The sequence below is a fragment of the Pelmatolapia mariae genome, linkage group LG10_11 (genome assembly GCF_036321145.2).
Source record: "Pelmatolapia mariae isolate MD_Pm_ZW linkage group LG10_11, Pm_UMD_F_2, whole genome shotgun sequence".
In the NCBI taxonomy this organism is placed as follows: domain Eukaryota; kingdom Metazoa; phylum Chordata; class Actinopteri; order Cichliformes; family Cichlidae; genus Pelmatolapia; species Pelmatolapia mariae.
The window spans coordinates 33,977,280-34,038,810 of NC_086236.1; the positions used below are offsets into that span (position 1 = coordinate 33,977,280).

The window sequence follows — 61,531 nt, forward strand, 5'->3', positions numbered from 1 at the left end:
TAGGAAATCAGGAAGGGGGCAAAGACCTTTTCACATCACTGTAGATGTGATTACAGAATACCTTTTACATCCTGGATTACAATACCATATCCATCAACGGCAGATACTGGTCTCCATGACACACAGATACTGGAGTGGTCTGACCTGACCACACTCGCACTGCTTACCTGCAAAGTGGCTAGAGAGACAGAAAAAAGCCAGAAAACAAAGAAAAAACACAAAGCCAAAGAATGTCATTTGCACACTAGCATGGACAATAAACGTAGACACAGTGCACCCAGTAATTTTTGAACTTATAACCAAGTTTCAAGAGCAGTACTGGTATTGTACCGGCACTGGCTGCTGTCTCATTGTTCAGAGAGCCCATCATTATGCAGAGAAAGGAATCTGTGTCTCTGGACCAAAATGACTGTACGTGTAGTGCTGTAGAAACAAGACTGCCCAAAAACCCTGATGTTTCTATATGAGGAGACCTTCAAGTATGCATATCCTCCTGTAAGGGTAAAGTTAAGGGACGTTTGCACTTTTTGCATGTAAGCCGGTCGGTCTTAACTGGAAGTTGCACTTGAGCTGTCTTGGCATCTTTCCCTTGTTTGACTCACCAGTTTTGCCCTGAGCTGAGCTCAATTACACAATGAAGTTCATTTACGTACAGGTTATTGTATTAGTAATGCTATATTATACATAGAGACAGAATATGACACGAAGGGCTACTGACCACAGAAAAGTAAAAGGTAACTGGGCCTAAAGACTAACGGGAGAGAAACAAGCTTTCTGTGATTCTATGATTTTTATTTCTGTGTTTTTGTGGTAATCTTGGATATCTTAGGTTGTCTCATTACTGTCATATATATCCTATCATTAAAACATTGGCTTCTAACAACTAACAGTGTCTCGAAAATAATTTAATAAATAAACAAATAATATACTAAAAAAATAAAAAAGGATGATTGACTCAAATGCATGACTTTTAACTTGTCTATTTTTTAGGCTGAACACTAGTGCTAATGTGATTAGGTAAATGGTTTCAGGCTCTCCCCTCCTGTGTTTGAGAAATGCTCAGGATCAGAAAATGTGTGACTCACAGGTGCTATAGCGTACGGCCACAGCTTCACTCTGAGCTCCATCTCCATAGAGTGCAGACAGTGGTATCTGATACTCCTTAAGACACAGGACAACAGTTTATTGAGATATTGTATTTTTTATTTCATAATATGTACTCCAACAACCCAATAGTTCTTCCCCACCTGCCTCAGGTCGCCTCCACTTAGGGAGATCCACTTAATGAGGTGAGAAACATCATCATCATCTGCAGCTTCCCAGCGCACCGTGATGTCACTGTCTGAGAAATTAGTTACCCTAAGGTCTGAAGGAGGAGGCACCTTCACTAGAAGAAAAGAATAATGTGTATGGGATTTTTTTTTAAATGGGAAAGCTACATTTTTATATCTTTCATTATTAATAACATTTACAGTACTGTGCAAAAGTCATGAGCCAGACGCTGAAGTATTTCATTGGACATTATCTGGTTTTTCCAATCCTTTTTAATCCAGTTCTTGTACCTGACCATTTTCTGAGTAATGTTTTTGTTTGTTTGTTTGTTTGTTTGTTTGTTTGTTTGTGTAAACACTTTTTTTGTTTGTTTGTGTAAACACTTTGCACTGACCATTATTGGAGAATTAAAAAGCACCTAATTCAAGGAATATGTGTACACATAACAGAAAACTTGGGAAAGAACCAATTTTAAATCTTTAAGTACTTTGTTACTAGCGGCCTGTCACAAAAACACATTTTGTATAGTGTTTTTTTTTTTTTTTATCTTGTTAATAAAATGTATACAAATGTGTGTGATTAATCACAATGTGTTAGTGTGTAATCACCCTGAGACATGCATGCCTGTCTGTAAGAGTCAGATCTAAAGCCACTTCTGATTTGGAGATGCAGCCTGCAGATTCTGTCCAGATTATCCCAGCTCTCCTCACTATATATCCAGGCTTCACTTATCAAATCTGTAAAATTCAAGGCTGGTCCTTAAAAGTTCCCAACAATGAAAAAACTGCATAGCCACACAAGTCCCAGCGTTTCCCACCGCAGCAGCTGTGAAACGAAAGAGGAGAAAGGATGAATGAGTCTTTGCTTATCGGCTCTCCGCTCTCCCCCAAGCTGGCGTTGTTCTTGGTAGCCATGACAACAGAGATAGTCCCAGCTTTATAAATACAGGCCCCAACACCCCAAAAAAGAAAAGAAAAAAAAAACTGGGATTCCCTGCACAGACCAGGAATCCCCCTAGCAGACTGAAGCTACAGAGAGGATTTGAAGTGAGTGAGTGAGTGTGTGAGTGATCGAGCGAGACTCGAACCGGCGCCTGTCTGTGCTTCAATCTGCCAGGGGCCGGCAAGTGCTCTGCGCCACCTGCCGGCCGTGGAAGTCGTACAAATTTGGTATATTTGACTTCTCTGAATATAAATTATTTTTGAAAAGGAAAAATAATAATTTTATCGTGAGGCAAAACATGTATGGTGCTCGATAAAGATGACACGCCGACTCACTTCTTCTTCTTCTTTTTTTTTGCAAAGTTTGTTTTCATATTAAACCAGTGTCAGTGACGTCATTCTATGCCACTACCACAGGAAAGGAAAAGCCTGAATCGGTACATCTTTTTCTTTTATTTTTGTTGTCTAAAACACAAAAATCGCGAAACAGTCAGCTCACAAAGTTGCAGGTTGGTGGCAATTTGGCAGAACAGCCAGTGACTTAAAACATTTAAGTGCATATATCTTGCCACAAGACATGTGCGCTAAGCTAGCTAAATCAGTTTCTGTTAGCGAATCAAGTTCAAGCTCCTCACATATCATCATCCAGGGTACAGTCATATGCTCATGAGGAGATCCCACGCAGGTAACACTACGGCAGTGTAACAAGTTAAATATGCACACATTTTAAGCTATTTCCTAATATCTAACCATTATGATAAATGTTTGCCTGCAACCGACAGAGCCAACACAAATGTCATTGAAAAAACAAAACCCTGTGATAACATGTTTCTGTTTTTCTAGAATAGAAGAACCACAATTTAAAAAGTCAGTAGTAATAAATCGTTGTTGTTACTGCATGATTAGAATGAAGTACCTGAAGTCTGGCTGGAATAAGAAGTGGTAATCTGTGTACTGTGCGAGTGATCTGCATAATTCACCTCATCTGTTTGGATGGCAGAAGTCGGCTAACTACACAGCTAATTTCATCAGGCTGCTAATGAAACATCTAAAATGATAGATGGTTAACTACACAACGGAAGTAACAGCATTACAATCACTTGATTTAATTACATTCCCCCCCCCCCCCCCCCAAACTTTTGATCCAAATTAGCAAAGTACTGCAGCCATCTGAACCTTCTAGGTGTTACATGTTACAGTGTTCCACTCTGGCCAGCTTTAAAAATGGAAAACTCTTTGCGTGGTTTACTCGGTTCTGTAAATAAGGCTCCTTTCATTTGTGAGACTGTATTCCACAGCCAGTTGTCTTCTCTCCCCTTTGGTCCGCCCTTACAAGGTGAAGGTGCTGCCCACCCATGATACCAGCAAGGTGCGTGCAAGTGGATCCGGCCTTAACACCACTGGAGTGCCCACCTCTCTGCCAGTGAAGGTCACCATTGATGCCAAAGATGCAGGTGAGGGACTGCTGGCAGTGCAGATCACTGTGAGTGCATGAACATGGACCACACAATAATGTATTCAAAGCACTGATATTTAGGTAACAGTTTTTGTTTTCTCCTGAAGGACCCAGAGGGGAAGCCCAAGAAGCAAATATCTGTGACAGCCATGATGGGACCTACCTGGTGTCTTATGTGCCAGCCATGACTGACAGATACACCACTCTCATTAAGTACGGAGGAGACGAGATCCCTTATTGACCCTACTGAATCAGGGCCCTGCCCACCGGAGATGCCAGCAAGTGCACTGTCACTGAATGTTGTCCAGTGGCCAGGTAGGACTCACTTCCTTGGTTGCTCATACACTTTTAGTTTTCTTTGAAAACGGCCCTTTAAGTCACTTGAGCCATGACTTGAGTAAGCACTGTCCATTTGTTCATTTGATAGTTATTGTAGAAACAATAAGAAATGATGCTTTAGTTTTTTTGTAAATTATAGTCAAACATACAATAAACTGAGGTGTTCCCTTTGGTTAACAGAGCAATGTGATTATAAAAGTGGACAAAGCACATCGAGTTACCACAAATATCTTTGTATATTACGCAGTGGGGCAAAAAATGAGGTGACCAAATACTGATTTTCCACCATAATTTGCAAATCAATTCTTTAAAACTCAGACAAGTTAGAGTCTGTAATTTTCACCTATGATGAAAATTACAGACCTCTCTCATCTTTTTAAGTGGGAGAACTTGCACAATTGGCTGACTAAATACTTTTTTGCCCCACTGTATTTGATCCTGTCTCCCTCAATACTATTTAATATCTAAATGCTTGATTCATCATATTATAACAAATGTGCTGTTGTAGCTACTGACAGTGAGTTTAATTACATTTTTTCCATCTACCAAAGAGAAATAATATCTCTTAGTGGCAGGTGGATCACACGTTGATTTTAACACTTTGCGTATGACTGGGTAGGATGAGCATTTTATAAGCGCTTGTGTGGTTTTTGTTTATGTAAGGAAATACATCAGTTTCCCTTGTATTTTAAATTTGAGTGAAGATCCTAAATTGGCCCCCACTCTTGACTTTGAGAAAGGCTAATCTGTGCTACCCCCACATGAGCACAGTGAGAAATAATACAGGCTTTCACTCAGGAGCAGGAAGGCTAAAGGCTGTTTAATGTCTGATCTAACTGTGTCAGACATGTGCGTTCTCACGTGCATGGACAATATCTTGAAAACTTCCGAGCTGCAGTGCATGTGTAAAAGTGGTTAGAAAGCAGTGCATTAACACGTGTTTTGTCTCTTTGCGTAGCTGCTCAGTCCATCCAGACTCCCCTCCATATGCAACAGTGATGCCAGCAACTCAAATACAAGCTCTCTCCAAGTGATTCCTTCATCATCAACATCTGCATCCACGATCCATTAGCTCAAAAGCAACATCTGTCAGCTGTGCATCCAACTCGAGGGCATCGCCTGCTGTGCTCAGGCTCTGGGCCGCGATTTCCGTCCCTTGTTGATAGCCTCGCTGTATCCTGTGCTGGAGAAAGCTGGTGAGGAGACGCTGCTGGTCAGGCGGCGCTGAGCTCCATGTGGGACATCAGTAAGGCCTGTGGATACACTTCCCTCAAGGAACTGATCAATGACAACTCTGACTACCTGCTTAATGACATATCACTCAACCTTCAGAGGCTCAGCCAGCATCCACAGGTAGTTATGACCTGTTTTTGTTTTTAGCCCAAAATGGAGACAGAAATGACTGCTGGAGGGTTTACCCGATTTCCTTCTTTGTCTGCTTAAGCCTGTGCTGCCCAGAGCTTGTACTGTATTTCACTGTAATCCTGTCTTGTTGGCCAGGCTCCACGGGTGTTGACAGTTATGTTGACTCACTCTGACTGCAGCCCGTGGTCGGGGACATCGTTCAGGATGTGCTGACGGCTCTGGATCCCAGCTACGAGCGCACAGCTGCTCTTTTCTGCTCCGTGCTGCACGCGCTCATGAAGGCACTGGGTAAGATTTCAACAGTGATGTCAGCTTTAGTCTCACGTATAAGGAAGAAAATGTGACTCAAGGCATTCGCTACCACATTTTTCTGTGTTGCTTAACTTTGTTTTCTGCAGTGCCTTTCAAAGTTTCTATCAATGAGTACATTTCAGGATATATAACTTTGCTTGTTATCAAATTATCAGTATCTTTGGAAACATTTAATACATCGTGGCGGTTTAAATGCTGAGTGGTTTTCTGTTGTAGAATTAATATTCATAATAATATTCATACAGAAGTTTTACAAGCAGAGAGCGCTGCATTCATCTGCTGTCTGATCCCAGCCTCAGGCTCCGACTCAAGGTACTGTATCAGTAGTTTTATGTAGAGTCAACTGTTGGACTAATAACAAAATTGGGCTCTCAATGAAGACCTCAATACTTAGTTTCAGCTCACATATAATCAGGATCAAAACAGAGATAATTGTTAGGTGGGATGTGCGTCTTTGTCTTTAGGTACTGGATGTGCTGGAGTTGTGCATTCAGGTGCTGAGTGAGAGGGAAAATGAAGTGCTGCCTATGGCTCATGGCTGCTGGCCAGCACTCCTGCAGAGACTCACGGCCGATGACCCATTAGCAGTCCTCAGAGCCTTCAGGGTAAGTAAAACAAACCTCTCTTTTCATTATGTGAGTCTAAATTATTCAAGTCATCTTTAGTTTTTGTAAACTCTTAATAGTGAAAGAATGAAAGATTACACTCAACAATAGGCTTATTTCATTCAGAAATAGTTCTATTATTTTCTTTTTTGGGTTGTAAGAGTCTGTGAAGACTCTTTAAACTAACATTTCTTCTATGAGCACAGAAAAATCACTGTGTGGATGCCTTCTTAGAGGCTGCTTTTCAAACTGTCTCAGAGAATCACAAAGTAGGACTTTGGGATAAATGAAGCTGATAGTTTTTTGTCATCTTTGGTACAAGTGTCAGCTGATTCAACTTGTCGGTGTACATTAGGCTATTCGTCAGCTCCTGTCATCAGCTGGACTATTTTTGAATTTGTTATCCATATTTTCATTGATGAACTGACAAATTCAGACACGTTAAGTCTGTAAACAGTCATTTATTCACTCAGAGCTGCTGCTGGGAAATTGTTTCATCAGCTTTTGGATATATACGAGTTTTGTAAATGATAATTCATCCACGAGTACACAACGGGAAGGTTTTCTTGAATTTTGACAGCTTGCTGCTTTTATACATTACATTTTTGTACACTACATGCCAGGTGCTGTGCGTGCTGGGTGAAACATGTGGGGACTTTCTGAGGAGGAGGGTTGCTAAAGAGGTTCTGCCCAAGCTGAGCGCCTCTCTGGCACGGCAGGCTCCGATCAGCGCCAAGGCTGGGCCTGTCTACACACACACACACCCTGGCCTACCAACTGCAGCTGGCTGTATTGCAGGGGCTGGGCTCACTGTGCCAGAGACTGGATCTGGGTAAGAGAATAGAGACACAGTGCTCACAAACAGCACAGTTTCACCAAGACACAACATGAGTGCATCATCCTGTAGAACTGTACCTGGGATCTGGCAATGATCCAAGCAGCCACAACATGGACAAATCATAGCAAGACAACTATTCTTAGTATGATGCCTCACTTTATGAAGGTTGGTGTAACACGAAGCCCATTTATGTAAAACCACATGGTAGATAGATTACCTCTTTTCGCTGTGCTGTGTGGTGCACGGCGTCTTTGTTTAACTGCAATTGAAAGCCCAGGGAAGCATTTAGTTTTAAGGCGGCCTTTAACGCACCCTATATATGTCCGTTTCACATCTTATCAGTCCGTACAGTAGCTGTTCTTAGCATTACAACTCCAACCCATACACATGGGCCAGTAACGCCCAATCTCCACGTGATACTTTCTTCACAAGCTTTTATCGCACTGGAGCCACTGTTTACAGGTAACATCATTGAAAGGGAGTGTCAGCAAGTGTCAGTAATGTTCAAGTGGCTGTGTGGAGTAGCACAACCACTGCTAATATAACACTTTTCAGATGCATTTGTACAAATTTGAATGTCTTTTACCGTCTTTATGGTGCTAGCTTAAAGTCATGCTGTAAATGTTAGCTTATTTTCTAGTGAAACATATTAAAACCATGTTAGGACAGAAGTATTACCTTCTATCATGACTAATTAAGTTACTAGTTAATAAAGTTACGACTAACATGATAGTGCTAACCCATAACCCCGAACTCTGTAATACTATAAATGATGAGTGATTTAAGTTAACACTAAACGTTAAACAGTGTCTCCTGAACATTTATAATCAGGTTTGAGTCTGGCTGCACTGAGTTTTAAAGATGCAAATTTAGCATGATGGCTGATGGTGCTGTGTAAGCTTCTACTTACCTTCTACACTGTGTTTAACACAGATTTCAGAATAGCAAAGAGGAGCGCTGTTGCTTCATCCTTAATACTTTAGAGAAGAACTGGGTTGCAAATCAAAAGGTCCTTAATAGCTTTTTGTCCTCCCCGACCCTCAAAGCCAAAGTTCAGCCATGAGAGCTGATGGGACACGATGAGTAAAAGTGACATAATCAGAAACAAAGGTGATTAAGATAACATAAGATAACCTTTATTAGTCCCATACGTGGGAAATTTGTTAATTACTTCATATTTGCAATACTTGCAAATACTCTATTTGCATTCTTTGGAGAAAAGAATATGAAAAGGCTGTCTGCGATTTTGGATTGGTGTCCTTCTCCTGAGGCTCAAAGAAGTAGGGCAGTGTCACGGTCCTTTTGGCAGCAGAAAGCTGCTGAGCGCTGGAATGAAGCACGGCCATACCAGCTGAAATGTCTCACTGACACAGAAACTGTTGGTCATCCTCTGTTTTGCTACTGTCTTCACCCTGCTGTTATTTGGTCTCATCTCAATAACGTACTTTTCTATATAGCTAAGCTTGATGAGCGATGCCTTGTTGGCTGACATTTATGTCTTTGAGCGTGTGAGAACTTTAATAATTATAAAACCACATGAATTTGACAAATGTCCTTTTAACTGTCAGCTCATAGTGAAGTACACTGAGCCACCCTGAGCTATAATATCAAAATAGAAGCTGCTACCTTTGTCGAGAGTGGCTGGATCTGAGTGCGTACTACTTTCAGTTATTCAAATTTGCTTAATTTGTTAAAAGAAAGTCCTGTCTATGTGCAGAGAGTGTCTTCCAGAGGAATGGTTCTGTGATGTTCTACATCACAAACATCAGCCACTCCACAACAGAGAAAGTGTTATTGATGTTTTTTAAAGCCATTCCTCCAACCACATGTATTATTAGAGTGGACGGTCAAAATTGCACTAATATACAAGGTATTTCCTCATGAGATACTCAGTTTTGGTTTTCATATGTTTCTACAGCCAGTTAGAAATAATCTATTTAAGTGGTTTTCTCTCTTTTGGTAGCTCGCATTCTGCCAACAGTGAAGCTTCGAAACTGCTCCTGTGGGGACGTAAACTTCACAGTGTCAGCAGGAATAATAGTGATTTTAATCAACATTAATAGTAAACAGCAACCTGCTATTTAGGTTAGGGTGATGGATTTGAACATAGTGTGATGAAGCATGTTTTCTGCCCTTGCTGTACAATCAGAACATGGTATTGCAATAACAGAAGTCATCTGTGAAGGCAGTGATTTATTAGTCATGTTGTTTATTTTTCTTTTTGGTCCAAGGACGTTATGATGTGCACCAGGCGACATACAGATGTCAAACATGCCAGCAGCAGTGCAGCCCTGATTTAAAGGACCTGATTAGGAGTGGATATTGGCCAGCATCTGTCAACATGTCTACTCTTTACACTTAGACCCTTGAGCTCCTTCCAGGAACTAAAAGTATTTTCTCCATGATTCTCCAGGGAAGCTTTTGCAAAACTGTTGGAGCGTGGTACTAAGTGTGGGGGAAGGGTGAGTGAAGTATTTCTTTGATATGGTTTTTCAATAAGCAGATGCAAATATTTATTTCTCTGTTATATTTCTGTACATACAGACTGGGCATGCCAACAGCGATGCAGTGCAGCACAGCTTTCTTGATGAGGAAGAGCAGCTGTGCTGTGATGTCAGCTTCAGCTGCCCAGCATGCACACCTGAAATGTTGGCGGTTTCAGTTGATGGGAACAGAAAGCTATATCACTTTCAGCAAAACGAAAGGTGCTCATTGTTGATGTTATTTGTTTTTGTGTTTTTATGCATATATTTCTTTATACCTTCCATGGTTAGACTTTATTGTTTCTCTGATGTTGCTCTGATGACTGTGACTTTTTTGATGGCGTTTTTGTTGCTGAAGACAGCCAAGTGTCTGCATTTGTTGACTCTTTTTCTTTTTGGTTAATTTGACATAATAGTTTTTACTATAGTAACCAAATGTCTGTCTTCTGCAAAATGATTAGTGTTAAATTAGAGTAAATGAAAAATTTTATAATTCCTTGCTATTTTATTAATTGTGTTACATGTCATAGACACGGGGAAGAGGCACCATGGGGATTCCCAGTGGACAGCAGCACGAGAGACTTCAAGGAAGTGGAGGTCGCTGTGTGTCGACATGGATTAATGTGTCTTTTGTGTCACTTTCACTTCAGGGACAGCAAACAGGTCGCCGTGGTGTATTTCAGGAACGGTTACATGCCTGACAACTACACTTCTGAACAGGTCCAACTTTTGATTTGCACTCAGAATGATTACATCAAAGAGTTTAGTTAAAAACACTCAAATGAAACCTGCAGACTTGCTTAAAGTGATTCGTATTCATGAGAAACTGGAACGTCATTATCATTGAGTTTATTTCTTTCCCTGCTTAGCAACACCAAGTCTAGCCCTGATTGGCTGATATAAGTGACAACAGATCTGTCGCTGTGTCAGTCTGAATGGGTGATTAGAGACCAACACATGTTTGTTGCTGTTTCATGTTCTCTGCAACATTGTGTGCAGTTACTGCAGCTGTGTGTGCATTCTGCTGGCAGGAACAGGAAACAAGTGAAAGAAAACTGGCGAGCACCCTGGAAGGAAAAGTTAATCGGACATAACAAGTTAAAACAGTTTGCAAGTTTCAAGCCAAACTGCTGAATCTACTGTCCAGGTTCTCCTTGATAGCGTGACTCTGTTGTTCTCCTTCATTCTTCTGTCTCTGTCTGTCACATCTCAGCGTAATATAAACCAACTATTGTCACGCTCTGCTGGTCGGTGTGCTGGCAAGCAGAGAATTCATTGTCTGTTTTCAATTGCAGAGCTGGGATGCTCGTCTTCTGATGGAGCGCTCTCGAGCTGTGAAGTGTCCAGATATCAGCGCTCACCTGGCTGGTACCAAGAAGGTTCAGGAAGTGCTCGCCAGACCTGGAGTCCTGGACAGATTCTTCCCAGACCAGCCTCAAGCTGTGCAGCAGATCCGAGCGACATTCGCTGACCTCTACACTCTAGACATGGTGAGAAAAAGGACACGAGTTTTTCATTGTTTGGAAAATTTGGCATTAGATAATCCTCGCCTGGGTTTTGCTTTCCAGTGTAAGCAATATCATTCACATTTTATTCCTCTGATTTATTTTCTGTGGTTGCGCTCGTCTACAGGGTCCAGAGATGTGAAGTCAAAGTTCCACCTGCACCTCCACCTGTTCTTGCAACAGCATGAACACTGACAGAGGTGAGACAGCAGAAAAGTCTTTGTTTATTTTTGTAATAAGTTAAGGAATTAAGTTACGAACAGTGATTAAATAAATAGTTTCTTGCATTTTTGATTTAATGATTGTGTTTAGGATTATTTCAGAAACATGTTTAGAGGATCTTTGTAAGCCTGTATTTACTTTAAAAGAAGGGAAGCACTTCATTCTACAGAAAAGGTGACACATTACAGATGAGTTCATAAAAAGTGTCTCTGTCACTCTTTCAAGGCTCTGTCACTTTTTCTTTTTTACTGGAACAGCATGGTAAAGTAGGTCTAGGGTGCCATCTTGTGGCAGTGTGTTGTTACTACAACATATGAAATTGTGTTTCTATTGGAAATATAATTCAGCGCCACCGAGCCGCTCTCTCAGTTACAAACTGAACCTGTTTTTTTTAGACAGATAAATCACTAAGCACAGTGAAGCTTTTGGTTTTGTAAAAGTGTTTCTTATTCAAAATGCATGTTGATTTTTATAAGGTTGAAGAGCAGTTAGCAGTGCATTCATGGACATCTTTAAACTATTAATTGAAGAATCTTTGGTCATGATGGCATGAACTAGAAATGTGAGCTCCAGGTGAGACTGCACAGAAGAACAAGTGTCCTTAAACTGCATCAACTGATGACTTCTTACAATTTTATTCTACTGTGTGTTTTTATCATTGAACGTTTATGTCTTTGTGTACACATACTAACACAAGCTACTGTAACTTAGAGAAGCTCAGCAATATATTATTAAGTACACAAACAGTTCCAGGTGCTGGACTGTTTGAAGACCCCACTTTGGATCATGTGAAGGACATTTAGTTTTTTGTTACAGGCATTGAAGGGTTAATGCTGTTAATTGCATAGTACAGTGATAGATAACTTGGTAGAGCTGGTCCAGCTTGTGAACCAAAGAATAATATCTAGTATGTTGTGAATGAAAAAAATAAATGGTATGACTGTTCATTTACCGAACCCTAACCTGTGAGATGAGGCTCACATATCTGATCATAGAAATGGGGGACTTTTCAGGAAATGTACCTAAAAAAATAAAAACAAGAGTAAGATGGGAAAGTCAGAAGGAAATAAGAAACTTTCTCAATTGTGAGAAATTCTGTGAGAATTTTAGCTGGATTGTCTGTGGTATAACTGGCATGTAACAAGAGGAGTCACCCACTGCTGCCCATTACAAAGGAAGAGGTTTTAGGACTTCCAAACCATCTTCACTGTTCCCATCAGGAGGCATCCATTTCTTTGTTACACCCTATGCTTTGAGAAATACACTATTATCACACCACAGTGAGCCAGTTGCATGAACACCAGCCTAATCAGACTTCTGCAGAGTCTCAAAGTTCTTTTGGAGTCTGCTTCTTGTGTCCAACAGGAAGAATTCTGTCCATAAACAAAGGATTTTAAAATGTACCATTTTTTTTCTTTTTACTTTTGTAAAGTAACCTAAAATTATTATCGCCTCAAAAGGATTTATACTCTGATCTATGGGTTTTTTGTTTTTTAAATGTTGTTCTAAGCGGCCAACGAATTGTTAATGCTTGATTAAAGTGAATTGTTAATTTATCGTTTCTGGTTTTACTATAAACAGACTGGGGACGCTTGTGTTTTCTTTCTTCCTCAAATGATCAGATAAGACTTGAGTAAAAGAAATAATGCAAAGGCATTTTGCTGTGTTCACAGAGGGTCTTGAGGGTGTGTGTGTAAACGGAAAGATCTTGGCAATGGGGCATAAATTTGGGCACCACAAAAAAAGAAATGAAATCAATATTTAGTCGATCTGCCATTTGCAGAAATTACAGCCTCTAAACGCTTCCTGTAGGTTCCAATGACAGTCTGGATTGTGGTTGAAGGTATTTTGGACCATTCCTCTTTACAAAACATCTCTAGTTCATTCAGGTTTGATGGCTTCCAAGCATGGACAGCTCTCTTTAACTCACACCACAGATTTTCAATAATATTCAGGTCTGGGGGCTGAGATGGCCATTCCAGAACGTTGTTCTTGTTCCTCTGCATGAATGCCTTAGTGGACTTTGAGCAGTGTTTCGGGTCGTTGTCTTGTTGAAAGATCCAGCCCCAGCGCAGCTTCAGCTTTGTCACTGATTCCTGGACATTGGTCTCCAGAATCTGCTGATACTGAGTGGAATCCATGTGTCCCTCAACTTTGACAAGATTCCCAGTACCTCCACTGGCCACATAGCCCCACAGCATGATGGAACCACCACCATATTTCACTGTAGGTAGCAGGTGTTTTTCTTGGAATGCTGTGTTCTTTTTCCTCCATGCATGACGCCCCTTGTTATGCCCAAATAACTCAATTTTCGTTTCATCAGTCCACAGCACCTTATTCCAGAATGAAGCTGGCTTGTCCAAATGTGCTTTAGCATACCTCAAGCGGCTCTGTTTGTGCTGTGGCCGGAGAAAAGGCTTCCTCTGCATCACTCTCGCATACAGCACCTCCTTGTGTAAAGTGCGCCGAATGGTTGAACGATGCACAGTGACTCCATCTGCTGCAAGATGATGTCGTAGGTCTTTGGTGACAAGGACCCCGTGGAGCGAGGCGTCCTCAACCTCTCCACAGCACAGGTGGAATACAGCGAAGACCAGCAGGCCATGCTTAAGGTACGGCTGGATGTAACACGCTTGTCTACAAGACTTAAAAACAGTTTCTACCATCAAGCCATACGACACCTCAACCACAACACTTAAGCACACACAACACACTCCACAGGATGCACTCAGAAGCTACCCTGCAGCTTCACAAGCACACTGTATAATCTGCACTGGTCACTTCCCTTTATTGGTATTTATATTGAAAAAAAAGTGCAATACTGTAAGAACTGCCACTACAAATTTTGTACTGTTCACTTTATACTGCTGCTCATTCCTGCCACTGTGCAATATCCCATTTACCCCTGGCTGTACGCTTTTAATCCTCTGCTAGCAGGAACGAGAAGGTACACACACAGACACACACACACACACACGCTCCTCACACCACAGTCAAACGTGCAGCTTCTGCACCCTTCAAAAACATTCCCTTCTCCTCACAACGTAAAACTCTCCCCGCAGATCTAAGCTGGCGAGGTGGCGCAGCGGCCTGACCAAGAACTGAGCTTGCGGAGCGGTATGCGGGAAAACCACCGCTTCCATCCTTTCCTGAAAAGCCTTTGAAAATACCGAAAATACCAAGTGTTAAAACTTATTAATCATTGTGATTCTTGACAGTTTTCTCTTGTAAGTAGACTTGTGGCTTAAGTCTCTTTTCATGCGACTAAAACGTTGAAGTTCCACAGAACTTTTGCCTCCCCGCTTCCCTCCAGCAACCCCGCTGCCAACTTAGCTTTCCTCCTCTCTATTCCCTCCCCTCAGCTTTTTGTGTTTTTGTTTCCATGACAATGTTTGGGTCTAATTTTGTTCTGCTTCGTTGTCATTCCCAAACTCCCCTAACTAAGTAGCATGTTGTAGTAGTCTATTTGTGTGTGCACGACTCTCCAGGAACTTTCCGTTTGCCAATCATCTGTACAAAAAAATGTCGCTATCAGTGTTATTTGTCTCCTGAAATGAGTTTCATTCTATTTTGGGGTTTTTTTGTTGTTGGTTTTTTATTAAATTAACATGCTTGCATGATACCTGCAGCAGTCCTTGGGAGAAGACCAGGTTTGCTCAGTTTAAAACAAAAAACAAAAATTAACCAAATCAGCCAGATTACATTTGAAATCATGAAGGAAAAATCTACAGATCTCTCCAAGTGACGTGTTAGTTTATGCGCTGCTACCTAAACTATAGCTAATAGATTTATAGGGTATTTTTCTTCTCGCAGTGAGATTTGCATCAGGCTGAAACAGGCTCTGAAACAAAAACTCAAAGTGGGAATGAAATTTGACAGGTGGGCCACGCCCGATTTCCACGGTTATCCACGTCATACTTAGATCCTCCTCAATCTGTGTACATATGCCGCCACTAAACCCCCGATAGTGGCAGTGTCAGTTAGTGAGTCAGTAAAATACTCATGCATTTGTGTTAACATAAAAACTGCAGACTAACTAGAGACAAACAAGCGAGGATCGCTTCATATCTCAGCAGTTAAAAAAAAAAAAAGACCAATTGTTCCTGCAGGAGTAGATTCGGCCCCTTTTTGCTTTTTCATCCCAAGGAGTAAAAACAGGGTTACGAGGAGAGGAGGAGGAGGACTAGGAGGATGAAAACGAACTAGAGGGAGAACTTGATTTGTACATGCGGTCTGTTCTGGGATCAGTGTGGTAGTTAACCCTCATTTAACACATTCCTCTCTGCTCCTCTAGCTTGCTCTAACTCACATTTATTTCTTTAGTTTTTTAACCTTATTTTGCACATTAACACATATCTATAGCAAGGACAGAGACACCGCCACATATGTTGAGTCCAGGATTGTATTTGAGCATCAGGAACAAATGATAAGAGCACATATCAGGAGTACACTGGATAGCTGTTTCTCAAAGGGTTTAATAGAAGGAAAGAAGTTAAAGGGACTACATATTCAAAGGTCCTATTTCTGATACTACCCCATGAAAATATTTGCTCTGTGTGCCCTGCTGCAGCTGCTACATTTGGCTCCAGATTCACTTTTTGGCGCCTACGCCTCTCGAGATGTGTTCATGTAGACAGGCATTAAAAAACTCTGGTCAACCAACCAGCAGTATGCCTGCTGTGTTGTATGAAATGCGTGGAAGGAGAGGAACCGACTGTCTGTTACATATAGATAAAAAACAAAGCTCTGACGTGACCTCGGGTCAGCCAGCCTGACGGTCAGAGAAACAGAAACGTGCTGGATTGTGGATCTCTGAGCTGCACATCAAAGATGCACCTATGCACAGATCAAATCTCAAAAGTGCAATGTACCTCATATACATGTTGATGCGAAGCGCCGCCAGAGCAAACTTTTCCACTTCTTTTGCAGAGGTGTTTTTATTTTGGATTGTGTATTTATTGTTTGCAGTGTATATATATATATATATATATTAGTTTGCAGCTCTTTGCACATATTAATAAAAGGTTCAACTAACTGATCATTTAAAGTCTGTGCGGTTTAGTTGTTCCACTCATATTAAACCAAATGATGGTGTGGCGGCCTGTTCTAGTGTGAACTAAAAGAGGGTTTGAATGTAAGGGGGGGGGGGGAGACCTAAAATGTAACCCCTGCACCCCGACTGAGGAGGTGAGTTACATTAGTGTTACATTAGTGCTTCCTCTTTATTAGAAAGCAGTTGAGTGAATTAGAAGTCTGTTGTTTTTTTGTTTTTTGTTTTTTTTTGGGGGGGATATCTACTCATTAGTCATGCTAGGCATCCATTTGAACTCTATCAAAATAAAGGTGTATTTTAATTCTTTCTAATATCAGGGATATAGGACTATACAAAGTAGCTTGTGACATCTAAAGCGACAGCACACTTAATGTGTCTTTCTTCACCTCATCACTTTTTTCTGTGTGTGTGTTTGTTTTTCCGTTGATGCCTTTCAAACGAAACTAGCCATGATATTTTCCCCCTCTGACAATTAATATCAGTTAACCCCGCCCCTTTTCAGATTTGTTCACCAAAAGAAAAGGAGAAAAAAACCCATCATTAACACTGTACATTATTTGTCAGACCGGTTTCATTTTCATACTTTGTAAATATCTATATTGTATGGAGCTTGAAATCAAATGTAAATATGCTTACTGTATTTGTACTAATTATAATCCATTCGCTGTATAGCATAGATGTGTCATGCAAATATCCTAATTCTGTATATGGTAATCTTGCACCATTGAACTGTTAGTGAATGACACAACAATAAAAGTGCAAAACGTGCATTAGCAGTTGAAGTGCTGCCTGCTTATTTCCTGCTTTATGTGAGCTTCTGCTGTAGTTTATGTGCTTTTAGTCCCAAGAAACCACCCTTTTACTCTGGCGCACAATAAGATCTCCTGATGTTTGCTGTCAACTTCCTGTGATCTCCTGTGAACAGGTGGATTCATTCACTTCAAGTTTATGTATATAGCACCAAATCACAACAGTCGCTGAACACTGTAAAGACTCTAGAATAATTATGGAGGCACAACATTTAAAGCTCCTATCCTTCTATCCCACAGACCTAAAAGTTATTTATATGATAAATAGCCCCGTGTTTGTTTACTTGCTTTGGAAAATGCAAAGTGGTGACTTTTTCTTTTCAAGTACGTCCTCACATGGAGACATTTTTTATTATTGGCATAAAACAAGTCATAATTGTTTACAGAAATGTGTACATTTTATTGGGCAGAATGAGGTAAACAGTGAAGAAAAGTATGAGAAAACGGAGCATAGGATCTCCGGAGACTATGGCAACTAGAATTATTGTACACATGTGTATGTATTAAGGACTGACACAGACAAAGAATTAATCATACAATGAAGCAATGTCATTTTAAAATGTTTATTCATAAACAGGATAAAACCATTCAAGTATTGAGTCATGAATAAAACAGCAACCTCTCATCTGCTAATTGGGAAACAGAGGATGTCAGTGTATTTTTCAGTGCTAGTTGTCCAAATTGAGTGAGATGACTTTACATTTGAATAGATTTGATTACAAGTTATATTTGGTTTTAATTGAGTGCAGTTCAATTTGATTTAAATCAAGCCAATTCACAACAACATTTTTCTCAATATGCTAAAATTCCCACCGAGACTAGATAAGATTATTCTAAAACTGGTAAAAAGACAATTCTCTTCATGCACAAAAATCCCACCCAGTCCCACAACCCAGGACGAATACTCCTTGTGTGTTCTTGAGCTGGACAGAAATTCCTCTTGCTAAGCGAGGTCCACGCCAGCATCGTGCCAGGCAGACTAGGAGCCTCCTGTCCCAGTCTCGTCCGTCCACTGGGCCCCATCACATCCCAGCCCAGTTCGCATTCTGCATTGGAGTCCGTCGCTCGATACCACAGCGGCTCCCCTCACGTCATCACCTGTACGTAAAAACAAATAGGAGCCAGAACCATCATCCCGGAAGCTGCCCTGGCTTATAGCCATGGCGACACTCTCCCAACACGGCTGCACCCAGTGAACAACAGTCAGCCACTACTCACAAATGCAGGCAGTGGTATACATCTGCACTGATGTCAATCACACGCGTTGTCTCCTACTGTCGCCGTTCCTGCTGTCGGGACTGGGTCACCACATCACGCTGACCGGTCTCCAGACGGGCTTCATGCGTTCCTCTTCCAATCTAGGGCCTCTCTCCTTCCAGTACTCAGCTTGCTTCCTTTTAATAAGTCCTTTAAACAGCTGAAAGGACACCACTGGACAGACACATGCCTCAGCAGGTGATGACCATCAGCTAATTTGTCCCATGCCCAGCCAATCCACAGTGGATTAAAACAATGTAAAAACAGACTAAAAACATGTGATACAAACAGAGTAAAATCATGGAGATAAAAACAATGCTCACAAATAAACACTAAACTCAGAATAAAACCAATATAAATGATAAACACAAATTTCTACTATGTGAAACTTACATTCATCACCACCTGAAACTTTTATATTAAAATTTCAAGTTCGAACCTAACCTCATTTAATTTCTCTAAAAATGGGCTCCTGCACGCTTGCAGACATTTTTCCATCACAACTTATGGATGATGAATGATTTGATTAAAGCTGTGAAAACATTACTGATAAACTTCATGTGATTTAAAATCAGGGACTTTTGAGCAGTAGTGTGTACTGTATGTTTGTATGTAACTGTGTCTGACCTGGATTTTATCACCAGTTTCAAATAAGAATTTTCTTTAAAGTCTGTCTTTAAATACAAATGAAGTTCAACTTTAGCAAGGCTGATGGTAAACTGGCCCTAACAAGTCCACTTTATTGCGTGCTCATTGACTTTCTCCTATCAGAGCTGTTTAACAAGCCCACTTTATACATGCTTATTAATCTATCACGCTTATCAGTGGCTCATGGTTGCTTAAAGCCTATGTCTGAACTTGACCACAGAGCCAGAGCATCATTCAATCCTACCTGCTGCCTATCTTGGCAGCAGCTCAAGGATGACAAACTCCACTTTCTCTGCATCAAGACAGCTCATAACTTTTTAACAGTCTCTCCTGATAGTCTCATATCATCTGCTCTAATCAATAACCGTACACTATAATTACAATGTAGACTACAGCTCAAAAGTCTGAGGTGAATTAGAAATGTCTTGTTTTCTGAATAGACTCAAATTTGGTCTCATATTGAATCACAGCAATTAATCAAAAGAGTAAATAATCATATAAATGCTTAATATTGACACTGATCACAAATCATGAATGATTTTGAATAGAATATCTACAGAGGTGTTCAGAGACCCATTTTCAGCAATAATCCCTCCTGTGTTCAGTGGTACATTGTCTTATCTAATGCAAGTTTAACACATTAAAGCCAAACTTATCACTCAAAACAGCTTTTTAAGAGATTTTAGCACAAACTCAAACTATTGTGGTGATTAAAGAAACAATAAATGTGTGTGGATCATCCCAGGTTTTGTTTTTAACCTCATTAAACCAAGTTTACATTTTCCTCTAAAGGGGCTGCAACACCCAGCTGCACAAAACCTTCACTTTTTTAACAGTTTCACTCTTTGAATATTTTTCATTTCTTACCATCAGAATTCTCCAAAAGATTTTTAGAAGAAATTATTTTCTTTCATGCATCACCAACTGAACCTTTTATGTAAACGTTTCAAGTTCCAACCTAACCTCATTTAATTTTGCTTAGCAAAGTACTGGTCTGCAGTACGGGGGCCCCACAGGGAACTGTGCTGGCACCGTTCCTCTTTACCCTCTACACTGCAGACTTCTCCATCAACTCCCCAGGCTGCCACCTACAGAAGTTCTCTGACGACTCTGCCATAGTCGGCCTCATCACAGGTGAGGACGACTCAGAGAACAGACAGAGGACTCTGGACTTTGTGGACTGGTGCCAGCAGAACCACCTGCTGATCAACGCCGGGAAAACCAAGGAGTTGGTGGTGGACTTCTGGAGACGCAGACCCACTACACTGACACCGGTGAACATCCAGGGAGTGGACATTGAGATAGTGGACTCTTATAGGTACCTGGGTGTTCACCTGAATAATAAACTGGACTGGAGCCACAACACTGATGCTCTTTACAGGAAGGGTCAGAGCAGACTCTACCTGCTGAGGTGGCTGAGGTCATTTGGAGTACAGGGAGAGCTTTTAAAGACCTTCTATGACTCTGTGGTGGCATCTGTCATTTTTTACAGTGTTGTATGTTGGAGCACCAGTTTATCGGCAGCTGAGAGGAAGAGGTTGGATAAACTCATTAGGAAGGCCAGCTCTGTTCTGGGATGCACCCTGGACCCAGTGCAGGTGGTGGGAGACAGAAGGACTCTGGCCAAAATAACATCTCTGATGGACAGAGTCTCCCACCCCATGTATGTAAATGTTGCTGAACTGCAGAGCTCCTTCAGTGACAGACTGCTGCATCCTAGATGCATGAAGGAGCGTTTCCGCAGGTCCTTCCTCCCTGCAGCTGTCAGACTGTACAATCAGAACTGCTCCCAACAAACATAGATGTTTACATCAGCGCTGTAACTGCCATAAGTTAATTAACCGATTCGCACTACAACCTGGTTTGCCTCTTATCTGTAGTTATTTTTATTTAATTTAATAACTGTACAGTACTCTCTGTATATAATAACCATTGTCCTTAATGTAAATATGTAAGAAAAATTGTGTATGTTTCTGTTCTGTGTCCTGTGTACTGTTTGTTTGTATGTGTGTCTTTTTGGCTGCTGTTACAACCAAATTTCCCCTTGTGGGCAATTAAAGGATTATTCTATTCTATTCTTCTATTCTACTTGTAACTCTAATAATTAGTAAGAGTATATTTCTTATCATCTTCATTGGTCATCTGACCTGATAAACTTCAATTAACATTATAACACAGGACTGATTGTCTCTAAAAATGGGCTCCTGCACACTTGCAGACATTTTTCCATCACAACTTATGGATGATGAATGATTTGATTAAAGCTGTGAAAACATTACTGATAAACTTCATGTGATATTACATTAAAGCCAATTTCCTATTAAAATCAGGGACTTTTGAGCAGTAGTGTGTACTGTATGTTTGTATGTAACTGTGTCTGACCTGGATTTTATCACCAGTTTCAAATAAGAATTTTCTTTAAAGTCTGTCTTTAAATACAAATGAAGTTCAACTTTAGCAAGGCTGATGGTAAACTGGCCCTAACAAGTCCACTTTATTGCGTGCTCATTGACTTTCTCCTATCAGAGCTGTTTAACAAGTCCACTTTATACATGCTTATTAATCTATCACGCTTATCAGTGGCTCATGGTTGCTTAAAGCCTATGTCTGAACTTGACCACAGAGCCAGAGCATCATTCAATCCTACCTGCTGCCTATCTTGGCAGCAGCTCAAGGATGACAAACTCCACTTTCTCTGCATCAAGACAGCTCATAACTTTTTAACAGTCTCTCCTGATAGTCTCATATCATCTGCTCTAATCAATAACCGTACACTATAATTACAATGTAGACTACAGCTCAAAAGTCTGAGGTGAATTAGAAATGTCTTGTTTTCTGAATAGACTCAAATTTGGTCTCATATTGAATCACAGCAATTAATCAAAAGAGTAAATAATCCTATAAATGCTTAATATTAACACTGATCACAAATCATGAATGATTTTGAATAGAATATCTACAGAGGTGTTCAGAGACCCATTTTCAGCAATAATCCCTCCTGTGTTCAGTGGTACATTGTCTTATCTAATGCAACTTTAACACATTAAAGCCAAACTTATCATTCAAAACAGCTTTTTAAGAGATTTTAGCACAAACTCAAACTATTGTGGTGATTAAAGAAACAATAATTCTGTCTGGATCATCCCAGGTTTTTTTTTTAACCTCATTAAACCAAGTTTACATTTTCCTCTAAAGGGGCTGCAACACCCAGCTGCACAAAGCCTTCACTTTTTTAACAGTTTCACTCTTTGAATATTTTTCATTTCTTACCATCAGAATTCTCCAAAAGATTTTTAGAAGAAATTATTTTCTTTCATGCATCACGAACTGAACCTTTTATGTAAACGTCTCAAGTTCCAACCAAACCTCATTTAATTTTGCTTAGCAAAGTACTTGTAACTCTAATAATTAGTAAGAGTATATTTCTTATTTTCCATTGGTCATCTGACCTGGTAAACTTCAATTAACATTATAACACAGGACTGATTGTCTCTAAAAATGGGCTCCTGCACACTTGCAGACATTTTTCCATCACAACTTATGGATGAATGATTTGATTAAAGCTGTGAAAACATTACTGATAAACTTCATGTGATATTACATTAAAGAATGTCTCTCTGTCCTCATACTTCTATACATTCTTCTGTAATAGATAACTATACGCTATCATTGTAATCAATCGACACTACAGCTCAAAAGTTTGAAGTCAATTTTCATCTGGTTTATAATCATGTGATCGTTCCACACATCAGTGTCTAAGAAACGCTCATTTTTTTAGGTTGTCTATCATCAAAAATTGAGTTGATGGCAAACTCTCCCTAAAAAGTTCACTTTATTGCGTGCTCATCAATCTCCTCTACAGCTCAAAAGTTTGAAGTCAGTAAGAAATGTCTTTTTTTCTTAAAAAAACAAGATTCTTTTTTATATTTTGTAAATTAGTTGTGAATGCAAATAAATATTATTGCTTAAAACTTGCATTGATCACCAATTATGATTGATGTTTTATAAAATATTAACTTTGTGTATGGATTACAACAATAATAGCGAGTGTGTAGATTATATTACCTATCCTCAGTTCATCACATTAAATCTCAGCTTACTAGTGACCCAGCAGTTTTTCCAAATACAGCCGCACTAACCAACATCATTTTTTTCAATATAAAAATCATTTTTACATATTACCTTTTTAAACATCTGATTTTTCTTTCTAATGTCATTAAAACAAGTTTGCACATTTGTATAACAACAGTTGGACGTCCAGGTCTTTTAAGCTTTCAGTTTTTTTCTCAGTGTCACACATAGATTAGTTTTCGTCTCTTTCAATAAGAAGGTCGAATCTTCAAACCCTAAAGCAATCTTTGTTTCTTTCAATCATTCCAATATTTTTCATCTCCTGTAATATAATTGCAGTTAACCAGGGCTTAGCTACTCTGATCTACAGTGATTTTGGGGGTGTGGATACCTATTTTTTTCACAGGTGCAGAGCCTTTTTCTACAAAATTACGAATAAACTGCATTTTTTAAAAGTACCATTAACATTAATGTAGACTGACAAGTAACTCAACATGTAACACAGTGATCAGTAGAGAAGAAAGAAAATAACCCATTTCAACATTTCTAGTTCAGATCAAAATTATTGTTCTGATTAAGGAAACAGTAAATTTGGCCACATTATTGTCCTGATCCTCCAATTTTCCCTTTCCAATGTGACTGAATAAAATTCAACTTTTTTTTAAATAAAAGCAGATGCAGACCCAGATATTTCTGGCAGTAAGAATCCTCCAACAACCTTTCAAAAGAAACATTTTTTGTCTTTCCTCAATTTTGAGACCAACTGAACCCACAAACCTTAAGCTCCAGACCCCAAACTAACCCAATTTAATGTTTCCTTAATCAGCACAGTAATTTGTAACTCTTTGTGTGTTATGTTTACTCACAGTTTTGATGCTTGCTTCTTTGACTTGATCCACGATTAGCTCTGCACCATCGCTCTGCTGTTTTCTCCTCATGCTTCTCCTTCATGCGTCCTGTCCTCAGATATAATCCAATCTGCCTCCTTGTTTCCTCCTTGACTTGTAATACAAAATTTCCAGTTAAATTAAGAGAAGTCCAGAAAAGTTTTCCTGCTTCAAAAGCTCTTCCAGTTGGCTGTCTTCTTGTCCTCCTTCAAATGTGCATTTTTCTACATTTGTATTTATTTGACTTCATATTGCCATGACAACACAACACAGAGCATCATGGTAGATTAAGGCAGGTGGTTCTCTCCTGTGCAGAAATGCTGGTGTTCCATAGTGATGTAAAAGTATGTTAGTAATCTTTAAACAGACACTCACTGATCCTGTAAGAGCAGGAATTTAACTACAAACCCTCACAGTCCCCATCAGTATCATTCATTCTGCTCTGCCGCAATGGTCACAGTGGCTGGTTTAAGTACGTTTGCCCCATAGAAATCCACTGATGTCCCTTTGATACATATTTAGACCTTTTTCAGGGTGCATGAGTGTTATATCTCCATGTCATCCTAAACATTTTATCAACATGTAAAAGGGATACGTTCATAAGATTTTGATTTGTTTAATTTTAATTTAAACTTGTTTTATTCTGAATAAATGTGTGAGATGGCCCTCAGACCTCTAAATCCACGTCCCGGTTTGGGTGACTACTTGGATTAGGGGAGTATTATTTAGAGCAATGTTTGTCAATTTGGTTAATTGCTCAACTCAGGCCGTTGTTGTTCAGTCTTTTTCTAACTGAACTTTCACATTTAACATGCTAACTGAAGCCTGTAGAGTCTGAGATGTAGCTCTTTTATTTTCTGTATTGTACAGTCGGACTTAGGGGTGAATTTGCTGGGATTGGTGACTGTGTTGCATGTTTTGAATAATCTTCTTCAGAGTAGACTTTACGTGTAAGCTGATAGTGAATGAAAAAAAGTATAAAAAGCTGCTGTGGTTTTAACGTTCCAAGAGAGGTAATGCACATAATGCAGAGACGAGCGCACGGAGGATATCCAAATCCTAGGAAGGCAGCCTGCTGCTGTACACAGGCGGATTCTTCTCAGTCATAGTTCTTAACAACTTGACTGTTTTCTCAAACCACACAAAGAGTGCTGTTTCCATTCTGGGAAGTCTACTCATTGGTCTTCAAATTATAAGTAGCTATATATGAGCAGCTATATTAGCTTTGACTTAACATATGTTAAATAGTAAACTTTCCTGTTTTAAAATTTATGATGGCTCAAAATTCAAACCTTACAAATTAAAACCCTGAGTCATCACCACTTGTGTGAACTACAAGGGTGCCATCATTTTTCTTTTCAATCTGTTAAGTACCACATTTTACACACTGACTAAGAAAGGAAGTAAGCTCTTCATGGTGACCCCAGAAATTTTAATGTATCACTTTCTAGCATACGGCTGACACTGCTCGACATCTTACAGTGCAGTATAAGAGTCCTGCCACAAGGAGACACTAAAGGCTTTCAAACCAACAGTTTCTGCTTCCAAAGCAGCGCCAACAATCACCACCGATCATCGTACTTATGTGACATAGACGATGGATGCATGTTTGAGTTGATACATCACTTAAAGCCACCACTGTTCAGGCATCACATCTGTCCATTAGGTTTCCCTTTCATATACAACATTTTTATCCCTGGGTACTAACTTTTTTGTTTTTGTTTGTTTGTTTGTTTGTCTAATGCTCTTGTTGCACTGCTAAATAGGCTGTAGCCAACATGATTTATAAAGGGATTATAAAATCTAAGAAATTACTGCATTATTTTACCTACTCTTATTAAACTCACTTTCCTAAAAACTGATTGCAGCTTCTACTTTGTGATGTCAATGTTATGTCTCTAAATGATTTCATATCATTCAAGGGAGATATGCATGACAAATGATAAGTTAACAAGTCACTGCTACCAGCTTAATCAATTCATTGGGGCGACCTGCGTGTTGTGTTGCATTGTCTGATTTGGTCATAGTGTGTAAACACCTCTAGAGGCCACTGTTGTATAGCTGCTGCAAACTGAATGTACCCGTACCAGAGGTTATACTTAAAATGGCAGCTGCCAGGAAGTCTCTTTGGAAATTTGTGTTCGCCCTTTATGAAATAGATATGTTGTATTACAAGGTACTAATGCACCCTTGCATTGGTAAAATAAATTCTACTAGAATAGCTGATACTCCCTTACAGAAGATTTATTTTGACCTTTCTAAAGCCTTCTTTAAAATTTAGAAAATAAAATGAAAACAGGCATATCAAAACAAGCCTACTAGAAATACTACTCTGCATTACATCCTAACACTTGGCTAAATCCTAATATGTAATTCTGCTTTAATAGTTTATTACACTAAATGTGATTATGCACTGAAAAAAAAACATGCTGAGTTTACTTAGTTCAATAGTGGACATTGGTTGCACACAGATGTTTTGCTTTGGCACGAGCTTAAACAATTGAGTTGAATTAACACAAGTTATTCATATTCAATAAACCTGTGCAATTTGTGTTGATAAAATATGAATGAAACATGTTTTGGTGAAGTAATTTGAGCTCTTGGAATATTTTAATCCTTCACAATTTTCAGATCAACACTCTGAAAAACAAGGAGCAGGTAGTGGAATCCACCTACACCAGTGAACATCCAGAGAATGGGCATTAAGATAGCTGACTCATATAAGTGATCTGACCAATAAACTGGTCTGGAGTAACAACAGAGAGTCCATCTACACAAAAGGATAGAGACGGTTGTATTTGCAACAGAGAAGTCTTTTGGAAGGGATTTGGAAGGAAGCAGGGAGCGCTCCTGAAGACCTTCTAGGACTCTTTGGTGGTATTGTCCATGTTTTATGGTGTGGTCTGCTGGGGATAGGAAGAAACTGAACAGGTTGATCAAGAAAACTAGCTCTGTTCTGGGATGCCCTCTTGACCCAGTGGAGGTAGTTTTCTCTGTCAGATAACAGCTCCCACCCCATACAGGTCACTCTGACAACACTAAGCAGTCCCTTCAGTGACAGGCTGCTGCACCCACCGTGTGCAAAGGGGACATTTTGGAGGCCTTTCCCTCCAGCTGCTGTCAGACTGTACACTGCACAACAGCAGTGAATGTACACCACATATGCACACACTGGAGTCTTTACATATATCAGTGTGCAATACTAAATACCTGCTACCATTAACACCCAAACACAGGTTCCACTGAATGGGGAGTTGGTGGGTTAGATTGTGATGATGGACCAGTAGAGTTTTCCTGGCTGTCCACAAGGGAGACTGATTTTAGCTGAGGGGGGGATTCGGGTTTAGCAGGGTTCGCCTCTGCTTAGGTCAGTACCTGTGAAGTTGGTTGGTGAAAGGTGGAGACAGAATGGCAGAGAGATGCAGGAGCGTCGGGTGTGTCTGATGTGTAAGAGGTAGAGAAAGAAGATGCAGAAGGGTGATCTGCAGGGGACTGGTGCAGCACAGAATCAGTTGCAAGAGGAGAAGAAGAACAAGAGGAAGATGATAATGGAGGTTTGACGATGTGATTGGCTGCAGGTGTATCTTGGGTAGCTCCACCGTTAGTTGGTGATTGGCTCTTGAGTTGTGAATGACAGAGAGGGCATCAGACAGCCAGCGTGGAAGAAATGACTGCACGGAGTGATCACAGCACTGGTCATGTCCTGGAACAAATCAAATTTCACATTAGCCTAGCTTTTAAAGCCCCAGATTAACTCTCGGTCATGCATCCTCTTTAGATAAAGATAAAAACAGTTCATACCTGGAAGCAGATAGCACAGATGTCATTATACTGCTCCAGCTGTGTATTGCTAGCTGTGGGGAGGCTTTTTGTCTTGTTTACAGCATCTCTCCTGAGCAGGAAGCTCTGCCAGCCCAGCTGGGCTCTGAGCCAGACGTTATAGTACGAGTGGACCAAGATGATGGTGCTTCCCATCACACTCCACTCGCCAAATACAGTCTCTGATACACCATAGCACACCACGCACACCGCAACCTGGTGAGGTAACAAATCACTGACAGTGAGGCAGAGACAGTGCTGATGCATTACATGACAGTGTCTGTTTACAGTCAGAACTTAGCAAAGAGTTGCTGTACGTGTGTGTGACACATACCAGAAACTCCAGCATCTGTAGGTCCCATTTACACAATATATGACTTCATCCACGTTCTCCACTGGAGCTTTACGAAACTCCTCCACCATGAAGTGAACAACAGATCAACAGAGTGCCAAGCACCTGGCGGTAGAGTGTTTCAGAGTTATTATGGAATTAAAAAACAAGCAAATATACATGTTTAATTATTATTGGGCTGAACTGTTTGGGTAGAGCAAGTTTAAACTATTTAATTGAATGTTTTTGCGATGTCACTGCGATGCGGTTGTGTGTTACCTGGAGAGAGGTGAGGATTGAGGAGGAGATGATGATGAGAAGCCAGAAGTCCATGTGGAAGAACTGGCAGATCATATAAGCCATGTACGCTGGAAAGGTCAGCAGGAAGGGACAGAGAGAAACTGCACGGAAGTGCTTCCACAAACTCCTACGGGACGGGCAGCAAAACCAGCATATGAGAAAGCAGTCAGGTTGATAGCAGGCTTTGCAAACACACTTTCAGTCAGATTACATTTATTGATGTCAAAAAGACTAACTGCCTGTTTAGGAATGAAGAAAGAAGGACAGTACACCCTAGTATTACTTAATTTATGATGTTAGCATGAGTTGTACTGATGACCATAGATAATGAATTCTGTGATAATTAACTAACTGCCCATAGTTATTAATAGTTGTTTATGATCAGTAAAAAATAAAACAAACAGCGGGACACAGAGTTTTCTTAAAAATAAACACATAAAAAAAGTCTTTGGTATATTATCTTAATTGTCTCTAGATGCTCCCAGGGCTAGGACTATAGGATCAGCTATCTCCAGCATGGACTGCAGGATGGAAGCAACAACAATAAAGAAGATGATAGAGAGGAGGAAGGCTCTGTGGATGACCTGCAGCTCAATGAGGCCAGTTTGGACAGCAAGGATTAGCAAGGTGATAGCTTCAGTCATCCCCCTGCACAGAGAGGAAACAAATTAGAGTTGACACACCACACAATTATATGCCTTGGCTTTGCATTCAAGTTGGAGATCATATACATGTTTATCCAGACTTGACCTTTGGGTATACAATGTCAATTATTTTATCCTATTAGACAGTTGTGTGAAATGCAGACATCCTTAAAGAATAGTTCTAGATATGTGTGTTTCCACACGAAGAGAGGTTGAAACAGACTAAACTAACACACACGTGTGTGTGTGTGTGTGTGTGTGTGTGTGTGTGTGTGTGTGTGTGTGTACGGGTTCGTACTATCCTGGTGGGGACCAAAATCTGACTTTTACTATCCTGGTGGGGACTTTCTGCACCGTGGGGACCAAAATCCAGGTCCCCTCGGGGTTGAAAGCAATTTTCACACTCAAAATGCGGTTTTACTGTCAGGGTTACAATTAGGTTATGGTTAGGTTTAGGGTAAGGGTTAGGGTTAGGCATTCATTTTTAATGGTTAGGGTTAGGGTAAGGGGCTAGGGAAAGCATTATGTCAATGGGATGTCCCCACGAGGATAGCAAACCAGACATGTGTGTGTGTGTGTGTGTGTGTGTGTGTGTGTGTGTGTGAGTACAAAGCTAAAGCAGGAAAATGAGTGCAACCTTTTGCAGATGACACGTTATCTAAACACGGTGAAACAGCAAAGTCAGAGAAAACAAGCACCACAGCTAGCTCCGCCAGCCTGCTGCCAGTGTGAAATGACACATTTGTGGGCGCTTCCCATGGTGGCGGCATGAAAAGAAGAAAAGGAGAAAGGATGGATGACTTGGTGCTTAGCGGTGTTGTGCTAAAAAATGATCATCTGCCAAAAACCGATCGCTCGTATTTAAACTGCTATAATAACTTGTTGGTCTATAATATGTGAAAACATATATCAAATGTATCCTTCATGGATGAATTCAAGTAATCTTGAGTCACAAACAACATTCCTATAACAACGTACAAGCTGCAATGAGTTTTTGGTAGTGACTTTTATATATGCTTTATTTATCTAGTTCCAAAAATGTGGTTGACGTTAAAAAAGTGTTTTTTAAGAGTAATGTGGGCAAGAGGACAGCAGATGTTGCAAGAAATATAAGAATAGTTGTGTAAAGATATTTTAAGTGGACAAAGAGGATAAGGCGTTTGTAAACCCTGTTCAAGGAAGTCTATCCAGCAAGATATGTAAAGATATTGGAGATAAAAAAAAACACACACACACAGAGAAACATAGGAAATAATGTTTTGTCAGGCAATGACTTGTTGGCACAAGAAGAGTGGTCCTTGGTAGCCATGACAACAAGGAGGTCCCATAAAAGGGGCTGGGCTGTTTGTTGCTGGCAGGTAAAAGAAAAAAAACAAACCACACACACAAAAAAAATAAGTCAGGGGAGGCCCAGGCTGAACAAGGTTCATCCCTTGGAATTTTCACTCCAAGATCACCTGCCTGGACCTCCCCCTAGCAGATGAACATAGAGAGCCAGGTGAGCCGAGGGCTCGAACCCGGACGTTACTAACCTGCTAGCCGGCCACATGTGGCCACATGACGGGCGAACAGAATGGGGAAAATTCTTATATTAAAAGAGCTCAACGTGCTCATCGCGCAACCAGCCTTTCGAAATTAGCTGGAGACCACTCATTTTTGCACTCAAATACTCACAAGACTACAGCGGTCCTTAATAAAGACTTACCTTAAACAGGCTTCTTGCAGTCTGATGGGTTGTCTGGAGCTCAGGTAGACAGGCTTCACAAACCACATCTAGGTCTGCTTCAGCTGAGCAAACCATACACAGGACATTTTAACTATATTTTATTCATATAACAATTGTAATACTTTTACCTTTTATCCAGAAATTACAACAGAAATCAACTTGTAAAAGAAAATAAAAAAGAATAAAATGCAACAAAGCCAAGTTAATTTCACTGATTAAACACAGCAGCAGAATACAGTTTGAGCTCGGTGCCGAGTCTTCGGGTGGATCACTCCCTGCAAATATGTTAGTCATAGAACTCCAGGAGCATACAGGTGGATGCTGGGGTGGTGGATGGGCTTAAAAGAAAGTGGGGCACGTTACATGTCCAGCTCCAGGTTTCACTCCATACACGGTTACTGTTGTGAGTGCTTCTTTTCTGATTATGTCCAGTGCATGCACATAATGACACTTTTATATCCAAAAGAAGAAACCCTTTAAAAATATGATCCTGGTTCCCTGGGGTGGAGAAAACCAAAGTAAACTGCCCCGACTCGGCAGCAGCAGGGAGGCCCCACATTCCTTTATACTCCTTTTCGACTATGTAAACTGCATAATATACAAAAATATTTGTGGCAACTCGATGTGCTTTGTCCACTTTTATTATCGCATTGCTCTGTTAACCAACAAGAATACCTTAGTTCACTGTATGTTTGACTATAATTTACAAAAAAATAAAACATGATTTCTCATCGTTTCTACAATAAGTGTCATCTGAGCCCACAAACTCAACAGGACAGTGCTTACTCAAGTCATGGCTCAAGTGACTTAAAGGGCCGTTTTCAAAGAAAACTAAAAGTGTATAAGCAACCAAGGAAGTCCTACCTGGCCACTGGACAACATTCAGTGACAGTGCACTTGCTGGCATCTCCGGTGGGCAGGGCCCTGATTCAGTAGGGTCAATAAGGGATCTCGTCTCCTCCGTACTTAATGAGAGTGGTGTATCTGTCAGTCATGTCTGGCACATAAGACACCAGGTAGGTCCTATCATGGCTGTCACAGATATTTGCTTCTTGGGCTTCCCCTCTGGGTCCTTCAGGAGAAAACAAAAACTGTTACCTAAATATCAATGCTTTGAATACATTATTGTGTGGTCCATGTTCATGCACTCACAGTGATCTGCACTGCCAGCAGTCCCTCACCTGCATCTTTGGCATCAATGGTGACCTTCACTGGCAGAGAGGTGGGCACTCCAGTGGTGTTAAGGCTGGATCCACTTGCACGCACCTTGCTGGTATCATGGGTGGGCAGCACCTTCACCTTGTAAGGGCGGACCAAAGGGGAGAGAAGAACAACAGTCTCACAAATGAAAGGAGCCTCATTTACAGAACTGAGTCAACCAAACAAAGAGTTTTCCATTTTTAAAGCTGGCCAGAGTGGAACACTGTAACATGTAACACCTAGAAGGTTCAGATGGCTGCAGTACTTTGCTAATTTGGATCAAAGGTTTGGGGGGAAAAATGTAATTAAATCAAGTGATTGTAATGCTGTTACTTCCGTTGTGTAGTTAACCATCTATCATTTTAGATGTTTCATTAGCAGCCTGATGAAATTAGCTGAGTCGTTAGCCGACTTCAGCCATCCAAACAAATGACCATCTCAAGTGAATTATGCAGATCACTAGCACAGTACACAGATTACCACTTCTTATTCCACTTCTTATTCTTATTCCAGCCTCACGGTTTCTGATGAGACTGCCGTCAGCATGGTGTTCAGCTGGGTATCTCCCGATGCTCATGTCCTCCAGTATCGTGTGTCCTACACAGCATTGACTGGAGCTGATAGCCAGGGTCACACTGTGAGTGGGTTCTAGTCTTTACATCTTCAACTATTCTGGCCTTCAGCCGGCTGTCATGTGTGAGAATTCCAGAAATGCCATAAGTCCCAAAACTTTAAATGAGTTCTGACTGTGTTGGGATGATAGTGTGGTTTGTTGTCTGCAGGTGCTGGTCCCTGGTGGAGAGAAGCAGGTGATGCTGGAGTCATTGCAGCCAGATACACGTTACAGCATGTTGGTCACCGCTGAGTACCACAACAGAGAAGGAGGCAGCAGTTCAGCTCAGGGCAAAACTGGTGAGTCAAACAAGGGAAAGATGCCAAGACAGCTCAAGTGCAACTTCCAGTTAAGACCGACCGGCTTACATGCAAAAAGTGCAAACGTCCCTTAACTTTACCCTTACAGGAGGATATGCATACTTGAAGGTCTCCTCATATAGAAACATCAAGGTTTGTGGGCAGTATTGTTTCTACAGCACTACACGTACAGTCATTTTGGTCCAGAGACACAGATTCCTTTCTCTGCATAATGATGGGCTCTCTGAACAATGAGACAGCAGCTAGTACCGGTACAATGACAGTACTGCTCTTGATACTTGGTTGGAAGTTCAAAAATTACTGGGTGCACTGTGTCTACGGTTATTGTCCATGCTAGTGTGCAAATGACATTCTTTGGCTTTGTGTTTTTTCTTTGTTTTCTGGCTTTTTTCCGTGTCTCTAGACACTTTGCAGGTAAGCAGTGCGAGTGTGGTCAGGTCAGACCACTCCAGTATCTGTGTGTCATGGAAACCAGTATCTGCCGTTGATGGATATGGTATTGTAATCCAGGATGTAAAAGGTATTCTGTAATCACGTCTACAGTGATGTGAAAAGGTCTTTGCCCCCTTCCTGATTTCCTAGTGTTTTGCATATTTATCACACTTATATGTTTCAGATCATCAAACTAATTTTAATATTAGACACAGATAACACAAGTTAATACAAAATGCAGTTTTGAAATGATGATTTCATAGATTAGGGAGAAAGATTATCCAAACCTCCCTGGTCCTGTGTAAAAACAAATTGCCCCTCTTGTTAAATCACGAGTTAACTGTGATTAACCAATGTTGGAAACTTCAGTTCAGTGTTACTAAACACACTCAGGCCTGATTAATTGCAGACTTGTGAATCAGGAAATCAGTTAAATAGAACCTGTCTGACAAAGTGAAACAGGCTAAAAGGCCTCAAAAAGCAACACATCGTGTCACCAGCCATCCTCCTGGTCCTCAGTGTTAATGCCCACTTAACTGGGTCCTTCAATGGAATGGCTCAAGCAGATGAAGCCTAATATAACAAGATGAGACTGAAAAATATTCTATTTTTATGTTTAAAAAGAAAAATATCACAGTATCTATGCTTTCACTGAGCATATACCTGCATCACGAGTGTGAATGATGAACTCTGCAGGCTGAAAAGTCCTGGCCTCGCTCAGCCCCGGTCCACTCACACGCACACGGTTCACATCACCAATCCCTGACTGCTTGATCACAACAGCAATTGGGCTGCTGGGAACATGATGACCGTTCTTCTTGATGTTAACAAGGTGCTCACCAATCTCCTTGGGAACAAACGAGATTCCTAAGACAGACAAACAAAACAGATGTTAACCAAGGCTTATTCTTGTGTGTGCATGCAGCCCGTTTCAGCTGCTCCTGCTTCTTTCTCCATGCTTTAACTTTGATTATTTTCTCCTCTCTGTCTTTTACTCAGGGGTTAATAAAGCATTTGGATTCTGATGAGTCTCATTGTTTAGCAAACTTCTCACTTATCAGACGGACACTCACCAATGTGAGCGTTACGCAGCATCTTCAGCAGGCAGGGCTCCTCTGGGCCTGAGGGTGTTGTAAGAGAGACTGTCAGCTGGCTGAGGTCAAGCTCTCCTATGTCCAGTGGAACCATCACAGTGTGCTTCACAGGCTTACGTGGGGTGTAGGTGCCGGTGTATGTGCTGTTGCTATTATCCTTAACCTGGACATCCACAGAATTGCCTTCACCATCCTGTGCAGAAGACAAGGGATTAGTTCTATCAGATTTAACACACCGTATTTTTCGGACCATAAGGCGCACCAGTTTATAAGGCGCACTGTCGATGAACAGGTCTGGTTTCATACATGAGGTGCACTGGATTATAAAACGCAACAGTCAGATAAGTCAAACTTTACTCAACTCTTTCTTCTTGCTTCCTCCACTTCTGTACCATTGATTCATTAATGTTGAAATCTCTCGCAGCTGCTCTATTCTCACGTTCTACTGCGTGACTGACAGCCTTGAGTTTGAAATCCGCTTCGTAAGCATGTCTCTTAACAGGTGCCATTTTGGAAACCTTATCCACACACAATACAGTAATATTATGTTGAAGCACAGTACGTGTTACTCTGCGAGGCTCCTGACTACGTAGCCGTAATGCTCCTACAATCCATCAAGCGGTGCGACTTCGTAGCTTACCAAATTCATACTAAAACATTTTTTGACAGATTTTTGAGCGCTGTGTAGCACATAAAATCGGTTCAAGGTCAGTAAGCACAACCAGAATTCATACATAAGGCGCACTGTCGATTTTTGAGAAAATTAACGGATTTTAAGTGCGACTCATAGTCCGAAAAATACGGTACATGCAATATATTTAACATATTTGTGGTCATATACAAAGCCAGATATACCTGGGCTATAATTTTCAGAGGAGCTTTTCCTCCTTGCTTGGCATCAACTGTGAATTCAGTGGGTTTTCCAACAGCCAGAACACTGCTCTGAAGGCCTGGACCGTACGCCTTAAACTAGAGAAAACAATTTTAAACAAACAATTAAAAAAGGAACAATTTAAAGATCTACTATAGCCAAAAGAAGACCATTTACAGACTATAGCACTGTGAAATTTTTTTTGCCTCGTTTCTGATTTCGTATCTTATTCCATATTTGTCACACTTACACGTTTCAGATCAATCCATTTATAATATTAGACAAGAATGTCGGGAGGAAGCAAACAGTTTGTGACCGCTGCGCTGCTATGTTAAATCCTGGAAATAAAGAATCTGAAGGACAAGATGAGTAAGGCTGGAGTTATTGGACTGTATCAAGTTTAATAAGTTCATGCATACCAGTGACATCACGTCATCTCCGCCAACGAACACCCCAGTGGCTTCAAGCCTAGGCTTAGCCTCTACAGGAGAGCTTTCAGCCATGAAAAGTGTGTCCATCACAAGCCCACCACCATGATCTCAGGTCTTGAGGCAACAATCATGAAAACTAATCATTCATTGCAGTCTCACCTGGAGCTCGCGCTTCTAGTTCATGCCATCATGACCAAAGATTCTTCAATTAATAGTTTAAAGATGTCCATGAATGCACTGCTAACTGCTCTTCAACCTTATAAAAATCAACATGCATTTTGAATAAGAAACCAAAGGCCTCACTGTGCTTAGTGATTTATATGTCTAAAAAAACAGGTTCAGTTTGTAACTGAGAGAGCGGCTCGGTGGCGCTGAATTATATTTCCAATAGAAACACAATTTCATATGTTGTAGTAACAACACACTGCCACAAGATGGCACCCTAGGCCTACTTTACCATGCTGTTCCAGTAAAAAAGAAAAAGTGACAGAGCCTTGAAAGAGTGACAGTGACACTTTTTATGAACTCATCTGTAATGTGTCACCTTTTCTGTAGAATGAAGTGCTTCCCTTCTTTTAAAGTAAATACAGGCTTACAAAGATCCTCTAAACATGTTTCTGAAATAATCCTAAACACAATCATTAAATCAAAACTGCAAGAAACAATTTAATTAATCACTGTTCTTAACTTAATTCCTTAACTTATTACAAAAATAAACAAAAACTCTTCTCCTGTCTCACCTCTGTCAGTTTTCATGCTGTTGCAAGAACAGGTGGAGGTGCAGGTGGAACTTTGACTTCACTGTGGTTTATATGTGCAGGCAGGAGTGTGACATCTCAGAACAGCAGAGGATTGTGGAGCACGGTGACTCCTGCTGCGACGCCCCCGTCTGAGTGTCCTGAGCTCTTGGTCCTCAGCAGATGGCCCACACACTCATTTATCACCATGTCTTTACCCTGCCTGTAAGGAAACAAAGTAAAGGCAAGGGAACATTAGAAACAGCCACCAACCAATCCCTTTTACTCCACCGCCCAAAAACCAGTGAGAAACACTAGCTAGTATTAACTTGGAATCAAAGTCCAGGCTCCCAGCATAACATACAGTCCAACACAAACTCCACAAACTGTCTTGCTTCAGCTGACTTTCCTTCACCTTCTCTCCAGAGAATCTCTTGTGCTCTTTTCAGCACGAAGCCACACTCCTGCTCACTGATCGTCACCTCTTTTTAACCTAGTCTCAGCAACTTTGTCCCATAGCTTGCACATCCTTTCCACCTCCATCTTTCTTCCCAGCCACCTGATACATACCTTTTCTCCTTTCTTAAAAGCCAGCCTAAGAAATACGATTTTATAATTGCCCAATAAAGTAAACTGCCAATTTCAAAAGTGTTATCATCCAAATTTATGCAGCGTGGCTAAATTAAGAATGAATTACAAACCCTAGCTTCCTTGCTAACATGATTAACAGCTAAATACTATCATAGTGGAGGTGTAAAATTACTGCTAAAATAGCTCATGTGAACCCTGATACTGACCTATGTATTTATCAAAACAAATGATCTGATATTACAAAGAAAACTAATGATTGTTTTTTACAGTATTAGCCCAGAGTGATGTAAGGCAGGGTGGTTAGTCAGCCATAACTTGCTAACAACTTGTATCTGGTAGCTTTTTCACATCTTAATCAATGTTGTTGTCAAGTGTGTCTCATATACACTATTATCTCAGTCACAGTACAGCATGCATGAATCACAGTAGATACACAGTAATGCAAAACAGCAGGCAGTCATGTATGTGTCGTCACTGTTTTGACTGAGGCTAGCTCATACATGGAATGCAAGCAAATGCTGCATGTGTGTGCAGATCCATGCACTGCTTAAGCTTCCCTAGTTTAACAAATGGTGAGCAATAAACAGAAGTTTCAGCATTTGCTGCTTTCTCAACATTTTTAAAGATGCTTCTGTCCTCCCGCTGTACCTCCTCCTTCTCGCTGAGGCTTCAAGGCAAACTGCTGCTGCCAAGGCCATTGATACTGTTTTGTCCCTCTCTGGACCCTGTAGACGAGCGCAACCACAGAGAAATAAATGAGAGGAATAAAATGTGAATGATATTGCTTACACTCAACATCAACACCCAGGTGAGGATTATCTAATGCCAAATTTTCCAAACAATGAAAAACTCGTGTCCTTTTTCTCACCATGTCTAGAGTGTAGAGGTCAGCGAATGTCGCTCGGATCTGCTGCACAGCTTGAGGCTGGTCTGGGAAGAATCTGTCCAGGACTCCAGGTCTGGCGAGCACTTCCTGAACCTTCTTGGTACCAGCCAGGTGAGCCCTGATATCTGGACACTTCACAGCTCGAGAGCGCTCCATCAGAAGACGAGCATCCCAGCTCTGCAATTGAAAACAGACAATGAATTCTCTGCTTGTCTTTTTATCATTAGATGTTAGTGTGCCTGGGTCCTCGACCCAGTGTTTTGTGTTTTTGGTTCTTTGATTTTGTTATTTCATTATATTCTAGCTTTGCTTTATGGGTTATAAGATTATTCTTAGTTTAGGTTCTCTGGGTGGTTTTGTTAGAGTTTTAGTTTTCTGGTTTTCTGTCTGTGATCCATAGTTGCTGTCTCCCCTGTCTGCTGTATCCCCGTGTCCAGTCAGTGTCTGTGTCTGCCCTGGTCCCACGTCTCTCTTCCCTCTGTTGTAGTGCCTGCCTGTGAGTCTGTGTGTGTAAGTTCAGTCTGTGTTATGTTTCCTGTTTTACTTTGAAGGTCCATGTCTTATGTTACTTTATCTGGTTTTGCTTCCCCTGTTTCGTTAGGCCTGATTTGCCCCAGCTGTGTTTCCCTCCTGTTACTCATTCCCTGATTGCTCCCTCTGTGTATATGAGCCCTGTGCTTTCATCTGTCTGTGTTGCGATCTACCCTCGTTCATGCTGTGTGTTCTGTCTGCATAAGTTTATTTGCAAGTTTGTTTCCGTTTGAGTTTAGCAATAAATCTGAGTTTGAGTTACTTTCTGCTTCCAAGTGTCTGCACATTGGGTCCTCCTACTACCACTCCTGCCTGCACACAGCCTTCACATGACAGAAGATGTATTTCTGTATTAAAAGGTTCAGTTCATTGGGACACTTTGTGCTAGAAGAATTTTTCCAGCATAAAATAGCCTCTACGATTTCACTAATGTTTAGAATCTTATTTCACTGCTGCTAATAACGTTTTACACGCTGTCACAGGTTTTTTAGCTTCGTTCGTACAAACTTTCTGCTGGTTGAGATTCCTGACAAAACAGCCAGCACACCGACCAGCAGAGCGTCACAATAGTTGGTTTATATTACGCTGAGATTTGACAGAGACAGAAGAATGAAGGAGAACAACAGAGTCACGCTATCAAGGAGAACCTGGACAGTAGATTCAGCAGTTTGGCTTGAAACTTGCAAACTGTTTTAACTTGTTATGTCCGATTAACTTTTCCTTCCAGGGTGCTCGCCAGTTTTCTTTCACTTGTTTCCTGTTCCTGCCAGCAGAATGCACACACAGCTGCAGTAACTGCACACAATGTTGCGGAGAACATGAAACAGCAACAAACATGTGTTGGTCTCTAATCACCCATTCAGACTGACACAGCGACAGGTCTGTTGTCACTTATATCAGCCAATCAGGGCTAGACTTGGTGTTGCTAAGCAGGGAAAGAAATAAACTCAATGATAATGACGTTCCAGTTTCTCATGAATACGAATCACTTTAAGCAAGTCTGCAGGTTTCATTTGAGTGTTTTTAACTAAACTCTTTGATGTAATCATTCTGAGTGCAAATCAAAAGTTGGACCTGTTCAGAAGTGTAGCTGTCAGGCATGTAACCGTTCCTGAAATACACCACGGCGACCTGTTTGCTGTCCCTGAAGTGAAAGTGACACAAAAGACACATTAATCCATGTCGACACACAGCGACCTCCACTTCCTTGAAGTCTCTCGTGCTGCTGTCCACTGGGAATCCCCATGGTGCCTCTTCCCCGTGTCTATGACATGTAACACAATTAATAAAATAGCAAGGAATTATAAAATTTTTCATTTACTCTAATTTAACACTAATCATTTTGCAGAAGACAGTCATTTGTTTACTATAGTAAAAAACTATTATGTCAAATTAACCAAAAAGAGAAAAATGAAATCAACTAAACTTGCATTTGTCACTGTCTTCTGTAAAGTGTCAACAAATGCAGACACTTGGCTGTCTTCAACCATGGAAGGTTTTTATAAATAAATGCATAAAAACACAAAAACAAAGAACATCAACAATGAGCACCTTTCGTTTTGCTGAAAGTGATATAGCTTTCTGTTACCATCAACTGATGGTAACATTTCAGGTGTGCATGCTGGGCAGCTGAAGCTGACATCACAGCACAGCTGCTCTTCCTCATCAAGAAAGCTGTGCTGCACTGCATCGCTACTGGCATAAAGACTGTATGTACAGAAATATAACAGAGGAATAAATATTTGCATCTGCTTATTGAAAAACAATATCAAAGAAATACTTCACTCACCCTAACCTAAATAGCAGGTTGCTGTTTACTATTAATGTTGATTAAAATCACTATTTTTCCTGCTGACACTGTGAAGTTTACGTCCCCACAGGAGCAGTTTCGAAGCTTCACTGTTGGCAGAATGCGAGCTACCAAAAGAGAGAAAACCACTTAAATAGATTATTTCTAACTGGCTGTAGAAACATATGAAAACCAAAACTGAGTATCTCATGAGGAAATACCTTGTATATTAGTGCAATTTTGACCGTTCACTCTAATAATACATGTGGTTGGAGGAATGGTTTCAAAAAAACATCAATAACACTTTCTCTGTTGTGGAGTGGCTGATGTTTGTGATGTAGAACATCACAGAACCATTCCTCTGGAAGACACTCTCTGCACATAGACAGGACTTTCTTTTAACAAATTAAGCAAATTTGAATAACTGAAAGTAGTACGCACTCAGATCCAGCCACTCTTGACAAAGGTAGCAGCTTCTATTTTGATATTATAGCTCAGGGTGGCTCAGTGTACTTCACTATGAGCTGACAGTTAAAAGGACATTTGTCAAATTCATGTGGTTTTATAATTATTAAAGTTCTCACACGCTCAAAGACATAAATGTCAGCCAACAAGGCATCGCTCATCAAGCTTAGCTATATAGAAAAGTACGTTATTGAGATGAGACCAAATAACAGCAGGGTGAAGACAGTAGCAAAACAGAGGATGACCAACAGTTTCTGTGTCAGTGAGACATTTCAGCTGGTATGGCCGTGCTTCATTCCAGCGCTCAGCAGCTTTCTGCTGCCAAAAGGACCGTGACACTGCCCTACTTCTTTGAGCCTCAGGAGAAGGACATCAATCCAAAACCGCAGACAGCCTTTTCATATTCTTTTCTCCAAAGAATGCAAATAGAGTATTTGCAAGTATTGCAAATATGAAGTAATTAACAAATTTCCCACGTATGGGACTAATAAAGGTTATCTTATGTTATCTTAATCACCTTTGTTTCTGATTATGTCACTTTTACTCATCGTGTCCCATCAGCTCTCATGGCTGAACTTTGGCTTTGAGGGTCGGGGAGGACAAAAAGCTATTAAGGACCTTTTGATTTGCAATCCAGTTCTTCTCTAAAGTATTAAGGATGAAGCAACAGCGCTCCTCTTTGCTATTCTGAAATCTGTGTTAAACACAGTGTAGAAGGTAAGTAGAAGCTTACCAGTGTTAGGTAAGTTACTTTAAATTAGTAACTTAGTTACATTAATAGTTACTTCTATCAAAAGTAACTCAGTTACTTCAAGTTACTCGTTACTTTCACAGTAACTAGTTACTAGGGAAAGTAACTTTGGATTTACTCAGAATTCTCTGGTTAATGTGTTGCTTCTGTAACTGGATACCCAGCAAGATTGCCAGTCTTCTAGCTTGCTTACTTGCCACAAGGGCATTGTGCCACCTACCAATAGAAAGGAAAAATAATGTGCACATTTCCACGAGAGAAATCCCACGCCTGGACCGTCGTTGACCGCCGCATGATTCTAGCCTGCTTTTTACATCCAACACAAAAACTGCAGTCGTGGTGCTTTCGATTGTACTCAGAACTCGGAAATTATGCCTTCTGAATAGGAAGATGTATTCAACACCAGACTGCAGATGAGCTGCATACAGAGCTGGACTGGGACAAAAAAATCGTCCCGGGCATTTTGACTAGAGACCGGCCCACCATTATAGGAAAAATCATAAAGCCTTTGAATGAAAATAAACACTGTTGTGACAGTGATGTACACTGTTCTGATGGTATATATGTATCAATCTATCAATTCTTTGTTGTAAGACTCAGATAATTCTTTTTTTAAAAGCTAGACATTTTAAATGAGAATAAGAAAGAAAAGTATTTCCTTGTGCCACCCTTTCCCTGTTAATGCCCTACATGGACCCCTGGCAGCACTTTGCTAGACCCGCCCCTGCACAGTTACCAGATGTCCGCTACTTAGAAAAGGATCCTGGTGTTATTTGTCTCTCAGAAACAGTTCATAACTTCAACTCATTCATGTCACCTAAAAGGTAAACCTGTTTCTCCATCACCTGTTCAGCTCTGATGATTCAGTAAGGACATCTCCTGGTTTCATCTTCATCTTTCCCTCTCACCAGATAACCAAACCCATATCATGACCAGCAGCTTTTACAGCTGTGGCTCCAGCAAACATCAGCTGATACTAGAAATTAATATTAAATAAATTCTAACAACAGCTGATCAAGCTTAAACGTGCTGCTGTTGTTTAGCGCGACATCCGCTGGTTTCCTCTTTCTGGCGCAAAGTGGGCGATAAATAAACAAGAGAGAAAAGCCGATCAGCTGATCATTGATCAGTTTCATGATTGAAGTAGCAACAGGAGAGGGAGGGGGAGAGAATGAGAGGAGAAGAGGCAGCTGTGCAGCGTAAACACAGAATAACTCCAGCTTTGTGTCTTTTTCATTGTAGCTGAAGTCCGGGACAAACTGTGTTCCTTTTCACCTCAATACCAAACGCATAATATTTTCTCTGAATACCAGAGGATTCTGTTTTTTACGGGAAGGTTGGAAACTCTAATAATTAACCGTATGAACAAAATAAAGTTCAACATCAGTAACATAGCACCCACCCAGCTGTACAGAAACTTCGTCATGCTAGCTAGTACGCAGTACGAAAAAGTCAGCATAACGAAAATAAACTCCACCTAAACTTGGTTTCTATCTGACCCAGATAGACTGCAGGTCATAACTTCTTACCTGAAGTTCAGTTCACCTGACACTGGGACCGGCGGCCGCTTTGGGTCTCTCCTCTTGCCTCCCTTTTCCTTCATCCACCTGCTGGCCTCCACCACTTGCTAATGTTATTGAATCTGTGGAAGCTCCCGATAGCCACCACACGAAGTAACGAATAACGAGCCTATCTAAATCCCAGTAACGAGTAACGCGTTCCTGGTTTTGGCATAATAACTAGTTACCGTGCTCGTGCGCGTTAGTCCCAACACTGAAGCTTACACAGCACCATCAGCCATCATGCTAAATTTGCATCTTCAAAACTCAGTGCAGCCAGACTCAAACCTGATTATAAATGTTCAGGAGACACTGTTTAACGTTTAGTGTTAACTTAAATCACTCATCATTTACAGTATTACAGAGTTCGGGGTTATGGGTTAGCACTATCATGTTAGCCGTAACTTTATTAACTAGTAAGGTAATTAGTCATGACAGAAGGTAATACTTCTGTCCTAACATGGTTTTAATATGTTTGACTAGAAAATAAGCTAACATTTACAGCATGACTTTAAGCTAGCACCATAAAGAGGGTAAAAGACATTGTAATATGTAGAAATGCAGGTGAAAAGTGTTATATTAGCAGTGGTTATGCTACTCCACACAGCCACTATAACATTACTGACACTTGCTGACAGTCCATTTCTTACCTGTAAACAGCGGCTCCAGTGTGATAAAAGCTTGTGCAGAAAGTATCAGGTGAAGATTGGCCCTTCCCACTGTATGGACTGATAAGATGTGAAACGGACATATATAGGGTACCTTAAAGGCCGAGTTAAAACTAAGTGTTTCCCTGAGCTTCAAATATAAATAAATATATGTTTAAAAAAAAGAGAGAGAGAGAGAGAGAGAGAGAAAAAGGAGGCAGCCCGGAGCTTCGTTTTTCGCTCGGCCCACCCCGCTATAGCAGACAGACTGTCAGAGACTCGAACTTGGGTCGTTAAACTCTGGAGTCTGAATGCTGGCCTCTTAACACCGTGTACCACACAGCCGGCCAGTAATAGGCTGATAAAAAAGGACATTTATCTTTAATTTTTTTCTTTTTCTTAATATATTTCTCAATATTGTTCCACACAAATTACAAGTCAACGCCTATGTATTTTTTTGATTGGCTTTCACAAAATGGGACCCAAGCAGTTTAATGACCCAAGTTTGAGTCTCTGACGTCTGTCTGCCAGTAGAATGCAGCCACTTCTGTTATATTTAAAGTGCATCCCTGCCGCCTGCCATTGTCACTAGCTGCTCACAAGGCCTTACCCAGTCAGCTCATCCAAGCACAACCCTGGCAATGTGTGTCTGCTTCAAACAGTGTTGCCAACTTCTCACTAAGGAAAATCGCTATTGACTTTCCGTAAAGTCATTACAAGTGGCTAAATGACAACTAATTTGCAGAATTCATCATATTTATGGAAGCTGTAGGAGAGAGAAATAACATCGTGGAAGTGACATGAAGTGAGTAAACACCCTTAGATGATTCGATTTAGTTGCAGGGTGTGCAACAAACCCTTTTGCTTGCGCTCAGTGGGATTTGTGGGATGTCGTTCGTTGTCATGGCTACCAAGCTTGGATCAAGCTGGCCATGAATGGTTATGAATGGGTTCAATTTATCCTTTCTCCATTGTCCAATGTCATTTCTATAGCAGGTTTAAAGGCAACTCAGCTGACCAAATGGCTTTACAAGTTAGCTCATGCACACATATAAAATTGAATCAAATGAAATTTGTTTTATTAGCTTTAATCTTTTAACTTTATGCACACTGCATCATCATCATTGCATCAAACAAAAATGAAATCTTTTATGTGGCAATGCCAGCTTTTGTACTTTAGAAAAAAACAAACAAACAATCAACAGCTGTAACCATATTTATACAATTTTTATGTATTTTTTTAGTGGCTCCTTGGTGGAGGAGACAGGCATCCTCAGGGCTTTTTGTCGAGGATTTGGCATCACACAGACAGACACCAGTGAAAATAAAGCAGGATGTGCAGTGATCACAGAACATCTTAGTGTTATTATTATATCACTCTTTCTCTCAAGTTGCTGAGGTCAAAACATTGAAACAAGTGAGTGATATTGCTTAAGACCACTCACTATTTACAGTAATTCTGAATAAACACGCGGGGTGATCCATGATTTGGGCACATTATGGAAAGAATGTTTTTCCTGATGTGAGAGAAATCCATTGCACATGACAAAATAGTGGCTGCAGTGCTGGATGCCTTATTACTCCTGTGACCTACAGTTGTTTGTAAATGTGAAGTTTCTATTAAGTCAAAGATTCTGTTTTCTAGGCAATTACAGAGCAGATGTGGTGTCGAAACCAGGAGTTAAGCAGACCTAACATGAAAAGCACACTAATTTCATTTGCTAGCACAGGTTTACACGCCCGGAGCGAAGCTACTTCACAGGAGAAGCCCTGATATTGTCCAAGAGACAGTAACCTAACCTTTTTCTTTTCCTCATTCTCCTAATTCTGTTAAATTGCCACATGGAAAGGGCCATGTGTCAAAAGGAGGGATTCCAGGTTTACTATTTGTTGATTTTTCTACAATTTTCAATGATTTTTCTGTGTTCTGTAAATGGTAAATGGCCTGCATTTGTATAGCGCTTTACTTAGTTCCTAAGGACCCCAAATCGCTTTACACTACATTCAGTCATTCACACACACATTTACACACTGGTGATGGCAAGCTCTGCCATCTGAGCTACAGCCGTTTGTGTGAAGAGTTCAGAGCCACAGTAATAACCCAAAAGGTTGAGAAAGATGCCTGTGTTAGACCCTGAGGAAGACAACAAGGGTGTACGATGTGCTCCGCCCTTTCATCCTACAGTTGCGTTGGAATGAGAAAGTGAGGCGTGAAAAATGCTCTCCTCCAACAAGGGCGTGCCAAGCTCCAACTTAGTGAGGTGCAGAGCGAGGCTCTGTGTCACTGAAGAGGGATGAGGGTTAGTGTTAGGGTTAGACACAAGACAAGGCTGGAACGTGGACAGAAGAGGATTTGCAGCTGTGTGGAAACACGTGGCAACTTGTGGTGTTACCTTAGACTGACTTTATGACTGATATCAGTGAGATGTTCTTTGTATTCATCCACAGGTTTAGTTGTATTCACTGTCCCTGATGACAAACATCTGGACATGGCAAAATAGAATTGCACAAGGAGTGTGTGTGTGATGTTTGGTGATGTGTCTTCATCCCTAACAATACTGATGATAATGATTCTTTTACAGAAACAGTCACTAAATGGGAAACATTGGATGATGGATTTTATTATGAGGTTTGATAAAAATGTTTCACACTGAATGACTTACTTATCAAGAGCTTGTTATGAATGAACAAATTCATTTAAGTAAAGTGTTAAAGCAGGTGAAGAACTAATGCTGTTTCACATTTCCACGTGTAATCTGATGTTTTGGGAATTTTTTCCTGAGTATAATTACTAATATTTTGCATACAAATTCTAGTCTCAGATGAAGACGAGAGGACAGTGTGTCAGAATGAACACTAAGTGTAAAATATTCCCTCTAACACTGTAGAATGATGCACATAGTGAACCTCTCTGAGTATGCAATGCTGTTGATGCTGAATGGTGTTGAATTAGAAATTTCCTTTTGGTGATTTTATTTATGATTTGATAAAATAGTCAAAGGTGGGATGTAATAGAAAATTTCTATTATTGTCATTTAAGGTATTTAAGTGCTTATGCATATCCTTAGTTGTGACACTGTAATAGACTGTTCAGTGAAAGTTTCTAAAACTAGATGAACATATTTCAGCCTGAGCAGTTGGAGAAGACAACTCTCTGTACAGGTGCTGATAACGCCAAGGGAACAAAACAGCATTCCCATTGTTCCGTTAGGTTCCGTAGGTTTCATAGCGAGGTGCGTGATGTGTGGTATGATCAGTTTGTAACGTCCTCCCTCTTCCTTGGAATGCCTAAAGGAGTGGGAGCAGCACTTGTGTTTCAGAAGGCTCATTACTATGAACCTGTGATGTTTTGATGTGTGTGTCCGTTCTCCTGCGCCCAGTAATAAATAGCTTGACCACAGCTCTTTCCGTGTTGCAGACTTTATTTACAAAAATTCTCCGACAATCCGTATGCAATTAACTTTTCTTTTCCATTTTAAGGATGTGGATCTTGGTGCAAGCAGAGAAACGAGGCAGCTGACTTTGGGAGTCTATGTTGTGAGAGATGAAGGAGCAGACTCTGCAGATTCACCTGAGGACATTGGTGTCATCATAGAAGGATGCACTGTGCTGCAAGTGCTTAGTGATGTGGCAAAGAGGTGTGCGCTCCTGCTTGGACTAATCTACAGTCTAAATCTCCCGAAAATCTCTTGAAGCCACCATTCTCCCAAATTTCTCCCGATTTTCCACCGGGACAACAAAAATGAAAACCCATATCCCAGAATTCAAAGCGCGGCGCAGCCAATTCCAGTTTCCAACAATGGCGGCCGCTACTTAGTTTTAATATTACTCTTCTTACTCTTTCTGGGTCGCAAAATAAACTTTTCGCATATTTTCAGGCGAGAATGTAGCTGTGTAAACGTTTCTTGTCAGCATCGCATGCTCAGGGAAGCTGAGTGAAAACTTCAGCAAACGTTTTAATAGCTTCAGCTTTGGACAGCAGCTCACCATGTTCATAAAGAACCCATTTCTCATCACTGATGTCAGAGGGTTCTCAAAGGAAGTCACACAGCACTTCAAGTGGGCAAATGCTGGGCCTCTTCAAATGCAACTGGTTGATCTCCAAGCAGCTGTGGCCCTGAAAGAGCAGTTTGGAAGAACTGAACATGGCACTTTCTGGCTCCAAATGGTCTCTGAGACAGCTTTCCCAAATCTGAGGAAAGTAGCCCTGTACATCTTGACCATGTTTGGCTCCACATACAGCTGTGAGGCAGCTTTCTCCACAATGAACATAATAAAAACTAAATATCGTTCCAGGCTCACCAATGAGCACCTACACATGTGTATGAGAATGGCCCTGACACCATTCCAGTCCAGATTTGAAATCCTGGTAGGGCAAACTAAAGCTCAATTCTCTCACTGAACAACAGAAAGTGGGGAAATGGAATATAATGGGGAAAGAAAGAGAAACTGTAAAATTGTTAAGATGTTTTGATGTTATCTGTTGAAAATTTATTGAGACTGTTAAATCGAGAGGTAAAAGGGAAAGAAAAAGAGAAACTCAAGCTGCTGCTATTTTTTTCTGAAATTAAGCACTTCGTTTTAAGATGCACAATTTAGCCATTTTATTTATTTTCTCTAATTCATTTTAAACTGCAGCCCTATATCTAATGTAGGCCTACTGTGTGTTTCACTGTTAACAATAAATTTTGTTGAAATGTTTTTAACTTGTATTTTCATTGATTTGACAGTTTATTGTTCATACATACGTATTGATAAAAGAAAATAGGCTCCTTCTCTATCACAATCATAACGCAAGTTAGACATTACGATGTCCCGGACCTCTGCTTGAGAAGATTTTCTCCAACTGGACCTCCTCAAATCTTAGTTTAATACCCCTGATCTAGAAGCATTTGTTATGAAGCGCTGTTTCCTCTCCTACACTGTTGCTGTGAACTACCTCTTTGGGTTTTTTTGGTTTTTATCCCGGTTTAATGTTTGAGAGGCAAATGTAGCACAGCACAAGTCACTTTTATTCTTTCATTTTGTGTATTTTGTTTTGATCACTGGACAACAATTTGCACAGAATGTAAACCTGAAGGGTCAAAGATTATGTTCATGTTTTATGCCATGTACAGCGGTCCCTCGCTATAACGCGGTTCACCTTTCGTGGCCTCGCTGTTTCCCGGATTTTTTTGGTGTGCAATTTTGCATGTTTTTTTTTCTTTAACAGCGCATTGTGTTCTGCGTCCTGATTGGCTGTAGACCACTGTCAATCAGTCTCCTCCGTGCCGTGTCTCCTGTACAGTACAGAATCACTACATCGATCGCTACAGTGTGACTCTGAAGTGCTGTACTGTATGTTTGTATGTTTGCAACAAACACAACAATGTTGATGAAGCGTTTTGCATCGTCAAAGGCAGCTGCGGTAGCACCCAAAAGACAGAGGAAGATGCTAACCATGGCACAAAAAGTTGGACTTCTGGACATGCTAAAGGAAGGTAGAAGTTACTGTATTTTTTTGACCATATGGCGCACCGGATTATAAGGCGCATTAAATGAAACAAAACAGTCAGATAAGTCAAACTTTAGTCAGCTCATTCTTCTTGCTTCCTCTACTTCCATACCAATGTTAATGTTGAGTTCTCTCGCAGCTGCTCTATTCCCATGTTCTGAACCTGAAAACTGGGTTTGATCTTTGGTTTCATTCTATAATACTGGACTTATATTTCTACAAAGGTTTGAACTTTGAGAGTTTAAACAAGAGAAAAAAGTGTGAAAATGTTCATGACTGTTTGAGAAAAGTGCATAAAGTGTCTAGTGAGGGGTTTTACAGCCTTAAAATATGTAAAATAATTGTAAAAATAAAGTTGGCTTCTTCGTGGATTTCACCTATCGTGGGTTATTTTTAGAAGGTAACACCTGCGATAAACGAGGGACCTCTGTACTGTAAAAAGTAATGAGAAGCCTTTTTTTGTTGTTTGTATGAACCTGATGCCATGTTTGTATACAAGTTGTGCAAAACAGAACATTTAATTTCAGAGTATGTTCAGTATAACTTGATTCATACAGTTACAATACTTTGATATGAATGTTAGTGCATTTAATACTTATATCCATTTGAACTGAATAAGTCACACAAAGAGGAAAAAATCTTGTCAAATTATTGCAATTAATTGGATTTTAACAAACATGAATAGAAATGCACCAGCTTTTCATACAACAGTATGCTTTTTTGCACTGTTTGTTACTGTCTTTTACTTTGAAGTGTTGAAAGCTCAAAGTTTGCTTCAATACGCTTTACCTGAAAGTTTTCTGTTAAGTCAGGTTAAATGAACAAACTTGTGTTCCATTTATTTAATTTACAAACTTCAATAGAGTAAGTTGCAATTCTGCTAAAGTGATTTAATCCTATAGTTTCAGTAGAGCTTGTTTTGGTTCAGTAGATTTTATTTTGTCTGGTCAGTTTAAGTGAAGTTAATGTTAGTTAGATCAGCATTATGATATTCAGCCAATACAACATAATTATTTTGATTTGCATGTAATTATCCAAATGTTATTAGAAGTACTTTAGATTTCTTGTTCAAATTAAATGTATTATATAATTTATATTTCAGTAACGCAGTTGTGTGGGACCGGTTGACATAACTGGGTTGAGTAAATACAACATTGTATTTCTTAGAGTGTACTTGTTGATCCTGGAGTATTTCAAAGTAGAATGGGAGGCAGAGCCTTCAGCTTTCAGGCCCCTCTTCTGTGGAACCAGCTTCCAGTTTGGATTCAGGAGACAGACAGTCTTTTTGCTAAAGCATATAGTTAGGGCTCGATCAGGTGACCCTGAATCCTCCCTTAGTTATGCTGCAATAGGTGTCGGCTGCTGGGGGATTCCTATGATACTGGAGTATTTCTTCTTCAGTCACCTTTCTCAGTTTCACTCTCTCTGAATATAATTATTAGTTGTTATTAATCTCTGGCTCTCTTCCCCAGCGTGTCTTTGTCCTGTCTTTAAAAAAGCACCTTCATGGAATTGTTTTGATTTGGTGCAATAGAAATGAAACTGATTGCTGAGATGCTGTAGTACTGTCGCTTTTTAAACAGTAACCCTAACCACTGCTCATTTTGTCCATACTTTCTACAGACACGTATTGGGCCACCTACACATTACAGCTACAGGAGATTTATGATGTCACGTTCTTTATCCGCCCACCCATTTGCAGCTTTAATGGCTTCCATTTGTCAGACAAAGTTTTTTCTACAAGTTTTTTTTAACGTGTCTGTGGATTTTCTTTTTTTTTTTTTGTGCCCATTCATCCAGAAGAGCATTTGTTAGGTCAGACACCGATGTTGGACGTTTGCAATCTCCATTCTGGTTCATCACAATGGTGATCTAGGAGTTAAGATCAGGGCTCAAAGCAAGCCACTCTGCTTCTATGCCAGACACATTCAATCATGTCTTTATGGACCAAGTTTGTGCATTAGGTCACAGTCGTGCTGGAAGGGAAAAAGACCCTCCCTAAACTGTTCTCACAATGTTTTAAGCACAGACTGGTCCAAAATGTCTTGGTAACCTGAAACGTTAAGATTACCTTTCATTGGAACCACAAGACCCAGGCCAAAGTCAGAGGAGAAATAAATTAATACTATTAAAAACCTTTAGCTTTCAACTCCTAAAACCGATGCAGGTTTAATACTAACCTAAAATTCTGGAACATAGACCAAATGACATCAAAAATATCATTTCAGCGACACACGTGACAAACTGTGCCAATCAATGGGCATAGTTGTAGTTCTTCAAGGTTTGTGAGGGCATTCGGATTCATTTCCAGTTGTCAGCTGTAGAAAGGCCTCATAAAGCTCTAATTAGCTTCATTGTGTGGCTAGACAACGACAACAACAGCAAAGTAATCGTTATATAGCGTTTATTCTGAAGAACATATGGCTATGGATACTGCTGACTAATAGTAGTAATAGTAATTGACAGCTTCCAGTCAGTGGGTCCTTTGTTCTCTGATGCTTACATCTTCAAGCGCCATAACCAAGGTTCTATATTAAAATGGTGGCTTTTCATTGGCGTTAACTTTAGACATCACATTTATAAGGCTCTTTAAAATGTCATTTATTAAACTTTTCTCTTACCTGAAATCAATAAGTTATCTTAATTCAATGCAGATTATCACAAATTTCATACAGTATATTAATATGTAGTTAACATGTAGCTATCGAAATTGTGTTTTAATGACTTCGTAGGTACGCATAACAACAAAAATGATCATATTTGGCAAATGTTTTTTTATGAAAGATAACAAAATTGAAATACAAAACATTTATATGTCACAAAGCTGTGTGCCGCTGTAATGGACATGGAACTGAAGTTGAAAAGCTCAACATAAGAAAACGCTGGGAAACAAACAAACAAACAAAAAACTTCACTTTATACTTTCCATATTTATTGATTGATCTGGAGCGAGTCCTTTGTCTCCCAGGAAACTCTTCACCACTGAAAACAGAATGGGAAAAAATGAAGTTCCCCTCAAAGACACAACATAATAAAACATGTCTTTTAATTTCTCCCACAGTCAAAGCACATGCCTGCTTGCTTGATGACTCATTTGGAAAATGGATGTGAGGTAGAGAAAATGCCCAGAGTGTATAGAATAAATGTGATTACATTTGATCTGTACTCTAATACTCTCTATCTCTATGTATATGTGTGTTACATCTTTATTTCCCAAACATATCCCATATTTGTCAAATATCACAAGTTTGTTTTCCAATATGGGATTAAAAACAAAACAAAAACAACAACAACAACAAAAAAAAACATGTCCCTTCTCTGTAATCCTCGACTGTTTTATGGTAAGCACCTGGCACATATTGGTCAGCAGACTTAATGTTGATGATGTCATTTCCTGGTTCAGTGGGGCAGCAGGTGACCTTGCAGGTGCCATCCTCCTGGTCCTCAGTGATTGTGTCCACTTAAGTGGGTCCTTCAATGGAAAGGCTCAAGCCACCGTAGCCTAATATAAGAAAGATGAGACTGACAAATGTTTTATTTGAATGATTAAAAAATAAAAAAAATAAAAAAATCACAGTAGCTATACTTTCACTGAGCATATACCTGCATGATGAGTGTCAATGTAGAACTCTGTAGGTTCAAAAGTCCTGGCCTCGGTCAGCCCCGGTCCACTCACACGCACACGGTTTGCATCACCAATCTCTGACTGCTTGCTCATAACAGCGATTGGGCTGCTGGGAACATGACGACCATTCTTCTTGATGTTAAAAACTCTGCAGACTTTTCAGCCTGCAGAGTTCATCATTCACACTCGTGATGCAGGTATATGCTCAGTGAAAGCATAGATACTGTGATATTTTTCTTTTTAAACATTCAAATAGAATATTTGTCAGTCTCATCTTGTTATATTAGGCTTCAGTGGCTTGAGCCATTCCATTGAAGGACCCAGTTACGTGGGCATTAACACTGAGGACCAGGAGGATGGCTGGTGACACGATGTGTTGCTTTTTGAGGCCTTTTAGCCTGTTTCACTTTGTCAGACAGGTTCTATTTAACTGATTTCCTGATTCACAAGTCTGCAATTAATCAGGCCTGAGTGTGTTTAGTAACACTGAACTGAAGTTTCCAACATTGGTTAATCACAGTTAACTCGTGATTTAACAAGAGGGGCAATTTGTTTTTACACAGGACCAGGGAGGTTTGGATAATCTTTCTCCCTAATCTATGAAATCATCATTTCAAAACTGCATTTTGCATTAACTTATGTTATCTGTGTCTAATATTAACATTTGTCTGATGATCTGAAACATGTAAGTGTGATAAATATGCAAAACACTAGGAAATCAGGAAGGGGGCAAAGACCTTTTCACATCACTGTAGATGTGATTACAGAATACCTTTTACATCCTGGATTACAATACCATATCCATCAACGGCAGATACTGGTCTCCATGACACACAGATACTGGAGTGGTCTGACCTGACCACACTCGCACTGCTTACCTGCAAAGTGGCTAGAGAGACAGAAAAAAGCCAGAAAACAAAGAAAAAACACAAAGCCAAAGAATGTCATTTGCACACTAGCATGGACAATAAACGTAGACACAGTGCACCCAGTAATTTTTGAACTTATAACCAAGTTTCAAGAGCAGTACTGGTATTGTACCGGCACTGGCTGCTGTCTCATTGTTCAGAGAGCCCATCATTATGCAGAGAAAGGAATCTGTGTCTCTGGACCAAAATGACTGTACGTGTAGTGCTGTAGAAACAAGACTGCCCAAAAACCCTGATGTTTCTATATGAGGAGACCTTCAAGTATGCATATCCTCCTGTAAGGGTAAAGTTAAGGGACGTTTGCACTTTTTGCATGTAAGCCGGTCGGTCTTAACTGGAAGTTGCACTTGAGCTGTCTTGGCATCTTTCCCTTGTTTGACTCACCAGTTTTGCCCTGAGCTGAGCTCAATTACACAATGAAGTTCATTTACGTACAGTGTCAGGAGTTTTCCTGTAATGCAACTCAGGTCAGAATAATTGACACTCAGACAGGTTTGCAAATTAACGTGCACACGGGTGAGAGCTCAACGGAGACTCACACCCCTGCAGCAGTTGTCAGCGTTTATTTATACTCAAGCATATTCATGTAACTCAGAAACATACAGGAAGAGCGAAAATAAAACTGTGCTCTGTGCAGACTTCCTGTTTGAGTTTGCACAGACAGACTCATACTTCTCTATTTAAGCTGAATAGTGAAAAGAGCAAACACATTTAGAAAACTTAAATGAAATATACTTTTAAGCATAAACATAATAAAATCTCAAAATCCTAAAAAATCTCTTATCATTCCCTCCTGTTGTACATATGTATATGTATATGTACAGTTCATAGCTTATTGTATCAGTCTATGGCCACTTGTAAACATTTCAATACCATTCAAACATGGTATGACACATGAAGTGAAAAGACACAATAACAGTATTATAACACCAACAAAAACAAGTCCTTTAATCAGCAGGGACTTCCAAGAGCCAAGACCCTGTGTTGCATTACTGCAATGCACAGAGCGTCAATCTCCTGATCCTGTTCGTCGTTGAATTTACATGAAGCATTCAGAACCTTTTGTCTTTCAGTCCAAAGTTTAAATTCCTCTGGGACATCGGAACCCCATATGGAATCATGCTGCTTGAGGTCTGGGGTGCTTCGTCTTTTCCTTGTTGTTGACGTTGATGTTGACATGGCGTCCATGGTTATCTTGAAAGTGTGGTCAGATATGAAAATGGGAGCGCACTGACCTGTCCAATTCCTAGGAAGGATAAAATAGGCTCGTTGGCCACAAAGCCAGGCCATACCTTGCACCCAAAAGGTGCCATTCGAGATGTTGCTGCTCTTCACTGGTCTTCCAGGAGCGTGTGTCTGCACTGCTTTGCAGTTGGTGGTGTTTCCCATTGGCGTCGATCCGTTCTCTTGGCGGTAGCACAGGGCGTGTGTCAAATTTCCATTGTTTTCAAGAAAGACTGGGAATGATTCAGCCTTACTCCTGCGCTTCACTCTCAGGTCAATCCAGAACCATTTGTCACATGTCCCATTTCGTAATCCTATCTCCAGAGGATTGCTGTGGTTGATCACAATTCCCCGGTATTGATATCCAAGGCTGGCGTAACTTGCGGCACACTTTGCCTGAGTCATGTTCATTGCTTTGCCATACAACATTGCATGCCGTGTGGTTGGCGGCATATGTGAGCAGATATAGCAGTCTTTAGTAGGTGTGCTGTCATAGGCATAGCGGTACCATGCATTGTTCATCCATGGGTGAATGTGGTCTTGTGTCATGTCACGAAGATGTGAGTCGTCATGTGTCCATCTTGTCTGCAGGTGGTGTTGTTCATCTTCTTTCTTTCGGGTGAGTGTTAATAAACTCACCAAGAGTGCAACACTAGCCACTAGGAGGACGAGTGTCTTCATGATGACCAGACACACCTGTAACCTCTGATGAGTAGACCAAAGGCAAGAAGGTCAAGGGCGGGAATTTTCCCAATCAGCCCTCCCTCCACCTTCGGATCACCAGAGTGCAGGGGCGTCGGCGTCTATTAGTTTATGTTGTCACTCACTTTTTTGCAGTGGCTTTGATGAATCCAGGACGGTCTTTCTGCTATTTTGCAGGCAGTTGGTGTGGTGAGTAGCACTTGATAAGGACCTTCCCACCTTGGTGAACTCCAATTTTTCCTTTGGAGTACTTTGATCAGGATCCAATCACCTGGCTTCAACCTGCAAAACACTGGAGAGATGTCACTTGGCAGTTGGTTGTTTAGAACAATCTCTCTATTTTCAAGCAATTTAGTCATCCATTCAGCTAGTGTGGTTTCTCTTATTGACTTATCTATGGGCTCACTTGTGATTGGTAGTGGAAATGGTCTACCGTGAATGATTTCAAAAGGTGTGAGTTTCTGAGAACTTTGTGTCAGTCTCATCCACATTTTCACCAGGCCTATACACTCAGGCCATGGTCTCCCTGTTTCTTCCATGCATTTTCTCAGTCTCTGTTTTATTGTGCCGTTAGTTCTTTCCACTAGTCCGGCACTTTGTGGGTGGTAGGCACAGTGGTGTTTGATGCTGAATCCTAGTGCTTCAGAGACCTTGCTGATTACTTCATTAACAAAATGTGTCCCATTGTCTGATCTTATCAGAGTAGGGATGCCATATGTTGGAATGAAATGGTTGCACAAACATTTTGCTACTGAGATGGCGTCTGCTTTTTTTACTGGATAGATTTCTGGCCATTTTGAGAATACGTCTATAATCACTAGAGCGTATTTTGAGCCTTGGCATTCATTTAGTTCAATAAAATCCATGTGGATTGTATGAAAAGGATGAGGTGGTGTGGGAAAGTTACCTCTTCTTGGTCTGAGGTTTCCCTGTGCATTATGTTTTTGGCAAATCATGCATGTTCTGACAAATTCTTTTGCTGAATTTTCAAAATTTTGAGCGTAGAAATGTTTAGAAATCATATCTACCATGCTTCCCGTTGACACATGAGTGGAACCGTGTGTCACTAATGCTGCTGTTTTGTGCAGGGATTTTGGTAGTATTGGTTTGCCATTACAAGTCATCAAATCATTTTCTAGCTTTCCGCCACATTTTAACCATTTCTTCTGTTCTGCAGTAGGTGCGGCTTTCTGTTCGTTTTTAAGCACATCAAGTGGTATTTGCATTGAGGATTCAGATATTAATGTGTCTATAGTTTGTTGTGCTGCTGCTTTTGCTGCTTGATCTGCGAAGTTATTGCCTTTAGTGACCTCTGAGTTGTCTTTCTGGTGTGCAGCACATTTACATAAGGCTAACTGTTTTGGCAATGTTATCACTTCCAACAGTGTCTTTAAAAGATTTCCATGTTGCACTGGATTGCCAGTAGAAGTAATCATACCTCTATTCTGCCAAATTTTTGCAAAATGATGTACCGCTGCAAAAACATACTGGCTGTCAGTGTGTATGTTTATAGCTTGTGCTTCATGCAGTTGACACGCACGTATAACAGCTGTAAGTTCTGCACTTTGCGCAGAGTGTGAGAAAGTTAGTGCCTTTGCTTCTAAAACTGTGTCTGCTGTGGTTACTGCATAACCTACACAGTTTCGCCCAAGGCCACTTTTGGACGCTGAACCGTCTACAAAGATATCAACGACACCAGCCTGTGGGGTGCTGTGAAGGTCAGCACGTGATACAGCATACAGCAATTCTGATGTGTGACAGTGTAAGCTCATAGCTCACAGCTCTAAAACTAGGCATCAGCAAATCATATGCCCAAATCATTATGTGTCACTGTGATCCACAAGTATGATCACAAATTTGTTTTCCAAACTTACTAAGCAAACAAACAAAAACAAAACAAAATGCCTATGGCATCAAGGCTTTGCGTTCATATTAATTGAGTGTAAGCTGCTTTCTTCATTGCAAGTGTTTATTGCCATAAGGTTTAATTCATGCATCATATCACTGAGTTCTAAATTCAAACTATCTCTTCTGACCCTTTCCAGAAATAATTTCACATATAACAATTTGAGTATGTGTTGTCTATTCATTCTATTCATAGAGTCTATTCATAGAGTTCTGTTTCTCTCTGTGGGCTGTCTTGACACACCACAGGCACACATATTTTCTGTTTCTGCAGACTAATCGAACTCTTTTGTTTCTCTTTGTATTCATACTCTATAAACCCTCTTTAATTCTACTAAATCTTGATCTAAAACCAACACCTTTATGTCACGCTCACACTCCTGAATAGAGCCCTTTCAGACATCAGGAATCATCACACACACTGCCTTTTCTCTCAAACTTCCACTCGTTCACTCACTCTACTATGAACCTTTGTAGTGTTATTATTACTTATTTTTTATTATTTTTGTACAAATCACACCCAATCACTCAAAACCTACTACTCACAGCATTCACACAGTTAAAATCACTCAAAATATGCTTTCATACGAATATTTCAGACATGCTTTTCAAGATATATAGAGGTCACTCACTGTACATCCACAGTAATGAATTCAAACTCTATTTATACAATTGTAGTGAGCAAAACCAGCATCTCCATGCGTGTCACCGCTCCTCATTAGCTTGGTAGTGTCCACATATTTAATTCAGCTTCTCATTAGTTGTTAGTATAGGTTTGCTCTTCATCCTAACGAAGTCTCATCTAAGATGACAGGTTTACAAGCAGGTCAAGTGTCTCTATGCACCTGATTAGTGTAGTTAATTCCTTATTTTCTTCATCTCATATATCATTGTACTGAGTTTGAGCAAACCTTAAGCTTGATTTAGACTACTTTTAACAATTATCCACCTCACATCATAACTGACTGAGGTGCCTCTTCTTATTAATAGTATCTCATTGTTAATATTATTATTGTTTTGTTTTTCCTTTTTTATAACAGCAATAGTATATTACAATATTTCACTATGTATCCATCCAGGGCTGGGGGTGATCTGCAGTTTCACCCCCTCCCAAGCTGGAGACACACTTTCCTTGGCTGAACAATGACACAGCCTCAATATACCTTATGCATCTCTCTTTTTATTTAATATATTTTCGTGTGAATTATCTGGTTTCATGCATTCTATTCATTCTAGGCACGGTCGTCATGCCAACTATGTTTCATTGTTAATACCAGTTTACAGGTTGCTATCCTTCCTATTATTAGTTTGAATACATTAGATAAGCTCTAATTTAATTTAACCTTTTGTTTATTCCACTTTCCATGCTTTAAAACATTACAACTCTTGTGTACGTTTTGTTTTCTTTTTAGGATTTTTTTTTTTTTTTTTTATTAGTATTTATTTCTGCTTGGAGGGTTTCTTTTAATTTAGTCAATGCGGAGGGGCTACATTTTCCCTCCTATGTGGGACATTTAGTCTTTTTTTTTTTTTTTGATTTCTCCATTTACATGCACTAATTTGTCCGGCGCCTGGACATTTTTTCTCTAACCACTGCTCGTCAGCAGTGAGTTTTGAAGCTTCGTTACCCATTTTAATCCTTTACAACTACACAACTGCGGCACCTTCTCTGGCACGAGAATTGAGAGAGGTAGTTGACACGGCCTTCTACTTTCAAGCTATTCTTGAAAGCGGTGTCACCTTTATATGATGAAACATGACCTCTTCTCTCTTCACCAGTACTTGGGTGACCAACAGTAAACAAATTAGTGGAATAGTTCAGCCTCCTTATTGTGCTGTAAAATCAACTTATTCCACCAACAAAAATAAAACAACAACAATAAATACCTTTATGCGCGCGCTAATTTTACCCACTACAGGGGAGCTACCAGTCCTATTTCAGACGAGCTCTGCTTTATTTTAAAATGCTACCAACCCCTCTCGGGCGAGCCAAGTTTTACCCACTTCAGGGGAGCTACCAGTCCTATTTCAGACGAGCTCTGTTTTATTTTAAATGCTACCAGCCCCTCTGGGCGAGCCTATACGTTTTACGCGAGGTGTGTCAGAGTGTTAATATTCACCTGGTTGCTGATTCACTGTCGGTCTCTCAGGTCCGCCTCATCGACCCCCACCGTCGTGGACCACTTATAAGAATGCTGGCCAGAACCCGAATTGTACGCCTCTGGTCTTTTATCCTGTACCTAGACAGGAGCTGTCGACAGACTTCAGCGTGGGCTTCTCACGACGTCAGGACTCGATGAGGTTTTCCTGTGGGATTACACAAAAAGGGTTGTCCCATCCGGCTCGGAGGACCAAGAAATGTCAGGAGTTTTCCTGTAATGCAACTCAGGTCAGAATAATTGACACTCAGACAGGTTTGCAAATTAACGTGCACACGGGTGAGAGCTCAACGGAGACTCACACCCCTGCAGCAGTTGTCAGCGTTTATTTATACTCAAGCATATTCATGTAACTCAGAAACATACAGGAAGAGCGAAAATAAAACTGTGCTCTGTGCAGACTTCCTGTTTGAGTTTGCACAGACAGACTCATACTTCTCTATTTAAGCTGAATAGTGAAAAGAGCAAACACATTTAGAAAACTTAAATGAAATATACTTTTAAGCATAAACATAATAAAATCTCAAAATCCTAAAAAATCTCTTATCATACAGGTTATTGTATTAGTAATGCTATATTATACATAGAGACAGAATATGACACGAAGGGCTACTGACCACAGAAAAGTAAAAGGTAACTGGGCCTAAAGACTAACGGGAGAGAAACAAGCTTTCTGTGATTCTATGATTTTTATTTCTGTGTTTTTGTGGTAATCTTGGATATCTTAGGTTGTCTCATTACTGTCATATATATCCTATCATTAAAACATTGGCTTCTAACAACTAACAGTGTCTCGAAAATAATTTAATAAATAAACAAATAATATACTAAAAAAATAAAAAAGGATGATTGACTCAAATGCATGACTTTTTCACTTGTCTATTTTTTAGGCTGAACACTAGTGCTAATGTGATTAGGTAAATGGTTTCAGGCTCTCCCCTCCTGTGTTTGAGAAATGCTCAGGATCAGAAAATGTGTGACTCACAGGTGCTATAGCGTACGGCCACAGCTTCACTCTGAGCTCCATCTCCATAGAGTGCAGACAGTGATATCTGATACTCCTTAAGACACAGGACAACAGTTTATTGAGATATTGTATTTTTTTATTTCATAATATGTACTCCAACAACCCAATAGTTCTTCCCCACCTGCCTCAGGTCGCCTCCACTTAGGGAGATCCACTTAATGAGGTGAGAAACATCATCATCTGCAGCTTCCCAGCGCACCGTGATGTCACTGTCTGAGAAATTAGTTACCCTAAGGTCTGAAGGAGGAGGCACCTTCACTAGAAGAAAAGAATAATGTGTATGGGATTTTTTTTTAAATGGGAAAGCTACATTTTTATATCTTTCATTATTAATAACATTTACAGTACTGTGCAAAAGTCATGAGCCAGACGCTGAAGTATTTCATTGGACATTATCTGGTTTTTCCAATCCTTTTTAATCCAGTTCTTGTACCTGACCGTTTTCTGAGTAATGTTTTTGTTTGTTTGTTTGTTTGTTTGTTTGTTTGTTTGTGTAAACACTTTTTTTGTTTGTTTGTGTAAACACTTTGCACTGACCATTATTGGAGAATTAAAAAGCACCTAATTCAAGGAATATGTGTACACATAACAGAAAACTTGGGAAAGAACCAATTTTAAATCTTTAAGTACTTTGTTACTAGCGGCCTGTCACAAAAACACATTTTG

At 40.3% G+C, this 61,531-nt stretch overlaps 2 protein-coding genes across 3 annotated transcripts; both read right to left on the minus strand.

The window, feature by feature from the left end:
- Window positions 1–27,161: 27,161 nt before the first annotated feature.
- On the minus strand, window positions 27,162–60,382 carry LOC134637803 (RING finger protein 145-like). The gene is made up of 6 exons (XM_063488327.2): window positions 59,800–60,382; window positions 29,098–29,161; window positions 28,493–28,640; window positions 28,217–28,339; window positions 27,865–28,098; window positions 27,162–27,766 (listed from the first exon to the last, which is right to left on the minus strand). The coding sequence occupies exons 4-6, from the start codon at window positions 28,229–28,231 to the stop codon at window positions 27,665–27,667; spliced, it is 351 nt and encodes a 116-aa protein (XP_063344397.1). The 5' UTR covers window positions 28,232–28,339; window positions 28,493–28,640; window positions 29,098–29,161; window positions 59,800–60,382; the 3' UTR covers window positions 27,162–27,664.
- On the minus strand, window positions 31,920–34,670 carry LOC134637812 (filamin-A-like). 2 transcript variants are annotated; one of them, XM_063488338.1, is made up of 4 exons: window positions 34,522–34,670; window positions 34,112–34,315; window positions 32,065–32,182; window positions 31,920–31,955 (listed from the first exon to the last, which is right to left on the minus strand). In XM_063488338.1, the coding sequence occupies exons 1-3, from the start codon at window positions 34,634–34,636 to the stop codon at window positions 32,160–32,162; spliced, it is 342 nt and encodes a 113-aa protein (XP_063344408.1). In that variant the 5' UTR covers window positions 34,637–34,670; the 3' UTR covers window positions 31,920–31,955; window positions 32,065–32,159. The 2 variants fall into 2 exon arrangements, with proteins under 2 accessions (XP_063344408.1, XP_063344409.1); XM_063488339.1 differs by lacking the exons at window positions 31,920–31,955; window positions 32,065–32,182 and adding an exon at window positions 32,940–32,992.
- Window positions 60,383–61,531: the final 1,149 nt, after the last annotated feature.

Coding starts and splice junctions, on each gene's coding strand:
- LOC134637803 (XM_063488327.2), bottom strand. Junction 27,767..27,864: donor TCTGTGCTATCTGCTTCCAG/GTATGAACTGTT, acceptor GATTTGTTCCAG/GACATGACCAGTGCTGTGAT.
- LOC134637812 (XM_063488338.1), bottom strand. CDS start 34,636: ATGGTTCCACTGGACATAGGAGAGCTTGACCTCAGCCAGCTGACAGTC. Junction 34,316..34,521: donor GCTGCGTAACGCTCACATTG/GTGAGTGTCCGT, acceptor TGTCTGTCTTAG/GAATCTCGTTTGTTCCCAAG. Junction 32,183..34,111: donor CATTCACACTCGTGATGCAG/GTATATGCTCAG, acceptor CGCCCTTACAAG/GTGAAGGTGCTGCCCACCCA.